Source organism: Nymphaea colorata, chromosome 12 (assembly GCF_008831285.2).
Source record: "Nymphaea colorata isolate Beijing-Zhang1983 chromosome 12, ASM883128v2, whole genome shotgun sequence".
NCBI lineage: Eukaryota > Viridiplantae > Streptophyta > Magnoliopsida > Nymphaeales > Nymphaeaceae > Nymphaea > Nymphaea colorata.
Window position 1 is genome coordinate 21650402 of NC_045149.1, and position 71531 is coordinate 21721932.

General features: G+C 38.6%; 5 protein-coding genes, 1 long non-coding RNA gene and 1 other non-coding gene across 15 annotated transcripts in view; 3 read left to right on the forward strand and 4 right to left on the reverse strand.

Annotated features, from left to right (window-relative positions):
* The first annotated feature begins 13299 nt into the window (after nucleotides 1-13299).
* Nucleotides 13300-17140, forward strand: LOC116265553 (uncharacterized). Of its 2 annotated transcripts, XR_004175095.2 has the most exons (4): nucleotides 13300-14752; nucleotides 16106-16139; nucleotides 16263-16528; nucleotides 16745-17140. It is a non-coding gene; the product is annotated as an uncharacterized LOC116265553 (long non-coding RNA). The 2 variants fall into 2 exon arrangements; XR_004175094.2 differs by having other exon boundaries at nucleotides 16106-16528.
* Nucleotides 17141-22311: 5171 nt separating this feature from the next.
* Nucleotides 22312-24297, reverse strand: LOC116265552 (protein HAIKU1-like). Its single transcript, XM_031646233.2, has one exon. The coding sequence runs from the start codon at nucleotides 23576-23578 to the stop codon at nucleotides 22634-22636; it is 945 nt and encodes a 314-aa protein (XP_031502093.1). The 5' UTR covers nucleotides 23579-24297; the 3' UTR covers nucleotides 22312-22633.
* Nucleotides 24298-33068: 8771 nt separating this feature from the next.
* On the reverse strand, nucleotides 33069-33154 carry TRNAM-CAU (transfer RNA methionine (anticodon CAU)). Its single transcript is given in 2 exon segments — nucleotides 33069-33104; nucleotides 33117-33154. It is a non-coding gene; the product is annotated as a tRNA-Met (tRNA).
* Nucleotides 33155-33223: 69 nt separating this feature from the next.
* LOC116266476 (uncharacterized) lies at nucleotides 33224-37132 on the forward strand. Of its 8 annotated transcripts, none has more exons than XM_050081038.1 (6): nucleotides 33257-33355; nucleotides 35041-35147; nucleotides 35229-35458; nucleotides 35551-36035; nucleotides 36169-36253; nucleotides 36360-37132. In XM_050081038.1, the coding sequence occupies exons 4-6, from the start codon at nucleotides 35725-35727 to the stop codon at nucleotides 36867-36869; spliced, it is 906 nt and encodes a 301-aa protein (XP_049936995.1). In that variant the 5' UTR covers nucleotides 33257-33355; nucleotides 35041-35147; nucleotides 35229-35458; nucleotides 35551-35724; the 3' UTR covers nucleotides 36870-37132. The 8 variants fall into 8 exon arrangements, with proteins under 8 accessions (XP_031503583.1, XP_031503590.1, XP_049936995.1 ...); XM_050081039.1 differs by having other exon boundaries at nucleotides 35344-35458; XM_050081037.1 differs by having other exon boundaries at nucleotides 35041-35129.
* Nucleotides 37133-38367: 1235 nt separating this feature from the next.
* LOC116265363 (vacuolar protein sorting-associated protein 25) lies at nucleotides 38368-42363 on the reverse strand. The gene is made up of 7 exons (XM_031645927.2): nucleotides 42209-42363; nucleotides 41836-41945; nucleotides 41329-41468; nucleotides 40424-40477; nucleotides 40241-40329; nucleotides 40063-40138; nucleotides 38368-38695 (listed from the first exon to the last, which is right to left on the reverse strand). The coding sequence occupies exons 2-7, from the start codon at nucleotides 41892-41894 to the stop codon at nucleotides 38574-38576; spliced, it is 540 nt and encodes a 179-aa protein (XP_031501787.1). The 5' UTR covers nucleotides 41895-41945; nucleotides 42209-42363; the 3' UTR covers nucleotides 38368-38573.
* A 10115-nt stretch (nucleotides 42364-52478) lies between these two features.
* LOC116266235 (17.1 kDa class II heat shock protein-like) lies at nucleotides 52479-54041 on the forward strand. The gene is made up of 2 exons (XM_031647368.1): nucleotides 52479-52933; nucleotides 53533-54041. Exons 1-2 carry the CDS (start codon nucleotides 52733-52735, stop codon nucleotides 53827-53829), a joined length of 498 nt encoding a protein of 165 aa, XP_031503228.1. The 5' UTR covers nucleotides 52479-52732; the 3' UTR covers nucleotides 53830-54041.
* Nucleotides 54042-71170: 17129 nt separating this feature from the next.
* LOC116265449 (transcription factor MYC2-like) overlaps nucleotides 71171-71531 on the reverse strand; it is a 2652-nt gene continuing 2291 nt past the window's right edge. Inside the window, exon 1 of the mRNA XM_031646042.2 lies at nucleotides 71171-71531. This exon is cut by the window's right edge and continues 2291 nt beyond it. The gene's annotated coding sequence lies outside the window, so the exon portion shown is untranslated.

Consider the following 71531-nt stretch of genomic DNA (forward strand, 5'->3'; position numbering starts at 1 on the left):
GGTAGGGAAACAGCAACAGACAAGAAAGTATTTCCGATAATGACGCGCTTGTCCCCTGCATCTTCCTGGAAAGAAGGGGGAGTAGATGGATCGGATCTGGATTACTAATATCCAGGTTGGGATTGGAACCGCTGCATTCAGGTTCAAATACCGATGGATGGGACTTTAATCGGATGTCTCCTTTTATTATATATCTGATTTGTCTCATGTTCATGTATTTGTATTCGAACAAGAAAAGTTCTTAATCATGTTTAAGGATCCGAGTCTGACTTTTAGATCCACATTCAAATGTGAATCTGATTTTACAATGCATAATATTTATTTGAAATTGAGTTTGAAATATAAACTCGAATTCAGTCAAATATTTTTGTAAAAAACTAATTCATTCTGATTTTTCAATCAGATGTTATTTTATTTTTTTCATATCCGAGTTCATTAAAACTATTAACATGGCATCTAATTTTAATTTGAATATGTTGTCATTGACATGCTTTTAGAAAAGCCATGAAACTGCTTTGGTGAAGTCAAAAAGAATATGTACTTGCTGGAGGTGAGAATATACTTTATCAGCGTCTGTTCTATTCTATTCTACGTGTTTCATGATAAGATGGGGAACATTGCATATGAACAGGAAAAATGGTGATATATATGTACCTCTACTGTTTGATTGGAACACTACATAAGCCCCGCCACGTGTTAAGGTACCAATGTTATGAAAATGTCAATATTATCGCAATCGGACAAACTCAAGTATAGGGATGTCAATATATCCAATTTAAATCAGCTATAGATATCTAACCGATCGATTCACAAAAATCGGATATGGAAAAAAGATTAATGTCCGATTAAGAAATCAGATCGGATTTAAATTTAATAAATGGCATCCAATCGAATTCAGATTTGGATTCGAATATACATAAATAATCGATTGGATTCGGATACGAATTCAGATCAGATTCAATGTTAGAGAAATATATTGTATCTAGTGTTATTATTGAAAATCGGCAAAATTCGGTTTAAAATTCGGATTCGAATTCAGGTATAAATATAAAAATCAAATTCGGATTGTAAAATTGGATTTTGGATTCAGATTCGGATATGACTTTAATTTATTCATATTCAAATCTGAATAAAGCCGAAATGGTGTTCTGTAAGATACGAGAGCATGTGCCCATATTTGTTCCACAAAGCCCTTTGAGTTCCTATTCTAAACTTTCATTGTCTACATAAATTTATTTTCAGGTGAGTAGCAAGATTAAGTTCACTGCTCAAGCAAGAGTCCAAAGCTTGTATATGTACTTGACAGTGAGATCTTCATGTTTCAACTTGCATGTAGAGAATCAATCCATGGTTCTCCATGTGAAGTTTTCTTCACAAGGAAAATCAAAATTATTAGGGGAAAACGGGATGGAAGTAATATTTGAGTTTGCTTTTGGATTTGAATTCAATTTGGTCCTACCCAGATCCAGAAGTTGGATTGTCGGCCCGCTCCTGTCTTCACATGCTTCAACTTGCATGGAAAGACTCAATCCATGGTTCTCCATGTGAAGTTTTCTTCACAAGGAAAATCAAAATTATTAGGGGAAAACGGGATGGAAGTAATATTTGAGTTTGCTTTTGGATTTGAATTCAATTTGGTCCTACCCAGATCCAGAAGTTGGATTGTCGGCCCGCTCCTGTCTTCACATGCTTCAACTTGCATGGAAAGACTCAATCCATGGTTCTCCATGTGAAGTTTTCTTCACAAGGAAAATCAAAATTATTAGGGGAAAACGGGATGGAAGTAATATTTGAGTTTGCTTTTGGATTTGAATTCAATTTGGTCCTACCCAGATCCAGAGGTTGGACTGTCGGCCCGCTCCTGTCTTCACATGTTTCAACTTGCATGGAAAGATTCAATCCATGGTTCTCCATGTGAAGTTTTCTTCACAAGGAAAATCAAAATTATTAGGGGAAAACGGGATGGAAGTAATATTTGAGTTTGCTTTTGGATTTGAATTCAATTTGATCCTACCCATATCCAGAGGTTGGACTGTCGGCCCACTCCTGTCTTCACATGTTTCAACTTGCATGGAAAGATTCAATCCATGGTTCTCCATGTGAAGTTTTCTTCACAAGGAAAATCAAAATTATTAGGGGAAAACGGGATGGAAGTAATATTTGAGTTTGCTTTTGGATTTGAATTCAATTTGGTCCTACCCATATCCAGAGGTTGGATTGTCGGCCTGCTCCTGTCTTCACATGTTTCAACTTGCATGGAAAGACTCAATCCATAGTTCTCCATGTGAAGTTTTCTTCACATTGAAAATCAAAATTATTAGGGGAAAACGTGATGGAAGTAATATTTGAGTTTGCTTTTGGATTTGAATTCAATTTGGTCCTACCCAGATCCAGAGGTTGGACTGTCGGCCCACTCTTGTCTTCACATGTTTCAACTTGCATGGAAAGACTCAATCCATGGTTCTCCATGTGAAGTTTTCTTCACAAGGAAAATCAAAATTATTAGGGGAAAACGGGATGGACCCATGCTCGGGTCTACATGATTCCTTGTACCCTAATTGACCGCTCTACTAAGTCTTTCTTTTTCTTCCTTTTGCTAAACTCCTTCAGAGTACCACCAGTACTTAGAAAGAGACCATTATAAAGTTTTATTATCTTTCTCATTAAGTTGATATAATAGTTGTGCTTACTAATTACAATTCATCCACTCGATCTAATTCTACTTGGAAGTAATAGTTGCCATTACATTTTGCAACCAAATTTGTTTAAAACAATTTATAATTACTTTACAAAGTACTTTTGTTTACTTACTTTATGTCACACAGTGTTGGTTTGCTTTTGAAAACATCATATTAATTGATATTATATTTGAGTTAGCTTGATCAATGTATTTGTTATACCGTACTTGATAGAGATCATGGTAGGGTTTCTTCTTCTTTTACACAAGCTTCAATCTGATAAAATAAATTTATTTTGGCAATCATGAAATTAGAAATTTAGAGTAAACAAAATCCTTGTTTGTAATACTGCTTCTCATCAAAGTTATCTGCTAAAATTGTTTGCTTTTTTTTTTTTTTTCATATGGACATACCAAAGAGAGCAAGTGCTCACTAATAATTGTAAGATAGTTAAGAAAAACAACAATGAAGATGTATCTGTTTATTGTTAATTACTATTGAAAGCGAATGATGTTAAGCTGAAGACTTTAGGGCTGGTTTGGTGATGAGAACAGTAACATATTATTTTAATGATTATGTACATTATTATGTTACTGTTCTTATTGCCAAATGATGTTCCTTAGATTTGTATGTCGTTATTTAAATATTTTTCTTGCAATTATCCTTCCGAGTTTTGGTAGTTGGATTTTCATTCCTAACTTCAAAAAAAAAAAAAAAATCTTTTCAATTTTTTGGTCGTGGAGCTTTCCAGCTTCATCTACTATTCACACACAAGACACATTGCATTATTTTTTTTTTTTTTTAAAAAAAAGAAACCTACACGATGTAAAAATCGTCCAGAATAGTGTTACTCATTAAAATCCATTAACTTCAATGACATGATCATGTGTGTAGCATCGAAATCCACGATAAAAAAAACTTGGGCATGTTTTCATTTTTCTTGTATATTTACGGTAATCTTTTATAAGATGTGACCCCGCATATATAATATGTGCATCCTTCTCATAGAACAAAACCCAAAGGTTTCCAAATTGATCACCATCTACTAAAGCCATGATAACTATACACAAGATCCGCGCTAGGTTTCTTTCTGTTTCCTATACTCATAATTGCTATGATCAATTCTTTCATTTTGGTGGTTTTTCGGGTTAGATGGATTATACCTAATTGCACAAATACCTCTAAGATTCGTCGATTCCCGATCATTAATACATAAGAGTCTGGTGACTATAGTTGCAATTTTTATTATTAAATGATTTTACAACTACGATGGACCTATGATAAGATAGTTTATTTACAACGAATTACAAATAAAGTCAAAAATCACAAACAATGCATGGAATAGGATTTAAGATTGTGATTGAATTGATGGGATTTGGTACGATCCATTCAGTTGATTCTTAACAAATTAGTATCCGCATTTGTGAGGGATGTTCTACCTCTATAAGAAGTCGTTGATTAACAACAAAATACGCCCAAGAATAACTTTTCACATCTTGAAATCTCTTGATTTTTCCTTTCCGTTACCAGTGAACAAGTTTTAAGAAACAAATCCAGACGATTTCAATATAAAAATCTCACGTACTTATGATCTTTACTATATAAAATACGTTTATATGGTCTATGAAATATATGTTCTAAGTAAATATGGCATCGTCCAGTCAATTTATTCGATTATTCATATTTTATCACGTGCAAGTTAACTTTTCCAAATAAATGGACGACAATCATACTTTGGTTTTGAAAATTTTACTTTACATATATGTAAAAGCCTAAATAATCGAGTTCATCGAACTGTTGATGATCAATTCATGCCCTGCCACAAGGCGCATTGAACTTACTGTATTACACTAAAAAAAATCACTATTCACTGGCGCAGGGGAAAGAAAATATTGGCTCCACTAAACCTATGATTTTTACTGAGCCGACGGTATGCTTTCAGTGACGTGACGTGTCACTTGACGCACTCTGCAATAACCAACTATGTTATGTCCCTTGAGAGGATCTCAATTTTAAATTAAAATGTTCTATGTTATGTCCCTTGAGAGGATCTCAATTTTAGATTAAAATAAGAACAACCCGGGCCTGAACGTTGACAGATTTATAGGGCACAAACGGGAGACAAATCAAGATCCGAGCCCACTTGGCAATTGATTTGGTTGCTATACTGGATCTAACTGGGACCCGATGAGATTTAACGCATAATGTGCAGGTCCAAATTAGTTGGGAAGCAGACGTGCATTAATGTCCAAACGGAGTTTGAACCCAGGAGACCCGATAGAGCCTGATGGAATGTAGATACAAAGTTAGGTGAACTTGGATTACTTTATCCAGATAAAGATTGAACACACACACACACAGCTAATGGATATGAACCTGATTAATTAACAGGGCTCCGACTTACAGGAGTGAAGCGAAGATTTTTTTCAGAAGCGGGATAAACGGTCCGACGAACTTATCTGGATAGGGACAACTAAACCCAAACGCCCCTGCCGACTTAGTTATTAGTCAATTCCAGCTGATGGGTTTGAATATTTGGATAGATGTCTCTCGTAAATCCGATACATTATGCCCTAGAAATTGCATTTTTTAAATAATATTACACAAACGGCGCGTACTTTTAATAAACAACAAAAATACGTTTTAACTTTACAAATTTTCATTTAGCCGCCTGATCGTTGAGAAAACAACTGACGGAGCCTGAAAATGGAGGACAAAATTATTGGTCATACTAAATTATAAGTTTACCTTTTTTTTTTTGTTTTCTATTCTTGGACAATATATTCTTTCCCTTATCTACCCTTATAATATTTTTACCTCTCTCTCTCTCTCTCTCTCTCTCTCTATATATATATATATATATATATATATATATATATAGAGAGAGAGAGAGAGAGAGAGAGAGAGAGAGAGAGAGTAAACCATCTTCTACACTTCTGAAAGAAAATGCCAAAATGTGGAACACAATATAATTGTTCTCAGGAAAAAGATAAACAAATGAGTCATAGCATGTGGACTGTCATGTTCCTAAGAATTGGTGGTTAATGGTGCCATGTGCACAACAGTTTGCTAAACAGTCACGGAGATATACACTGAAAAAATTTCATTGAAAAGGTGAAAAATAATGTTGTGATTACTTAAAGATTTCATGATAGAGCGTCTAAATTAGACCTGTGCTGTGCCCCTTAACCAAAATATCACATCTCCACACTGATGCTAACACTTTATTATTAACATGATCAACATGATCGACTGTTTTTAAGAATTAATGCCCTGTCCACTCCAGTAGAACAGTATCTGTTTTAGTGAATTATTGAAAAATAAGGACTAAAAAAGATCTTATAAGTACTCAAAGATCATATTTTTGTTACAGTAAGGATATGTTTCAAGTAGAGATTCTTAGGAAATGGATCTTGATGAACATATCACAGTACAAGATTTATTTCACAAGTTTAACAAGTTTGAGCTGCCATGCTTCTTTTGACGTAATACAGCAATTACACACGCAATCGCGCTCATAAAAAGACATTAAAGTAAAGTTTTTGAACAAGGAAAAGATAAAGCGAACGAAGCAAAAGTCGAGCACATGTACAAAGGCTGTGGATGAATGGGAAAAGGGAAGACATGAGATTGACAGCTGCTGCCATTTGCAGAAGCATCAGGTCCTTCAACAGTGAGAGTGAGAGCGACGGACGTGGTCGGCGAACGAACGTCTCGGACAATGGGTGTCAAAGCGCTGTCCCACCCAGAGCTACTGGTTGGTGATTTTCATGCCAGCTCCTCTGCAACTCTCTCTGGTACCACTCGTTCATTTGCACCAAAATGTTCGGTACTGAACGACGTCCGCCGGACCGCCATGCACGCATTCCCTTGCCCTTAACATCATTCAGTTAATCGATTGAAACAGTTCAAGCCACCTTTCCTTCTTTTTCTATTCAAGATAGTAAATTCAGTGTCTATCTTGAAATAACAATGCTCGCTTCCGTTCGTGAAAAATTTGTGCATCCGATGGAATACAGGTTGATGCATCTAAAAATCGTGTTTTAATGATCATATAGAAATTTAAAAAGCGGCACCTAAGAAAGTTGTGTTTCAAGAATCATAGCATAGCCAGTTAAACATTGTTTCCAAAGCCGTATCATAGCCGGCAATCTGATTGTCAAGTTCAATTTTAGTGGATGTTATTGTTGGATGTTATTGTGCTGTACTGCAAAGGATAAATACATAATATTCTAGTTGATAGATGTACCACTCTCCATCCAAATAATAGTTATGGACACTAACACAAAAGGAAAACGTGAACATTACACCCATTTGCTTTTATTTTTGAGATGCCCTATTCAATTGGCTATGGAATTACACAACATGGATTTCCATGGCTGCTCATGCTGCAACAGTTAAATCATCCCTACAAAGTCACCCAGAGCTCATTCCCAATCACTTGTCCTCTCCATAACTCAAATACCAACACATTTATAGTTTGTAAAATGACTACAAACTAGAACTGGGACACATGCAGCCCGTCACAGATTTAAGAATTCAAGAAATGCTTGAATAAAAGGAGATGAAGTAAAAATACCTACTGAGAACAGTTTTAAGGTGTTGCATAGCTGGTCAGCTATACAGCATATAAAAAGCACGTGGCTTATTTGATTATTGTGGGTGCTACTCTCTTGAATTATAAAAGTTGGGATCATGACACTCAAGTTAAAGATTGTTTCGTACTTCACCAAGTCCCCATACACACAAAGACTCTGAAGACAAGGGAACTAAGGATTTTTCCATGGGTAAATACCTAAAGCTGAAAACTACAAGACATTGACTAGCAAGAGAAATGAAGAAGTGAAAAGGACGGCAACTAGGGAGTTCGTGTCCACCACATCCAGGAGCGAAGGGAAGGGGGGCCTCCTTAGGCCGTGGTCCCACCCCAACTAACTGAAAAAAAAAATTACATTAAAAAATTTAAAAATTTTTAGTTGCCAAATGTATCTTTTTGTATTTTGATTTAGTTTGTACCTGAATAAGTTCGTTGGACCATTTGGCCCGCTCTTGAAAAAAATCCTAGGTTCGCACGACATGCCACGTGCCACTGCACATTTCTGTGCAAACCCTCCAGCGCTCCAAACCCATGAAAATTCTATAGGAAGTGTAGGCAATGTCAATCAATATATTAGAAGTTAGGCATTAAAAATAACTTCAGAGGTGAATGTGGAAGAGGTGCCAGCGCTGGAATCTACAAATAAACAAGGAAAAGGTAAAAGAGCCGGAAAAAGTAAAAAAATAAAGAGAAAACTACTGTTCATATATGTATATTTATATATAATATAATCTATATATATATAAAAGGTTAGTTGAAATAAGCGATGACCCATTATTGAAGCTGTGTAGGTAACCTATACTAACGTCCCTATCAGATATTAATGGATGCAGACTAGGTACGTATTCAGTTTAAATTTTAAATATTTTAAATTGATTTAAAAAATAAAAATGTAAAAAGCGAGCGGCCTCTTAACCGGGCTCACGTCGTGTTGCCAGGGAGGTGATTGGGTGGAGTGAGAAATTTTTAGATATTGTTTCAAAAGTGGCGATATATATAAATAAGTAAATAATTGTAAAATATCTATGTAAAAATAAATAAAAATTTTGTTGTGGGTGCTCACACCAGCCGATATGTAGCTCCAATACTAAGGTGGTGTATCTTGAGGTTATCTCAGCCGTTTAGCAATGCTGCAACTAAGAAGAGGCAAGAAGAAATTTTGTATATTTCTAGTTGATGTTGTCCCAAGAGACATAGTACAACTAGGCAGCACAGTGACTCACACTCAAGCCTGTTTGGTTTTCATGGTCAATATCAATAGGGCTGGATCAAAAGCCCGAGCCAACTCAAGCTTCACTCGAAATTGATAAAAAAAACTCGGCTGACTCGTTTATAAACAAGTCGAGTTTGAGCTTACAAAGAGACTCGAAAAGACAAATGAGTCGAGTTCGAATTTTAAAAACTCAATTGGTTTATACTCGACTTGACTCACAAACCAATACTCTATATAATGCTTTCAAAACTGGTCCATCGGTTTTAACATTTATAGTAAAAACAAACTTTTACAAGTTACACGAGTTAAACACTTACACAAGTTGAGTTGAACTCATCGACATGGTGTTGCAAAAACAAATCATTTGAAATATCTCTTGGTCTTTACAGGTACTTCCTAAAATTTAAGGGAAGATGAAAATGGAAAGAGTCTTGCAAAATATCCAACATTATTAAATAAGATGTTTTCAAGGACAGGAAGGTCATTATTGTAAAAGATAATGCTGCAGCTCATAAAGAAATGATATCTACGAAAATAAAAACCAATGAAGATAATAATAGGATTGTGAACAACAGGAAGGGTCGTCGAGCTGGAGTCGCAAACAAAACAAGGAAAAGTATCTACAGATTATTTTAAACAGCAAGTATAAATAACAAACCACTGTTACCAAATTGCTTTGTGCTTGCTTATGCAGCCGGCTCAGTTTCTGGCTGAGATTTCTGGATTTCTGTGTGTTTTGCCTCTTGCTAGAACCTTTTGAGGCCCGAGATCTTTTAGTTTTTGGTGGAAGGAGCGAATTTGTGAGATTGAACCCCTAGGAAGTGGTGTTTGAATTTGAGTTCTTTGATCTAATTCTGGAATTTCTGCACGTAAACCATTTGTTTTCATCGACACTGGCGTCATTTACGGCTCATAACAAATCTTTTAGTTCTGTAAGAGAATTGCTTTTTCCTTCTTGTTTTTCCTCTTAGTCATTTCGCCTGGAACGCCGTCCAGAACATGCCGTTCAATGTTTGCCCCCGTCCGTGCTTGTCGCTCTTTTCCGTTCGTTTGAAAAATTTCCAGCTTGCTTGGTGAAACCTGGAAAGAGGAAACCGGAGTTGGGCTTTGTCCACGAAATCGTCTTGGAAGTCCGTTGTTCAGGGGAAGGTCGTCTTTTCTTCCGCTTGTTCACTTCTCAAACCGGATTTCAGCAGCATAGGTCTAGTTGATTCCCTGTTTCTGAATCAACGCATTTTGATCAGGTGAACTAGCGTGGGTGTGCGTGGGTTAGGGGCAATTCTCTCAGTAAGCGCATACATTACGTTCCACAACCGTGTAGAGTCACGCGAGGGTGAACAAGTGAATGCTCATCGTCGAGTAGAACGATGGTCGGCCGCCTTGCTTAATGACATCTAGTCGTCAACTGGCTTCGGCTGGGGATTTTCTCCCAAGTGAAGTCTACCCCCACCCAGATTTCGTTGATAGTAGACAAACACTTGGAGGAATGGCCAAGTTCTGACAGGGCCTCATGGCCACGGCTTGCCGATGGCCAACAATGGGATAAACCTGGGTGATGGTGTGCCGAGTGTTTTGCACTCCTCGTCTAGTCCACAGTCCCGAATAATGATGAATGCTTCCGCTAACGCAAGAGATGTCAAACTGGTTGAAGGCTTTGGGGAACACCTTCGGCGCTGCGCGGGCTTAAAAAAGCCGGCCCGTGACAAGTGGTATCAGTCATCACCATAGAAGGAGATATTATTTTGCATCGCTGGTAGTGTCTTTTTACTGTCATAAACCATTCTTTTTCTAAATTCAGAACCTTGGCAGCAACCCAATGTTGAAAAATCTTGTAGTCCCCAGCTTTTTCATATCTTGTTGTTTTCATTTCAAAAACTCTTCCAATGTCAATTCTTTCCTTGTAAGGAGAGGCGGAGGGAAGGGAGGCCCGCATTGGCCCTTGCCCCACCTCAAAATGTTTTTTTTTAAACTAAATCAAAATTTTAAAAAATTTTGTTTGTCATATATAAAAATTTTGAAAAATGATATTTTACCCGTAGAAACTTTGATTGGTCATCTCTCAAGAATTTTTCAAAAAAAAAATTTTCCCGAATAATGATGAATGCTTCCGCTAACGCAAGAGATGTCAAACTGGTTGAAGGCTTTGGGGAACACCTTCGGCGCTGCGCGGGCTTAAAAAAGCCGGCCCGTGACAAGTGGTATCAGTCATCACCATAGAAGGAGATATTATTTTGCATCGCTGGTAGTGTCTTTTTACTGTCATAAACCATTCTTTTTCTAAATTCAGAACCTTGGCAGCAACCCAATGTTGAAAAATCTTGTAGTCCCCAGCTTTTTCATATCTTGTTGTTTTCATTTCAAAAACTCTTCCAATGTCAATTCTTTCCTTGTAAGGAGAGGCGGAGGGAAGGGAGGCCCGCATTGGCCCTTGCCCCACCTCAAAATGTTTTTTTTTAAACTAAATCAAAATTTTAAAAAATTTTGTTTGTCATATATAAAAATTTTGAAAAATGATATTTTACCCGTAGAAACTTTGATTGGTCATCTCTCAAGAATTTTTCAAAAAAAAAATTTTGACTCTACCTCGACGGAGTTGCCGAGATGAGGAGGAGAGGAGATCATATACATTTAAAAAGTTTTTGGATGCTTTAAAATTGGTTTATTAAGTTTGAGTTTTTCTTTGGAAAGAACAAAAAAACAAAAGCATCGATACACAGGATTGACACTGGAAGAGTTTTTGAAATGAAAACAACAAGATATGAAAAAGCTGGGGACTACAAGATTTTTCAACATTGGGTTGCTGCCAAGTTCTGAATTTGGAAGCCTGATTTCGAAAAGTGATTGGGTTTTTGAACTGGGATTTAACTTGGTTTTACTTATGTTTTTTAATAGCATCTTTCTATGAGAGGACGCTCGATGTGATGGTTGAACTGTCAAGCACTTCAGACTTGAATAGCTTGATTAAGAGTTCAACTTTATCCTCCTCAAAATGGTTTACAGTTCTCAATTGATTGAATGGAATCACTTAAGAATTGCAGCCAACAAATTAAATATCCTGTGTTAAGCACTGAAAAGATTTTTGTCATGCAAACACCGAAGATGTCAGTAATAAGATGCAATATTAGCAAGTCTGCCTTTTGCTTCATCTTCACATCAAAGATGCAATATATAAAGCAAATTTGTGTAAATACTGGGTTGTCATGACTTGCATGAGAGATTCTTTAAAGCATGAAATACATACAAGTGCCTAAGATCTCAAATTCGTGTTGCTAGAGAAAGAAATCCACGACATCCAAGTGCATGATTCAACAGATTAAGGCTTTGATGTCAAATCTACAAACATTACTGTGGGGAGAATCCCGATCTTGTGTTGATTTGAATCCCGACGCATTTAATTGATTCATAATGGAATATAGGAATCCAGGTCGGAGAGTGGGCAATGACTGTGAGTTTGTTCGAATTTGTGAGCTCAATTCATTTAGAATATTTGAACTTACGGCGGCCTATCTATAAGAGGAAAAAGATATTGTTCCTTTTTCCGCAAGGAAGCTGTAGAGTGCAGTTTCCACTCGCTTTCCAAGGATTCCTCCTCAGTCCTAACTGAGAAAGTTGGCCGTAAATTCTCCTCACAGTGCTATTTGAATTTACGGCCTATCTATAAGAGATCAGTCGAAGGAACGACGGTCCATTTAAGATCGACACCGCTAGTCAGGAAAATACAAATAAAATCGAGGTAGAATGGCAGAAACACTTATGCACCAAAGCAGGAGCAGAGATCAGTCGAAGGCAGAAACACTTATGCACCAAAACAGGAGCAGAGATCAGTCGAAGGAAAGATCGACACCGCTAGTCAGGAAAATACAAATAAAATCAAGGTAAAATTCCCAAAACGATGTGCGATTCTTGAAATCAACTGTTTTGGGAATTTGTGATCTTTGGTTTCTTAATTCGTTCCATCGACCCAGTTTTTGAAGAGAAAGTGGGTTAAATTCGTCGTCTTCTCCTGTTGGCTTATGAGAAAACTGAAGTACCAAAATTTAGGTCAAGCGATCAAAAAGAATCAGAAAAACGTCAGCAAAATGTCATAAAAAGAAACTCAACAACCACCCCTTTGGTCTCCCCTTAGTTCATTAAAAAGGAAGGCAAACATCGAAGCTCACAAACGATCAATGTCTACGCATGCATTAAAACCACACTCAATTCGACATCTAAACCCCCAATCAACCGACCAACATGCGCCGAGAAATACGATGAGGACGACTGCCATCAAAGAAGCAAAACATACAGAAACTACGAAAACCAATAGGACGTATCAGACCAAAAGCCCAAAAAATTAATCGATGGAGAACATCAAGTCCGAGAGACACCACCAACCAGAAGCGAACCCTAATCCTCACAAAAACTCCAACAACCGCCGAGCAAAAGAAATTGGGCACCTCTAAAAATTCACCAACACGCGTCTAGAAGCAGCGCCAAACACACTCGCAGGTGCAGAACACGGGTCCAGAAGCAGAGCGCCGAACACACTCGCAGAGAAAAGATCAGTCGAAGGAAAGATCGACACCGCTAGTCAGGAAAATACAAATAAAATCGAGGTAAAATGGCAGAAACACCCATGCACCAAAAGGCTCACCTTGCTTCTTGAATCTTAACACAAATTTCTCCTGTCGAAAACCCTGACGTCCTTTTTTCCTAAAAGTTTTATGTCATGAAGCGGGCCCAATAGCTTCACTCGGACCGGGCGGTGGTCCGACCCAATAGAGACAGACACCGTCGCTCCCCCTCCTTAGAGAAGAAGAAGGAAGGTGAGCCTTTTGGTGCATACGTGTTTCTGCCATTTTACCTCGATTTTATTTGTATTTTCCTGACTAGCGGTGTCGATCTTTCCTTCGACTGATCTTTGCTCTGCGAGTGTGTTTGGCGCTCTGCTTCTGGACGCGTGTTCTGCTCCTGCGAGTGTGTTTGAAGCTCTGCTTCTGGACGCGTGTTCTGCTCCTGCGAGTGTGCTTGGCGCTGCTTCTGGACGCGTGTTAGTGAATTTTTAAAGGTGCCCAATTTCTTTTGCTCGGCGGTTGTTGGAGTTTTTGTGAGGATTAGGGTTCGCTTCTGGTTGGTGGTGTCTCTCGGACTTGATGTTCTCCATCAATTAATTTTTTGGGCTTTTGGTCTGATACGTCCTACTGGTTTTCGTAGTTTCTGTATGTCTTGCTTCTTTGATGGCGGTCGTCCTCATTGTATTTCTCGGCGCATGTTGGTCGGTTGATTCGGGGTTTAGATGTCGAATTGAGTGTGGTTTTAATGCATGCGTAGACATTGATCGTTTGTGAGCTTCGATGTTTGCCTTCCTTTTTAATGAACTAAGGGGAGACCAAAGGGGTGGTTGTTGAGTTTCATTTTATGACATTTTGTTGACGTTTTCCTGATTCCTTTTGGTTGCTTGACCTAAATTTCGGTACTTCAGTTTTCTCAGAAGCCAGCAGGAGAAGACGACGAATTTAACCCACTTTCTCTTCAAAAACTGGGTCGATGGAACGAATTAAGAAACCAAGGGTCACAAATTCCCAAAACAGTTGTGTTATTTATGCTTGCGGGTAGGTTGGTTTCAAGAAGCGCACATCGTTTTGGGAATTTGTGACCTTTGGTTTCTTAATTCGTTTCATCGACCCAGTTTTTGAAGAGAAAGTGGGTTAAATTCGTCGTCTTCTCCTGTTGGCTTGGTGTGGAGCTCTAACCAATGTTTTAGATTAATGAACTTTCGCTGCAGAGTTTGCATTGTTCTAGCACCCATTCTGATTGATTCCCGTAAGTGGGAAGCACAATATGAGTACTTTTGAGTGACGGCTCCGGAAGTTGTTGAGCCTTGTTGCAGGTTCAGGTTCAGGAAAAAGCGGGTTCCTGTGGGACAATCTTATGGGGGTTCATTTTCCTCTTCATTGTGGCGCATATCTTTTCTAGCTATTCCAGGGTATTTGGGGAGTGCTCTCTCATTAGAGGGAGACAGATAGATAGCATCGTTTAGTTGCAGGAAGTTGCATGGGCGACAATGAAAGCTGGGCACAGTCGGACGGCCTCTTGCCCAATGGCCTTTTACCAAATGTTGCAGCAAGAGTAACAAGAAAACTGAACAGTGAAAGGTGGTTAAAAGCAGAAGAGAGAACTGCAGAATTGATTGCCTGTATCCAGCCAAACCAACCTTCTGAAGAACGAAGGAATGCCGTTGCCAATTATGTGCAGCAGCTGATCATGAAGTGTTTTTCTTGTCAGGTATATGCTCGAGTTTATGCAATTATGATATGGTTTTTGTCTATGAATGTTTTCGGAACTGTTGCTTGTATGTACATTAAATCTGCCATTTTCAGTAATGCAAAACAAAACTTGAATTTAGATGTGTTGGATGGAAAATTCTCATAGGTGGATGTTAAAATGTGTGTGGCTACCATATCTGATTTAAACTCCAAACATTTGTCAAAGCGTCAGTTATATTAAATTTATTAGTCATACATTGACAGCTCTAGAAGAGACTACAGCACAAATTTTGTGTAGAAAAATATGGATTAACTTGCTTCAATGTGTCATATCCCATCAAGTTCTGATTGGGGTCTCTTTTCCCCTATGTCGCATGGATTTTCCAATTTGCTTCACACACCATACCCTGTGTATGGGTTGAATCCCCATACCTGCAGTCTCATCCATTTGAAACGGGCTTTCCAATAGACTTGGGATAATAAGTCCTGTGTTTTATCCAAAAATATTGTTGCATGAATAAATGTTTTGCTGCTACTTTGCTGTCCTTTGTCGATTAAATCGGTGTGTATTAGCAATATCTGCCGCTTTTTTACGTGAACTTTCTTATTCTACATTGTAAGAGAAAAATTTGAACGAAGCCATGTTGCAGAAAGATGGGGAAACTGCGTTGCCCAGCATCCAATGCATATCCCCATCTTGTACTGCTTTTTCTGGAAAAGTGTGTTTTTTCATTCAAACACCTATCAATTTATGTGCTTAATTTGATTGAGAGCAATATCTAGGAAGCTTTCAATCAGCGCAAATCAGAAAGTTTGAAATTTGGAAATGTGAGGTGTGGTTGTAATAGTGCAACGTTCATATTAAATTGATTCATGTATTGGTACCTACTATTTGTCTAGGAATTCATGGCTTTGTGTGACTGCACCTCTTCTATCGATCAGTGAACATTTAGTTGCATGATCACGTATTACTTTTTTTCTGTCATAGATTATGTTTGTACCATATAACGACTGCCACACACATTCACTGACATACACACACATTGTTACCGATAAGGGATTAAGAAAAGAAATGATCGTTCTAAAAAGAAAGATAATAGTGTATCTGTTCAATTATCTTTTGATTGTTTTGATTACATTTTTATTCAACAAAGTTCAATATCTGCTGTCTCTATACTGTTAGAATGGTATTCTAAGTCCTTGCTATGAATCAAAAATTTGGATTGCTTAAGAAGATGAAAAGATTGGCGCATACCTTGCTATATTTCTAAATTTGTTGTTCTTTTATCATGTTACATATTCATTTATACGTAATTTTTTTTTCTATTTATATCACTTGCATCGGACTGATTTTTTGTCTCAATGGCGGCAGATTAATATTTGGTTCAGATGCGAGGTCTCTACTTGTAAGGCCCGACTGCTATTTTTAAATGGGAGTTTAAACTTATTTTTACTTTGAGAAATGTATGATTTTTTAGCATAGGATACTTACAAAAATTTGGGTTATTGATTTTCATTTTGTTTTTTAGGCGTAAAACAGAAATCAGTTGAGAGAGAGAGAGAGAAGGTGAGAGGTTTCTAAATTAAGGTTAGCCACTTGGAAAGGCACCACAGTTGGAATTCACTACCAACCTAATCCCACATCTGACTTCCCACTGGGATTTCAGTTTATGTAAGGCCCGACTGCTATTTAAGTGGGAGTGGCCTGATGTTTTGAGAGCTTAAGGGGATTCTAAGAGAGAGTGACAGTGAGAGCAAGAAGACTTGTGACTGAGAAAATGGCATCTGCCTGTAGGTATATTATCAGTCTTATTTTCTTGTTTGATATTCTTTTGTTCTCTCTTCTATTGTTGTGGTTTACAGGGTACCCCATTATCGGGGGTTACACAAATGCGGCCTAATGCTTTAGCGTTAACTCGTTTAGTTGGTCAAACTTCACTGAAAAATAACTATGCAATCAAATTTCTGCTGTTTTTCTTAATTGGTTTCTGTTGTATGTGTGTGATTTCAGGAGGAAAGGTAGAGAGAGGGAGAGAGAGAGAGAGAGATGATGCATGCTCACACTCCAGTAAGTAAAAGGTCTGCTTTCGAAATCACCATACAAGCTGTCATAAACCTGCAGAATCAGAAACTCAATTATATTAGTGGACATATGATCCATTTCTTGGATCCAAACTCATGTAATTGGATGTTAGGTCCACAGCTTGTGATCTCTGGTCCACCCCTTCATTTGAAAGTAGAGACTGTGAGTGCGCCGGCATGTACTCTCAATATTATTTGTCGGGTGGGGACTCTACTGTTCAAGTGGGATCCCCATCCTCGTTTTCTTTTCTTTTTCTTCTTTTTTTAAAAAAAAAACATCATCGTTGCTAGCAAATGCTGAAAAGGAGTCCCGGATTTCGTAGCCTGGATTTGTTTCCACGGATTTTAATCCCACTGCATGGAAATCCACGGAAAAGAAAACTTGACCGCAGCAGCAAAACATCTCTCTCTCTCCCTCCATTTTCTAAAAATTTTAGAAAGTTAAACAACATATGTAGAAAACTAAAGCTGAATTCAATTGCCAAATTACGAGAAAAGATCCAAAAATAAGCACTATGGTTGGCCATAGAGAACACAAACCAAAATTTGCAAAGAAAAGAAAAACAATCACCAAAAGATCTTAAAACTCCAACCAAATGGGACAGATCTATATTTTGACCCGTTCAAAGTTTAAAACTATAATTGAGCCCTCTAATAAAAAATACATAGCTCCGCCCAGGAGGTTTACAAAGAATCATAATGCTTGAAATGAAAGACAAGACAGTTTCAAAAGATTGGATCACTTTGTTCAGTCAAATTCGAGTAACTCATAAAAGGTCTTTCATGGATTGGCTAAAAACAAGGGCTTCTGCCACGTTGTTAATGGCCACCCTGGAGTCACAAATCTTACTTCTTTTCACCGTTATTTCTTCTAGAAAAAGGGTAGAGTATTAGCTAGAAAACAAAGCCAAATAAAAAATTTCAAACTCATTTGGTGTCAATATAGAGCCATCGACTCTTGGAAAAGGATAAAAGAATGTGATCCATTATGGGACATACAATACATTAGAGACAAATGATTATTAAGCTTGGCCATACATTCATATAGGCATGAACAGTCAGCCCAAATCCAATCAACAAATCAATTTAATCTATGCTTCCATGGGGGCTTAACCCCGAGCAATCTTCACTTCAATTAATGTCACAAAGGTTGCCGTAGAAGACAATGACAGATAAGTTAAAGACCCTAATATAGTCAACCGATTGCTTAATAACACAGTTCAGCACATGCTCATGGTTCGTCAGCCTTTCGAGTTTATATAACAACCCGACCTACTCCCGGGCTCGAGTCCCTAGTTCGGCGGATCCCAACCCCTCCTAACAGTTTCAGTTCTATAAAAAAAAAAAAAAAGATAGGAACCAGGACAATCATTTCATTAATGACCTCCCATTATAAGCCCTTGAAGATCCCTCACGATCTATGACCTCCCTTTATAAGCCCTTGAAGATCCCTCACGATCTTTGATACAAAACTAAATTTTTGAAGTGTTACAGTCTACGTGGTTAAAACATGTCTTTGTCTACGTTGATGTCAACATGAATGCAACACACTCACTTGGGGAAACCAAGAAGTGTTTACTCTTTCAAGGCATGACATTTGTAATAACATAAGAGACAGACATGCACAACCACCTGATAGAGACCGTTTAGAGGAGTGCTGCAATTGCAAGGGCGATGTGGACTTGTTACCTTACATTAAATGATAAGCACCTCACCCTTGATCGACTACAAACTATGAGTGTTCTCTTGTTAGCAGATTTATGGTGTGCAGGAAGCATACTGAATCTCTATATCACTTGATGTTAGAATGTCACATAGCCTCTACATTGTGGAAGCAGCTTGGTGGAAGAAAGTTTGATCTAAAAGTTAATGCTACGTCGGCTATGATAGAAACTTGGAGTTTGCTAATGGACGAAGAAGTGCTAGTTGTTGTCTTTTTGGATGGGTGTATGGCAACTATGGATGACAATGGTAAGCATGGCAGCAAAGGATTCCTGGTGAAGCTTTGGAATGAGTTGAAACAACTCTTTTGCACTATTCCTTGGAGTGTGAATCATATGATTGAGATATAGACTTGGCTATGTTCTAAAGTTAAACCTGGTCCTCGGCCAAATTTTGGAAGATTTAATTGGATAATTTTCATAGACTGTCTCAAGGGTTAGTTAGGAAAGTGGCTGTAGTTAGGGGAGGAACCAAGGTAAGGTCTGCATGGGCCCTGGCTCCATGCTCATTAATTATAACCCACATATAAAGTATCTTTTTTTTTTTGTTGCAAATCCCTCTCACATTAATTCGAGTATGAATGAGTGACATGCACGCTTATGCACGGTGCATGCCATGCATGTAAATTAGTGCACAACGTAAATAATTTAATTTTTATTTTTTTAATTAAAAAAATAAACTGTTCATGAGGCGTACACCTCAAGCATTGAACATACCACAAATGAGTTGGACGTCTCTGAGGTGCACGCTTCAGGGATGCGTGCGCCTCACAGGCCTGCCTCAAGGCGTTAAAAAAACGCCTTGAGTTGGTTTATTTTTGTTAGAAGCGTACGCTTCTTACAACATTGATATATATATATACAGAAGAATTTCACTTTCAAAAGAGCACCACCAAGAGGCACTGGGCATGACAGTGCGGACTTAGGTTCCAATAATGAAGTTGCAAGGGTGTTCCAAGGGTTGGATGCAGTAACCTTCCCTATAGTTCACATGGACGGGAATCTGATCTATAGAGTTATACACACATAACGCAAAAAAAATCTACTAGAGTTATCGGTAAGTCTTTTTTTATTCTGATAGTTCATGAAAATATCTAAGTCCACATGGACACGGCAAACCTGTCCTCATACTTGTCAACACTCCGATACTCCGTCCGGTCCTGGTACTCAAACACGGCAAGACACGTTTTGGATTGGGCATGGGTCAAAATGGTAACTCTCGCTTTTTACAATCACTTAGCCATCTAATCAATCTAATCAAGACTAGTGATTCATCATGATAGACAGCTAGACCTTAATCAAAATGCATTAAATCCTTTTCTTTTTAAATTTTAACATGTGCAAATTTGTGTGTGTGTGTTGTGTGTATGCACTGCCCTGTCCCTGTACCCACATTTTTCAAAACTGCCGTATCCATACCCACTCTGTAGATTACAAAAGTTTGATATCATTCACGTACTTGTTCAATTGCTACCACAACCTCTTCGCATATATATATATATATATATATATATATATATATATATATATATATATATATACAAAAAATACTGGGTCAAGACATGGTCTGACTGAATACTGCATCTTCGTAACAACTCAACCCAAAAATAATTTCAGGATGCCATATCCTTGCAGTAGTTTGACAACTAAAAGCAGCACAAATAAAGAAGGTAATAAAAGTGAACTTCACACATATAGATACCGTTGATTGCTGATTTAGTACATGCGACTACCAAATTCTCATGTGTTTAAACATAAAGACTACTTCCGATTAGGGAACACATGTCCTCATGTACTGGAACTCAGGTCCAGGAGTTGAACATGGTTATGGCACAATTAACCTGAGTACTTAGTCTAATGAAGTCTGACCTGCCCTATAGCCTGACTCTGTTCAACGCCAAAAAAGGCTGCAGACGAGGACGTAAATTGTGGTCGCCGTTCACTCAAATCTGGTAGACAGGGACTATCTTAAAGTCATTTTCACAAATAGGATGCTACATTTCAATTTGGTAACATGAGTTCAGTTACGCCACCTAACACCAATAATTTGAGACCTGGAATTTACGTCAGATGGCAGCGTTACAAATGAACCTCCTCTACAGAGCTGCACTTAATCCTCACCAATGTCAGACTACATGGCTGCAAACAGATTAGATGTAGGGTGAAGGTCTCACAATTGCTGTTGAGAAATTTATTCTCAATGTGTTCAGCTGATTTAAGTCCAATCCTTTCACGCCTTTAGAATAAACTAAGCGATAAATATAACTAATACCAAAGATAGATATTTGCAGCTTCTGTCCTTTCATGCACTCTACTGCACATGCTTTTATATGTAGACCCATTCTGATACTTACTAAGAAATAGGTATGCAAGCAAGGTGCAAATTAAGCCATATAGCGTTCTTCACTGATGAACACATCGAGAGCTTTGATGCCAATATAACTTAATAGTCTAAGGTGGGCGACATGAGACACGGCCATTTTTGTGAACAACATGTAGTTTACAGATCTAGTGAAAAAATATGAATGAAGACACTTGCTTCCGTGAGATTAAGGTCTACTGTAGCCTCAAATCATGCAATAGCAGAATAGCATTACAAGGAAAGACTGCATCGACATGAAAAAATGAGGCACAAAATCCTACTCCTGCTACACACAACATAGAATATGACTCAAAGCTTGAAGATCAAAATCAAAGCATTTTGCAGTGAACATCCATGAAAACATTCTGGAGCCAGCCTAACATTTTATTACTCTTTCCACATCTCCAAAACAATGTCCTCATCATCAATAGAAATTATTAACAAGCTAACAAAGAAAATAGCAATTTTCAGTTACTACACAAATTTTATTTAGTTGCATCAGGTATACATCTCTATCACCATTTTATCATGCAGTAGTCATATCTAGAAGAGATCAGAGGTGTCTCAGTGGCAGTAAATGGATTGTCCCCAGATTTAGGGAACAAGTACTGGGCAATTTTCTTCTCAATCTTTCAGTCAATGTGTCATGTTAGCAATTCTTCGTACATGTAAATTAGAATCCTAGCAATCGGAACTGCTCTTCAGTCGCATAGATGACTGACAGTGCAAATAACAATCCACACTGATATGAGACAAATGCCTCGTAATGTTAATTTGTTCCATTCGTGAAATTCAATGGCTTATCTAAGCACACAAAAATTTTATGCTCTTATGCACTTCCTGGTTCAAAAATTATAGTGACAAGACTATCACCACCATTTCCTTGCATGTTAACTTACAATAGTACTATTTTCCTTTGCTGGACCTGAACAGACGTGACCAGGTAAAGGACTAAATTCATTCAGAGCACCTATCAAAAGAAAGGTCTACTAGAAGCATTATATGACATGCAAATACAGAAGCAACAAAAATATGTACAACTGTACATGCATACTTATGCCTGCTTTTGTCCTTTTGTATCAATAATCAACTAATTAATACAAGAAATCAAGTCGCCCCAATAATAGCTGATTGCAGCAAGAAGGAAAAATACAAAACGCAAAAACATCACATTTTTGATAGGCATAAATTGCAAAAGTAAATGCTACCAAAAGGTTGCCTCCGCTGATTAGAAATTGCAGTGACCTGGTATGAGCCAAAAGCGATGGTTTGATCAAAGATTCAAAATAAGACAACACAGAAAATCAAACAACGGTATCCACTGGCACACATATGAATATGCCCTTTCCAATGAGAACATTTCCACATTTTCATATACTAAGCACCAATGGCATTAATGGTTAGTACAAATACTTCTACAACAAATAGAAATGCTTCTTCCAATAGCCAAGAGACTGTAATTATCCATACAATTAAGTAATGCAATACAAGCCCACAAAAGACAAAAAAAAACAACAAAAGGTAGAAAATAAAGGAAGCCAATTTGCATTATGTGCCCTCCTAAGTATGTAACAAATGCCCATATGGAATCTTCTTTCATGCTAAGAGGCAAGATGATCATGCACAATTATCTCCAAGGTGTCAACCAGTTATAAACAAGAAACTGAGCTACCTTCAGTGGGAAAAACCCTCTGGAAACGGTGCTGCTCCATGTCAAGAAATGACTACTGTTCCCTTACGGTTCCCTCCACCGTGGACTTGAAATGGGAAATCTACCTACAGGCGACGAAGGAAACAAGAACCCTGGAGATGGTGGTGGAAGCTGAGGTCCAGGCCCTAGTATCCCTGACTGTGATGGTGAAGGAAACGAGAAAAAACCTGGAGAAGGGAATAGGGATCCTGGTGATGGCAATGGGAACGGCGAACGAGGAGATGATAATGGCAGGAAAGTGGGCGAGGGCAAAAGAAACTGCGAAGTAGGAGAAGGAAGAAGTGGAGGAGGGTTCGCCTGAGGTGATGGCAGCACTGGTGGTGGGGTAGGGAGCAAACCAGGAGGGAATTGTTGTTGTTGAGCAGAGCGAGGACCAGGATCCACAATGGAGTTCTGAAGGTAACGCATGTAAGCAGAAATAGGCGACTCAGCTGTATTGGCCCATATTGCATCTCCTGGCGTTAGAGGTGGCAAAGGTGAAAATGTAGGGCTAGGCAGAAAGTTCGGATTGTTTGGCCTAGCAAAAAACATTGGATTAGGAACCATATTGTTGCTATTGTTGCTGATGGGAGCAGGCGGTGCAGCATTGTATCCAACTGCGTTATTGAAAGAAGAGTGCGGCGGCACAACCGGCTGAGGAACTGCTTGAGGCCTACTGATCGGCATCAAGGGCGGCGGCCGTATTTTTTGTAACCGCATGCTAGGCGGTTTAGGAGGATGAACAGCAGGCGGCGGTGGTCTTTCAGGCGCTGGGGAACCCGTCAATTGCTGGACTATATTTCTGAATTCGCTCTTGTTGATGTTATAAACCTGAGGCTGAGGCTGTTGCTGCCTGGCGTTCCCATAGTTAGACTGATGAATGGGGCTCTTTCTTACGTTCTTCGCTATCTTATGCGACTGATTGTTCACGCCTAGATGGTCGCTATGCCTACTGTTCCCAGTAGCTCCTGACGAATCCGAGCTATTCATTGCGCACAATCAACACTCTATCACCACCAACTTCCGTAATCGGTTCCTCCACCAGCGACGTTCCTCCGTTGCTCAGCAGAGAAGACACTAAATACACAAATTCGGTACTACCTTCATTCTCCACATCTTCTCGGCACTCAATCCGCAAAACCAAACCCCAAATTAGTCAGCCTCCATCCGAAACCCCAAACGTCAAGGTCCCACCAGAAGGCGAAGATTAAAAAATGAAAAACTAGAAAGCTCTTCTCCAGCTAAAACCACCCAAAATAAGCAGAAATCTCGACGACCCACAAACCGAAAATTATTTGAGACAATCAAAGAGCCGAAACCCCCAAATGTTTCATTTCCAGGTAAAGCAAACCACCCACCCAGAAAGCCTTAAACCGTCAAACCAAATTCTTTCCCGAACCACACCAATTTCCCCTCAAAAAATTCGCAGAAAAAGCTTCGTTCCTTGTGCAGAAAACAGAAAAAAGGGAGAAAGAAGGACTACTATCCTCTTATTCGGCTCAATAGGAGGTAACGAGGCTTCCAACGCTTCTTTGCCCTCTATCTCGAGCGATCAGATCTAGGGTAAGCGTTTTCTCCCCGCCTTTCTCTCCTGAGAATGAGTATCCGAGTCTTCGGCGTATGCCCTAGGATCCTTCAACGACGCACGCACAGAGAGAGAGAGAGACAAAGAGAGAGAGAGAGAGAGAGGCGACGACGATGAGAAATTGATGATGACGATGATTTTGATGCCGCCGGTCGTGGTCAACACAACAAGCGGACTTCCTTTTCACTGACCGCTCATGTCACCGAGTCAGTGCCGTGCCCACTTACGAAGCCATCCACGGATCTTAGGGTTTCAGGGCAAAAACGAAGCATTCATCACAACAACACGCTGAGTATGACACGATTCCTGCAAAATTAAATGGAGAAGACGTGAAAAAATTGAATTGCATCTGTTGTAATTTCGGATCTTCTTTCGACGTACATACGAATGGGGGAGTTGGGAGATGATCGATCTGAGACTTGACTGCGCTGAGTGTAACGGATCACTTTGTCGCATGTTAAAAACTTTGATGTGAAAGCCCATCAGATCCTTTCACTCATCAAGTTTGGTAGAAAAGAGAAGACTTGAAGTCAGGACCGACCTTGCTTGTAGACTAAGACACAATTTAAGAAATTTTATACATTCGAGTTCAGGTCTAACTTCAATAACAAGGCATACAATTTTTCAACATAAAAAATGTAATGTATGTTTTTCAGTGGGGTGCACACACCTCATAGCTAAATTATATTTTAGAATTAAAAAAAATCAAGTACATGTAATATAACTTTATATAATATCTCTAGTAAAGGGTCCCATTGAGGGTGTTTGGTAAAAATTTTTTGGAATGCATTCATTTTTTAAGAAACATGATGTCATTATATCTAGTTTCTTATTATTAGATTTATGAAGAATTTTGACAGTTATATTATGTTTTTCCAAATAAGAATATGGTGTTCTCCAAACATATGTTTTAAGAATATAATGTTCTTTTTATCAAATACCTTTCGAGACTTGTAAGATTGGTTTACATTTAGATTAGTTTACGGCAATTGTATGCACAAACCCACATCATGTGTTTATTTTTTAATTTAAATTTCATGGCAGTTTTTCTCATTTACATACAAGTGCCTCTTGAAAATTTTAAATTATATAAATAATATCTCTTAACCAAATTTTATGGACCCAACAATCAGATATAATGCAGCAGACAATATTATACCAAGCTTTGAAATTCCTGTCTGACTTCGATTTATGGTATGAGAAATTTGAACAAAAATATCTGATGAAACATATTAGATACAATTTCGCTACAATTATTTCATATTCTTCCATATAAAAACCTAGCTAATACTCTCACTTTCTGTCGATATCGGATTCTGGACTAGGCTTAGCAACGGTCCAATTTGTTGGCACTCAGGGCCCTCCTTACCTTGTTTATATCCAAACAACAAATTGTAAGCATTTATATTGACTAGATTTAGAGATTTCAAAGATCCGATGCAACATATGTATGCAGATGTGACAAGTGCTACCTAAAGAAGGATCTGACTTAGATCTAAAGCCTTACACTTCCCGACGGAACGGAACAAAGTAAGAGTTGTCCAATCTTTATTTTAAATTTTAGGGTTGTCAACTTCTTGTGTCGCAAACATAAAGATATAAACATGCAAATAGAAGCATAGCAGAGACATCACATCGAGACACTAAAAGTATGTCTGACACTCTAAAAGAAAAGGTGAAGATTTCGACCTTTTTGTTGAATGGTAGAATGAAATACTGCTCTTGCTCACCCAACAAAAAATGAATGTCAATCATAAAATTATGGATATCAAAGTCTAAGTTCCGGGGAATTTATGAGCTTCATTTCATCTTAATTTAGCAAACTGATCCCACAAGAAGTATGTTGGACTCTTTTGGCATTGTTAATTGCAACATCATAATTAACTTTGGTCAGCTAAGCATATACTTCTTTAATGGCTTATACATCAGTCAACTCTTGTTCCATAGATTTCTTTCATTAGTGTTTGACCTGTGAAAACTGTTAATTGCATCTGACTTAGGTGTGTGTGTATATATATATATATATCAATTGCATAATGCCATGCAATTTTATTTTTATGATTGAGGACATATTTTCTCCTTTAAAAATCATGCTATAAATCTTATTGTAGGGTCAAAAGATTTTTTTTTTCAGATTTTACGCCAAAGTCAGTTTTTAGACATGGATTAAGAGATGTCCAAGCAAGTAATTAATATGACTTATATATATATAAATATGTTAGTAAACATTACTACTCAACGTTGATGGGTGACAAACAAAAAGCTTTATTTATGTGTTATCCAAGGTTCTACCGCTTGGACTATGGTCAACTATTCTTGCTTGAAGTTGAAAGTAAGACTCCATTTTGTTTGAATCACAGGCAACAGAGAGAAAAAGAAAATCTTGGAAAAGTTTGACAGGAAAATGAATCTCATATGCGGAGTTGGGGTCCAATTTTCCAACGAAACTGGCAAGACATAAGAAAATTGTGCGTCAGTAATGTTGGTCCGACCCCACTTATTTTCTGACCTAATGTTGTACATCCCCTTGTCAATAAAATTTGTTGTTTTCCATTGTCTATTTTGACAAGAAAAGTGTGCAAAGCAAACAGGGCCTAACATAATTTTAATAGCTAGTAGATTAGTAAATGCGTGTATTATAAGCAATTGAGTAATAGCTAATAGATTAGTAAATGTGTGTATTATAAGCAAATGAGTATACAAAAGGGATTTAAATAAGATCCTTTTTTGGGTGAGTAAGAGGAGTATTTCATTCTAATACCCAGATGAAAGCTAGAACTCTGACCTACAATATATAAATAAAATATTAAAAAATTAATGTTGTGTTATCATTTAAATCGGATATGTGAAAATTTTTTGTCATCTTTTTATAGTGTCATCCAGTGGCAAAGCCAATGGGGGGCTGTTTCGGGCCCTGCCCTCCTCCTCCATAGCCTTTGAAAATAAATAAAAAATACATAAAACATTTCAAAAGTTTTAATTTTGACAGTAGCAAAGATTTCAAAAAATTATATAATGGCGCACCATTAGAAAAATCTTGGCTCCGCCACTGGTGTCATCCAAACAGAAGCTCGAGAGACTTTGTCACTCACATAGGGGCAAAAAACTCCGAAACTAGCACCGTTGCACTCATTGCCTATGTTCATGCATGCGTACGCATGCGATCGACATCACACAAGAATTGAACCACAACTGATCTTTTGGCGCAACCTAAGCTAGTTTTCCAACTGAAAAGTACATCCAGTTAGACTTTGAAGCAATTTCCATATAAAATCACGTAACAAATAAATAAGATAGATATTTAGAATAAAGTGGAGAGTATTTGTTCGGGTGAACAAGAGGTTAACAATACACCGTCTGCCGAAGGCCCCATTCCCACTTACAGCACCTTTGTCAAAGTCGTCATTGAAAAAGCGTGCAAATAATTCACTGCACTTCTCAGGAAAAATACTGCATGCAGGAAGAAAGAAAATTGTTCTTGAAACATGGTGGAAGACAACGGAGTCAAAGAATGGTGTGCCTGAGGAGTTGCAGATGCCACCGTTTGCTTTGATTTTTTTAGTCATCGGCGGCAGCGGATTTTGCCTCCTTTTGAAATCCTTAAAGCAATATGCATAGATCAATGCGCCATTGGCTTACGCAGAAATAAAACATTGTTTTTTATATTAAAATTTGTTTTTTTATTTTATCATCTAAATGGAAATCAAATCAATAAAAACAGATTGGATTCAAAAAGGCCGAGCCTATGTTTGATCGCTATAAATAAGTCGGGGCAACGGGCCGACCCAGCCGACCCGACTCGGAAAACCCGAGCCCGAGCTTGGCCCTATTACATTAAAAAATATTTTTAATATAAAATAATACATAAAAATGATGAACTGTAATAAAATATTATAAATATATATTAAAATTAATAAAACAATTAAAGAAATCAATATCGAGCTCGATTTGGGCTTATCGGGCCCACTCAAGTCGGCCCGATAACAAGTCGGGCTGGGTCGGGTCTCGTTTTTTTGGGCCTGAGCCCAGACTCTAATCGGGCCGAGTACAGGGTACCCAACGGCGACCCGACCCGATGCCTAGGCCTAGCCATAAATACTTGGTCTTTATCCGTGATTGAAAAATCCACTGTTTGCTTAAGCCATAGGTTTGAGGTATCACGGATTTTCAATCCAACGTGCCCTAAGCAAAATAGGATGGAGGTTTGTATAAACACTATTAAAGCTTTGTTGGAAATTGAGAACTGAACTGAGTAATAGTTTAACAACCAATTGCCTTTTGGCATCAGCAATAGTTTAACAACCGATGCCTTTCAGCATCAGCAATGGCATCAATGCAGCCTTCAACTTTGGTATTCAAAATGATCACATGAATTGAAATAACGACATGTCTTTTTTACATGTCCCTAACTCAACTACCTATGTTATAATAGCAACAGTGCAACCTTCAACTTTGGTATCATGCTTCGCTACCTTAAGACATAGATGCATAATGATCACATGAATTGAACTAGCGACATGTCTTTTTTATGTGTCCCTAACTCAACTAGCTGTGTTATAATGGCAGCAGTGCAGCCTTCAACTTTGGTATCGTGCTTCGCTACCTCGCTACCTAAAGACATAATGATCACATGAATTGAATCATTAGCATAAATGTTGACATCCATGCGCAATTGAATCAAATATTTATCTGATCTCAGTTTGATAGACTGAAATTCGTTTTAAATCCTCACGCAACTAGCGACTGGATTTTGGTAATTGGAAAGGTTTAATTTATTTAAATTCCTAGTTACAATTCTCATACAACTAGAGAAATAATATGTTTTTCGAGAAGATTGTTACATGAACATGTAGAAAGACGAGCTGAAAATGACTCAACCAAAGCATCTTGATCCATTCAAATATTGATAATGAGCTGCTGAAACAAAAACATCAAAATCTTGATACACACGCTGTAGATTTTGTTGATGTCCTCTAAAAAAAAAAAAAAAACTTAATATTGAAACCTAAACAAAAATTCTCCGTCAATCAAGCTCCTAGATGTCATACCACTGAATTAATTATTTGACTTAGCTTGAAGCTTCCAAACCATTGACGTTTTGGTTTCTACGTTGTTTTCATTGACCATTCATTTGCACATTAACGAAGCAGGTTCGCGCTTCGATTCATGTGGTGATATTTTTCTTGCCACAAAAGGTGGGGCTGTTCCGTATAACTGAAGGCGGCCAGCCACCCATTGAGGCTTCCAGCACAGACTAGAACCCGGGATGTATACCAAATTTGTAGCGGGGAGGGGTGCCTACATGCAAGGGCGGAGTCAAGGTAGGGCATGCATGGGCCCTGGCCCCACCTTAAAAAAAATTTATTTTTAAAAATTATATGTAAATTTAAAAAAAACATTTATTTTATATAAAAAATTTAAACAATGATATATTGACCTAGTCAAAATTTAGAAACTTTAATTCGGCATGCCTGATCAAAAATTTCTACCTCCATCCCTACCTACATAGGCCTTTTATGTGTGGTGTGGGTTGTTAACCTCCTACTCACCTCTCAACAAAGCTAATTATCATTGTTAAATTAGTTTAGTAAAAAACATTTTTAGCTAATAAACTGGCACCAACGTTTGTAAAAAAGTAAAATAAATCGATCGGCATTCAGCATTTTCCACATGATATAAACTCATTTCGTTGGGTGTACAACTATGGTAAAATGTCACAATTGTGGAAATAATAAAAGAATGAACTGACCTAAAAATATAAATTTGAACTATATATTTGTTAGTCAAACCTCATAAGGAAGTGATAAATACATCAATTGCCTATTAATCACGGTTGAATTAGAAAAATATCAAAAAACTATGATATATGAACTTTTTCCTTGCAACTTTCGTTCAGTTTTGTCGAAATTTCAAAAGAGAAAACAGCGATCGTGTATTGGACAATGAATAAATTCGGCATCTACTAGACAATTTTTATAACATAGGTCCAGTACTATTAAACGGTACGCTTCCAAGACAAAAGGATGTCAAAGAGTGTATCAAATCAAAGGGAAAATTGCTCTTAAGAGAAAGAGACCTTCAGATGTCGATGTTACTGGATGCTTAAAAACTATAAATATGTTGCTAAATAAAATCATTATGTGACCATTTTGTAGAGTAGCAAGGGTTCATGGTGCTTTTAATAAAAATTTATATGCCTTTTGCAATAATTTTAATTTTTGTCCAATTGACAGCATCCCAGAACTTTAGGAATGAGTAAATGGTGACTCTCGCTATTTAGGGTCAACTAGTGCACTCATGAGGGTTTATTGATACATCGTGATCGATAGTTCAAAAAAAATAAACAAAAAATATGTATAAACTAATACTAAATGAAAAAATTATCTATTGCCATTCTTTCTTTATATATATATATATATATATATATATATATATATATATATATATATATATATATATATATATATATATATATATATATATATATTTGAATGATGACTCCAGCTATCCGGAATTCACTTATGAATGTTGTATATATATATATATATATATATATATATATATATATATATATATATATATATATATATATATATATATATATATGAAAGAGAAGCTAAGGTCCTCCAAGCATTTATCCATTTAGTCCGATAGTGTGAGAAAGGCTAGAGGCATCTAGATGACTAAAGAAATCCACATTCTTGTGTTCGTGTAGGTGTGTAAAGCCAATATTGTGCATATTGGATAATTTTTAGATAATTAAAATGTAGAAATTTGTTGCTAAAAAAATTATAAATTGTCATTAAAGCCAACATAAAACCTTCCTGCATGATAAGTTATAAATAATACCAATTTCATTCCTTTTCAATAATAAATTTTTAAAATTTTAACCATATGACAACATATTACATATGTCATATAACAACTTTAACCACCCATGCATGACCAGGTAGTATAATCCATTATTATAGACGTTAAAAGAAAAACAAAAAATAAAAAAAAAATTGATATTTTCATCATTTAGTATTAATTTGTATTGTTTTCATATTTTTCAGTCATTTATTTTATTTGCATCAGGTAATAAACAGCTTTGATCAGATGATTAGGTGACTTTGGATAGCATATATATATATATATATAGCTTTATCCTCTTCACCTAATCCACGCACATCTTGCCTTTAATTTAATTTTTAAATGATCAACGGTGACCAACGGGGGACCCTTTGGAAAAATGATATTGTCAATAAATGTGATGACTGATGAGTGATGAGAAAAAGACGTGCATGTGGGAGACAAACGAGGGGATGAAAAACAAAGGCCATCGAGCGGCTGCTTTTGCAGTGACGACAATGACATATCAACTTTATTAATCATAACTAATAAAATAATTATTCCTAAAGTTGGTATTGGCAGTTAGTTCACTATGCTAAATAATTAGTCATAAAAGTTAAAAAGTAATAAAGTATTTATGTATGAATAAAGCAAATTTCGTAAGCTGATGTAGGCCACATGCCTCCGCGATCGATCATGAATATTTTGTAGCATCTAAACGAAACAAATCCGCTATTAACCCACATGTGCTCATATCCTTCTCCTTCTTCTTTCTTTTGTCCCTAAGGTTCAAGTCTGTGCCGGCTTAGAATAGAGACAATGCATAGTATCTATGAGAATCGAACGAGCAATACGTCATCTTGAACAATCAACTCGACTAATTATACTATGCTCCTTGAAATATAATGTTACAACCCGACCGACCACTTTCATACCTGGCACATGCTTCTAGTTTGATGATCTATGAGAATCGAACGGACAATACGTCATCTTGAACCATCAACTCGACTAATTATACTATGCTCCTTGAAATATAATGTTACAACTCGAACGACCACTTTCATATCTGGCACATGCTTCTAGTTTGATGAATTCTATTATAGTCCTGAAAAAGGTAGAAAACAAGACAATTAATGTTTAATCATTATTATTATAAACATTTTAAGATTTTCGTTAATATTCAATATAAAACTAAGCTTTCCACACACCTTAAGTCAAAATTGGTTTTACTACTAATCGTAACAACTAAATTCACTTCTACACTGGGTCCAAGCTCTACCCTCTAACTACTTAATTAGCTAGAAAGAGAACAACTAAAACACTTAATTGTCCTCTTTATATACGATTTTCCAACAATCTACCATATAAGACTAGACTTTCTATAAGGTGAAAGTAAGTCTGATTTTATTTCATTTAACCACCTAATTTGCTTGTAAAAAAGGTTATTATTAATTAAATAATTGGGACTTAAACTTAATGTGCTTATTATGGCAATAAAAGCTAAATAAACATACTTTTGTAATTTTTTTCTTGTTTATATCATTATTTTTGTAAACGAGAAAAAAGTAATTAGAAAAAAAATACACATGATATTAGTGTTTGTTTTGACTTGTAAAGTCATTCCCGTAGGTTTGGAACCCACGTAAGTGGAGAAGCACGGAAGGCAAAACGCTTATCTTTCTTTAAAAGCATGTTGAAGTCTAAACAATATGATTTTTTTTGCGTCGCTTATGCATTAAGTTAAACCGACAAGCATAGAATACTTCAACATCAAATTTTTTTCTTTTTTTTTTAAGAATTTGGCAGATATTTTCTTAAATATTTGCAATATTTATTAAAAGTTTGGGCTCCCGTTAGTCGCTTAAAAAGTTAATAATATTTTTAAAAATAGTTTTTTATATAATTGATATATACAGATGGAAAAAACTGGACGGGAGACTTGGTGAGTCGAGAGTCACCCTTCTCTATAAAAATATTTTTTTCTTTAGGAGAAAAAATAATAAGAATAATAAAAAATTATTATTTTTCTTCCGACGAAGCAAATAATAAGAATAAAAAGGGAAGTGGGGTGAGAGAGGCTCGAACTCTCGACCTCAGGATTACTCTTATAGCTATGAGACCTACGCGCTAGCCAACTGCGCCACCACCCCGTTGCTGAAAACCTTCTCACGGAAGTGTTTATCACCCGTAGTTCAATTGAAAAGTCCTTCTCACGCCCAGCGCGGTAAATAAAAAGCGAAATCACCGACGGTAAAATCTGGGCCTTCCGTCTCGCAGACATCCTTACCAGTGAAACGGCTACTTGATTAGAGGCAGGTGGATTGTTTAGCTCCTCCCTTTCCTCTCGCCAGGTAACTCTTTCACGCGGGAAATGCCTCTATTTTGAAAAAAACCAAGAAAAATTGCTGGATTTTTATTAGGGTTTTCATTTTATTCCTTTTCCCCTTTTCTACGTTAGGTTATCCCGGCGGCTTCCCTTCTGAGTTTTACTTAGGTTTTATGTGTAGTTCATGCCTGTACATAATCGCGTTTCGTATTTTTTGCAGGATGTTCTTTTGCCTTTTTTTTTAAAAAAAAAAAATCTATTCCTATTTTTTATTTTTATTTGTTTTCCATGTGACGTTTCTTTTGCGACGTTTTGAGTTGATTCATGATTGGGGCTCTTAAAGTATAAACGGGTTCTTGCCCTTTGGCTTGTTCTTTGATCGATGATATTGACGGTTGTTGCTGGTTTATATGTTGTGTTTTTGTGTCTGGATGATAAAAGAGGAAGTTGGTGTTGTAAGTGGTGAGAAAATCAAGCATGGTAATGTTTTGACTGAAGGATTCATCTTTGGGTGCTGAAAGAGGAAGTTGCTGTTGTGAAGAGGGAGAAAATTGAACATAGAGTGTATACACAGTAAAAGTTTTGATTAAAGATATGGAACGTAATTTTCGTTTCGTGGATAATAATTGGGGATCATTTATTTGCATTGCTTTTTCTTGGGAAGTAGACGTTTCGGCTTTTGCACTTTCTGTGGGCAATTGAAAGTATGTTTGTCGAACTGTAGTGATTGACTTTGAGGACAATGGTGGGTTAGCCACAGTTTCTAGGGCAATATATATAGCTCTCAGCCAAATTTTTCTTATCTGGAGGATGTTTAGGATAAATGAAGCTGGAATCGATTCCAAACGTTTTTGCAGTTGTTAAATTTTGCAAGTTCTATATTAGCGACTCAATAGCTGCTAACTGTTGACCATCTCTATGGAGGACGAAACAATCAAAAGTGGTAATTAGCTCTTGTAATTTAGTGACTACTCGAACCAATAGCTGGCATGAAATAAGAACAAGGCAAAGAGCAGGCAGAAGGTGTGCTCTGAAGACTCCGTCTCCACCTTCGTATATGTGTTCCTATTATAGTGACTGAATACTTTTATACTTCAGTAGTGTTACACTTTGTCTTATTTTAGGAGAAAAAAAAAACATAATATTGCAACTTTTTTGAGATGAGATGAAGATACGCAGGTGCATGAACAGTTTCCATAATTTCTGGTTCAAAGTTTAAACCTTTCCGAATTCCTCCATTTTTTATTGCTTTTGTTGAAAAACCTCAATATATAATGAAAACACATTTGTTTTACATTCTTGAAAGCTTTATTAAGATATCGGGGTTGCTGGTTACTGCAGTGCCTCTTATAGTATGTATAAAGGAAGATAGAATTGAACTTATCATAGTATCATGCTCATCTCCTACGTTTCCCTCATAGTCCTAGAGATGGCTGGAGACTGCATTTATGCTGGTGTCATGTTGTGACATTAATCTGTATTTAAATCAGACCGTGGTAGAACTTAGTTTTCAAACACTAGGTCTTTGTTATCATTTTTTTTCTTTGGGCATGTCGAAGTTCTTCCTGAAAGCCATCTTGTAACTTAATCTCTCTCTCTCTCTCTCTCTATCCTTCGCTGATGCACAGATATGCTATGTAGCTTCAATGTCGTATTCATTTTTTTGCTGGTTTGTAAGTTATCAACATGCACTTGTCTTTGCTGTGACAGCTTCATGTTAAAAGTGAAAATACAAATGAGGGCATTGAAACATTTTCCAGGCTTGTGGCTTTAAGGCTAGGTGTGAGTGCTTTACGAAGGTTAGCAACCTGTTGAAGGTCATATTTAGTTCTTAGTAGCTTCCTCTTCAGCTCAGAATTTATCCGTAGGAATTCCCTTTTGATGGAGCATTGAAACAGATGCATGCAAAGGAAGAGGAATTCAGTTGAAAATGCAAGGGGATGCTTTGCTCCACCAAGGCATATTACCTAGTGAACCAGCCAGGATAACCTTGACTTTGTATTTTGCCAACAGGTATCTTCTTCCCAAATATGTAGATTAAGCAAAGAATATGGTGGACCCTTAAACTTTCTTGGAAATCCTGCAACTACAATTGAACTCTGTGAATGCTGGGCATAACTGATTTCAGGTGTGTGTGCAGTAGAAGATAGAATTTCTTCCTTGATCTTATTAACATTCCTTAATTAAATAGAATGTTAAGCCCTTTATTTGCTGTTCTAGGTGAACCAGAATTTGCATTTGTCTTGTGATACTGAATGACAGTTAGTACCTAGCACTGAAATTTTCAGCTTCACGGCTTACAGACATTTAGTTTTTTATTTTTCCTAAAAACTTGCAAATTGAAGCAACGGGTAAGGAAGAATTTGAGAAGCAAGGATTGTGAAGCTGCTTAACATGCCCAGGCAACGTGAAAAATGCCCTAAAGACCCAGAACTCATAAGGCTCCGAAATAGAGAAAGGCAGCAGCAGTGCAGGGCTCGCAAACGTGAGAAAGCTAGAAAAGATGCTGGTGCTGTAGGTGGAGATCCCATGCCTCTGATGGGCTATGACCATTATTCAAGGAGACAAGATGATGCACGTGTAATTGCAGATGTTTGTAGTTATCCTTTAGTGAATCAGGTTTATATCCCTGAGATATACGGAACAGAGAAAGCAGATAAGAAGTCTAGGTATCTGGAATTATTCAAGGGGACCAAACCTAAAAGGTGAACCTTTTTTGTTTGTCGGTTGCTTAGCAACTGGTTTTTCCATCTGGAAACAAACCTGGTTACATTTGTTCTATTACTAGGTATTCACTGTAGATGCTTAAGCAGTTTGACGACTTTTGGTCTTTTACAGTACTCCTGATTTCAGGATAAATGAAGCCGATGGATCTGTTCAGTTGGACTCCAATAACGGATGCTATGGAAGGGATTCACTAAATGTGAGTGTTTCTTTTCCTGTTGGAGTCTTTCTTATTTCCTTGTTCTAAGCATTGTTATCGAGAACTTCTGCCTGAAATGAGTCAGTCCATCTTCTGTTCTATTCAGATACCTCAGTTTAGTAAAACTACAGACAGGAATTCAGGCCTTGATGTGCTTGCTGCTGCCACAAAACATCTGACTGAAAGCTGGGAGCAATTGTGCAATTCTGAAAGTCAGGCAACTGGGGAGAGTGCAGATGTGAGGCATCAGCCAGCAGGATTGCAGATCATCTCTCAGACTGCTGAGGCTACTTCCGTTGAACGCAGAACTCGCATTCATTGTTGTCGTAAGTGGAAAAAAGATGCAAGAATGGCAGACAAATATAAACAAGCACTCGTATTGTTTAATGCTCCAGCAAGTCCGTCCACTCAAATAGAGAAGTTTGACATGTGCTCCTTGCAGTTAAGCCACCATGATCTGGATGTAGCTGTGGATGTTTTTTCATCATTGGGGAAGTTCAGTTCTAAGCATCAAGTGAACCAGATCGCATGCAAAGCTAAGGCTGTTTCACATGGTAGAAGAAACTGGAAAGCTGCTGCAAGGGCCGGTGGTTGGGACTCGACCGTAGCAATTTGAGTTGGTTTTAGGGTAGCAAGGACAAACTCTGAACAATTCCCTAAGAACAGCTAAAGCACTACTGATCTAAATCAGGAGTTCAAATTTTGCAGCTTAGTTCAAATTTTGCATCTTTTTTTGGGTGCTTATGGGTTCCAAATTTCATTAACCCTTTGTTGTCCATAATGGCTTTTTCTTGTATGTCAAACCATCTGGAGGGGTCTAAGCAGACCTGAAATATGAGGATTTCAGGTTGGTCCCAGCTGGACAGGTTTTAAATCCAACTGCTGCTTCCTTTTTTGTCGGAAACTTGAAGCTCCAGTAAAATTCATTGGCAGCTCGGGGTGAAACGAAATTACAAGGCATTTTCCACTAGAGAAGTTGAAATCCGACGTCATTGTGTATGCTATTTTGTGCCTTCGATCCGCATTATAAACTTACCCCACACAGTACTTTTCTCTACTTCAAGGGGAGCGGGCATTTTATGTCAAATGCAATTAATGTACCATGGAAAGTGTAGATCGTCGCAGTACTTGTTTGGTGTACAGGAACGAAAGCATTCGCTGTTCTTCTATGTTTTCTTGTTAAAACTCAAGATCTCATATCCTTTTGTGGCTCGTGTCAAATAGATGAAGAAGAGGTACATGCTTCAAAATTCAATCTTGGGTGGAAATTTTTGAAGCTTGCCAGTCAGGGAAGCTGCAAATTGTTCAAATGTGGACATGTTTTTGAATGTAGTCATTAGAGTCCCCTTGCAAGTTGTCCAAGGTCTGTCAGAATCAAAAGAACGAAATGAAGCACTTTGGGCACGGCAAGTTTGAGTTAGCTTCTAACTTTTTTGAGAGTCTAGTTGTAATTCTAAAGGTGGCCTCTTTGTCGTCGGCATTGGACCAGTAAGCACGGTGTTACGCTGTGATTGAACGGACGATAACCAACATAGAACTAAGACAGAAAGGAAGAACGGCACTTCCATATTGTTGCAGCGGGAGAAGAGTTGACAGTATTGAAGATAAGGTGGTTTAATGAGTATTCAATACTCTTGTCATTGGCATTAGCATTCCTTCCTTCCTTCCTATTTATTGCAGGTCGATCATTCATTAGCACGGGTCTAACTTACTACATATTAAGAAGCCCTCGACCCAACCAATATTTCACTTAAGGCATACAAGATATTCCATTAATAACTGTCTGCTTCAATTCATTGAAGCAATTCGATGAATTTAATCGGTCCTTTAAGAAACCTCATGCAGATCCATCACAGAGGCAGAGGAAAGCAATATATATATATACACCTCTAACTAAACTCTTGCCTCTCAAGTAAAGATCGGAGAAATTCAAATGTTGAAATTTATCTTATTGAGAAAAAATAATAAAAGTTCAAATTTTATAAGGTTTTGTTTGTCTTTCTCAACTCATGAAATTCGATACTGGCATTTAATTTTCTCGATTTTTTTATTAATTATACTTTTATACACGTCTAATTGTGTAATTAGATCTATGAAAAATAACTTAAATACGCTGAAAAGCAAACATTGGAGGCTGGCTCCAAGGACTATATATATTTATATATATACTGCAAATATGACACACCTTACTATTCTCTGCAAAGTTGTCCCAAGAAAATTGGGAATCGCAAAAGATAATGCTAAATTTGAATGACATGGCGACAGAACAGTTGATACAATCGATCAGGCAATAAAACACTAGGTGTTTGAAACGACAAGATCACACTGAGAATTTTACACCTTCATCATCAGCTGACGTGCCCTTGAAAATAGTAGCTTTGCCCTTCTGCTCTAGCAGTTTTAAAGCACGCATAAGTATGGTTCGATCAATTCCAGCAAGCTCTGCAGCAGAGCAGAAGAAGCCGTAAAACATTACGAATAACAGAAAGGAATGTAAAATTGGAAACTGCGAATAAAACTGAAGGACAAAAAGAAGAAACACCCTAATGACCATAACAATAAAAATGATAAGTGCCGGCCAAATGGAAAGATGCATAGAACAAAATTGGTGACAAGTGGTCACCAGAAATACAATAAAATCGACAAAGAAAATAAAATAAAAGTCAGAAGAAAGAAACTAAAGAAGGTGGCAGCACCAAAGGTCGCACTGTAGCAGGTGGCATGGGTGAAGGTGGTTGAAGGGGAAAGAGACTAGCGGGCAGACCGGCTGCAGGTGAGTCAGCAAGACTGAGGAAGAATGGAGGACTAGGTCTTCGGGAGGAATAGGCAAGGTGATAGGACGACAGAGCCAAAGGCAAGGGATGCCATACTAAGAAAGGTGAAGAGAGGTTGGTCAGACATTGGCAAGCTCCACCAGCATGAGCAAAGGAGAGCCTTGTTCTGCCGAACCAAACAAGGACACCCACACCACCAAGGTAGCAGGGGTGCGGAACAGTCTTCTGACATGCGAGGCACATGAAGGGACGGTTAGCACCCGAAAGAAAGCAACAGAGGCTAAGACAGCTTTCTTTGCTACCATTATAGAGTATGAAGCCAAAGAACTAAGCATCCCATGAAAGTTACCAGTTTTTGATTTGTTGATAGGAAATGGAGATTGTAGAACCTCTATTGTCAACACGATGTGCCACATTCAAACTGATGCTTCTACTATATCCCAGATAAATCATAGAATGACTTGCCTCCACATCCACTTATGGTATATACTATGGATGAAAACATAATCAGCGCGTAATCTACACTCACTAGCTTCTTGGTTATGTTCTTTAATATCTATTCACAGTTCTATGCATTAGCAAACAATCAGCAAAAGGCATATAACATATTTCTCTCTTACAATTATCAGACCTATCCTATACCAGGTTTCACAGTTAACAAAGTTGAAATCAGCCTTGGATCGATAGTTTTCAGACCACATGCACTTGATTGCATATGTTAATGTTAATGCAGCTGGATAGTTTAGCCATGTCAGAGCTAAGTCAGATCCAAAGCAGATACACTTCCCTATATCAGTAGGTGTAGCTTTTGGTTTCATCCATGACGGCCAGGCCTTGCCGGTGATAAACCTACCATGATGCCTTTTTATCTGCAGTCAGTGGCTTTGACCAACATCTAGGAAGAGAAAGCTTCTCTTGCCCATAAGTAAAAGTGCATATCTTGTTAAAAAGTTGCAAAAAGACCAGCCAAAGTATAATAAACTTTAAAAAACAAAGGATTTTTTTTTACTATGTTTACAAGGAAAAAAAGTGTACCTGTGCCTCTTGATTCGATCCCTGATCGTATTTCTTCAACAGTTAGCACAGTGTCTCCAAACCCATAATCCCTCACCTTATTGCACAAACAATTTGTGGCAACAAGCACTATTCATCAACATCTTGTCAATTAAAAAATCACAGATATGTTTTCCAAGAGATTAAGTTCTGCACTTACAAAGTGCAATATTATGTCAGCCCATTCCTGAATCCGATGCCAAAGAATCAAGCATTTCCTATGTGATTTATCCATCCATTCTGCTCTCCCTGAATCCAAACAGTAATCACACAGGCGAATCTCATGGGATCAGGAATGTTCTTCAACATTCTTCTAACGTTTAAAATGTGAAATAGGACGAACCTTCTGAAACCAATGCTGAAAGAAAAACTTCCTTTGCTTCATAGGTAAGGCTTCCTGCAAAACCAACAATTCTCAAAAAATTCAAAACTGTCCAAGCAAAGAAGAGTCCTTCATACACAACCCAAGTTGTTGGATGTTGCTTCATAGAAACAAAAGAATTCTTGAATCATGTGTGTGTCTCCACAAGGTAAGAAGAGGTAAAAGAAACCAGGATAAGCCGAGAAGGGAATGTAAGTGGGTGGACAACAGCAGAGAATGTGCACAATGAGTACATTTAACTTTTTAAGGCCAGTAAGTGAACTGAATTGCCCATAATTACACTGATTCTGCTTGCATGGAATTCATTCAGGCATATGAAATGATATCAACCATCATTTTGGAGCAGCTTCTGTAGTATAGGTGAGCCAAGCACGAAGAATCAGTGCATTCTCAGCTCAATATGTCTAGGATCTCTTCATAATTACATCATACCATTTGTCATTTCCTTGTTAGCCAAGTGACTGACGTTATGCTCACAACCGATTAGCCAGAGGTTCAATACTTCTATTCTCACTGCAGATGCTACACAAAGGAAAGATTTTATCATCTAATAACCAGCTTGGGCATAGCTAAGGTGTTTTGGCTACAGATTGTCTTTCTTACCCAAGCATTATTGCGGAGTTTGAAGTTTGAACATTGCCTGGCTGCAAACAAGCTGAACCAGAAAACAAATCCCATTTCCACGTCACAACAGACTATGTACAGCCAATAGCAAACACTGTTTACTAGCAATGCATATAAATTCCCTTAACATCAGAGACCAAGACAATGAAAAATTTCATGCGGTCATTGACACAAGCTGAGAACATGTTACTGAAAATTTTGCAAAAGCTGTTTTTGTTCTTCATAAGATGTCAAAGACATACTCTCAATTATTGGATTTGAAAAGAGCGGAAACTCTTCCTCCAGGCCAATCACGAAGATCTTCTGATGCTTACAGTAATCAGTAATCAGTTCCTTCCAGAGCTCCACTTGCTTCTGTCTCGTGTCCCTTACAGGCTGCAAGCTGCATATATACATTCGGTGGCATGAACAATCCGCCCACTGAAAGCAACCAAAAATATAAAGCTAATTGCGGCATGTCAAACACATTCTCTTTGAAAATTTAACAAATGTTAGTTAACATGTTTCCCAGTTGCCACTTTGCACCATGAATTCAACCAGGAGTAAAGTGAACAAAGTCCTACATTGCCACCGTTGCGAGGAAACGAAATAACAAAAGTCAGTAAACACCCAAATCCGAAAGAAAATCCACAAAATTCCCGTGAATGAATCATATTCAAAGACTAGTCTAATAACAGAAAACCATCAGCAAGAAAAAATCAATCATATTGCAGTTTCCAGAAGTCAATATCCAGAGATCAAGAATTTACGTGAAGTATGGCGGGTAGCTGAAGAACGGCGGAAATTTGAAATCACCCAACTTCTGCATCTCAGCTTCTCAGTGATGAATGAACTTTTCCAACTATGCCTCTCGCATAACCTAAAACAACAAAGAATTCCAATTTCCGCCTGAAACGTTAAAGACTTCCCTCATCGTTTTCTTTTTGCTCATTTATCAATAGACCCTCAAAATGAATGGGGAAGAGAAAAAAGTAAAAAAAAAAAAAAAAACTGCGCGGAGAAGGTGCCAATACATTCAGCATCTGAGCAAACCCCTCACAAACAATTGAAGATATCTCACCTGGAGAAAGCGAAAGGAGAGAGGAAAGAAAACTGGAAAAAGATTAATGGAAATAAGGTTACCTACTGCCGGATGCTAATGATTGCCAGTTCCAGAGATCGACCGGAAGCGTCCTACAGGGCGGAGAGAGAGAGAGAGAGAGAGAGAGAGAGAGAGAGGGAGGGAGGGAGACTTTCAGGCTACCACCTTGGCACATTGACAATTTACGCCGTCAAAGGAAGCGGGTTCGGACGGGCAGACTCGAGGGCTGAGCGGTCCGAACCAGCGAAAGTTCGGACCATCTTTAGACGGTTCGGACTCAGGTCTGCTGGACCGGTTTCTAGACTCGGACTCCGCCACCGGTGGAAACCATACAGTCTCTTCGAGCCAACAAGTTGGATCTTCCCACGCCGCTCGCCTCTTCAAATCCGTAAGTGTAACCCTCTTTCTGCCATGCCATGATCGAGCTTCTCAACTGCCATATCTATCAATGTCAACACATCGGATGTACATTTATAATCATATTGAATTTCCCAGATATTCACATATTTACATTTGAATACGAATAAATAAAAATCATATCCAAATCCAAATCTAAAATCTAATTTTACATACATTCGAATTTTGAACCGCATTTTGCCAAACATTAAATATAGAATATTTGTCTAAAACTGAATCCAATCCGTATTTGATTCAAATCCAATATTTATGTATATCTGAATCTGATTCTAAATCCAATCCAATTTCTTAAACGAATATTATTTTGTTTTATGTCAAATTTTTCATATCGCTTCAATCAAATATCTAAATCAAATATATTAACATCCTTAAAAGGTCCCCGAAGCAGCCCCTCGTCTCCTTCCCTCGCATAGTCGACTGTGCGTCTCTCTCCCCCGCCAGATGAAGCTGAGCTCCGACCTTTTCTCGAAAAACTCCTGATCCTGTGTCCAGAAAGTTGATATCTTCCAATTAAAAAGACAATAAATCATCCCTGCAATCGCCTCTGCATCATAAACCGTGGCTAATGCATATGTGGATGTGTATTAAGCCACAAATTCAAATTCAAACTCCCCTTCATACAACATGTGTATACGTGTTAAGCCAGATTTTTACGAAGAGGCGGTGTTTATTCTTTCTATCAGATCATTGGGGAAGACATTGGGAGAGAGCTGTGGAAAGCAGTAGCTGTGTTTTTTTAGAAAAGGAAAAATGGTCAAAAGAGTGAACATGACTATTTTTTCCAAATAAAAGAGGAGCTGGTAGAATCAAGGAGTTCAGGCCTATTGCACTTTGTAATAGTCTTTATAAGATTATAGTTAAGGTTATGACAAAATGCATGAGAGAGCTTCTAGGTCATCTTGTTGGATCTAATCAAGGAGCCTTTTCAACTCCTCAATAAGAAGAAAGAAGAGGTTGTGTCCTTAAAGCTGAACCTATCCAAAGCTTATGATCTAGTTTTATGGGAGTTCCTCAAAAATAGTTTGCTTTGGCTACTCTTCACCCATTGTGGATTCATAGCAGAGTGTTGGTATATGTCACCAATCTTATTTTTTCGGTTATGTTAAATGGGGAATGTGGCAATGAATTTCCTGCTGGCCGGGGGCTTGGTCAGGGCGACTTATATTGGTGATGGAGGTGGTGATTAGGGACCTGAAGGGGAGAACCCAAAGAGGGTGAATCAACCTTCCAACCAGTCTCGGCATCGGGCCGGATCTTCACATCTTCATGCATGCCAATGATTTTTTGTTGTTCAGCAAAGCCTCTATAAAATCTCTCAAAGGGTCGGGTTAGAGCTTTCCTTGAACAAATACAGAGTAATCCTGGTTTTGTTATCAATTATGCAAAATCCTCTTTGATTACTTTCAATGTTGAGTGTGGGAAAAAAGTAAGCATAGCTCAGTTGGAAAGCTGGCATGTTGGTATTGCCCATTGTCTGTCTTCGGATTCCTCTCTTTGTTGGGAGTCTAATAGAGGTGGGCTGACGTCCAAGATGGAGAGCAAGATGGCCACCAGAAGGCCAAACCCCTATTACATACTGGCCAAGCATGTCTTATTAGTGCTAACCTCTACTCTATAGTTCTTTATTGGATGCATGTCTTTTCATCTGTCTTCGGGGAGGCGTTCTCAGGAAGATGGAAAGGAGCATGGCTGGCTTCCTGTGGATGGACTCAAGAAATAGTCGAAAAGTTCACCAGATCACCTGAAAGTTACTTTGTCGGCCTAAGAATGAAGGACATAGAGATTTCTACCTGCTAGATGAGGTGAATGTTCTGCTGTTAGCCAACAGGATATGTTCAGTAGTCAATAGAAACTCATTGTTGCTGCAATGGCTTAATGCTAGATACTTGAAGCATGGAAAGAGTATAGGGACTGTTAGAAGAACTGGAAGGGATTATGCTTGAAGCAGTCTTGGATGGGAATGGAGAAAGATTGCTTTATCTACTCAAGTATAAGAACGAAAATGGAGCTAATGTGCTCTTTTGGGAGCGCAGACTGGTGGTATGAAGGAGTACTTCTTCAGCAAGTTGGCGGAGATGAGTATGGTGTTGTGGTGAACCAGAGGGGCCTAACAGTAGCTGAAGCTAACGTTTCGCTCCAGACAGAGACCACTTTGTGCTCAATCAGTTTTATGTGTGCTTCATTCCATCCATCTCGCTGCTGATAGGGATGAACTTGTGAACGAAAGTTCGAAGCTTAAGAGCTTGAAGTCTAGGAATCTATGGCACACGATCCAGCAAGACGGAGAACCCTGAGAGATGGAGACTCAGTATTTGGGGCCTCAATACTCCCGCAGGAGCTGGCTGAATGTCTTTCATAGACATAACAGATTGCTAACCTCACATCGCCTCTACAAGACCACACGCCAGGAAGAAGAAAGGAAAGAGAGAGAGAAAATGAGAAGACAACAAAGATTTTAACGTGGTTCGACCTTTGGTCTACGTCCACGAAGGAAGGTGTTTCTTTCTTGTCAATTTTACAAGACAAGAGGCTCTCTTTTATAGTCAATTTTCATGACCATCAATCTCATATTCATTGGGATTTGATTTGATTACAGAATCGCTAATCTCATATTTGTTGGGATTAGATTTGATTACAGAATAGCTAATCCCATATTTGTTGGGATTAGATTTGATTACAGAATCACACGTTTCCTCTTTTTCAGTTGCTATACATAGATGATCCTCATCTTTTGTAGCAGTCTTAATAGCCTGGGCGTTATCTTTGGTAGGGATATGATTTGTGGATCTGACATGGGCGAGATCTCCTCCAGCTATAGACATGTGATGTAGTGGTTTAATATCCCCCCTCAAGATGAACGCTCGGGAAAGAGCGTTAAGCTTGAATCTAAGATTGTCAAAAGTAGATTGAGCAAGTGGCTTGGTGAGGATGTCCGCGAGCTGATCAGCACTAGGTATATAGTGGACTTGAAGATGATTCTTGGCAATATGATCGCGAACAAAGTGAACATCAATCTCAATATGCTTGCTTCTATTATGAAAAACCGGATTAGCGGAGAGAGAAGCAGCACTGATGTTGTCACACCATAGATGAGGAACGTGTGGCATATTAATATGTAATTCCTTGAGTAAAAACGTGAGCCATAAAACCTCAGAAGAACAGGAAGCTAGAGCACGGTATTCAGCTTCGGTGCTAGATCGAGCAACAGTAGGCTGTTTGCGGGCAGACCAAGTAACAAGAGATGATCCTATAAAGATGGCAAAGCCGCCAGTGGACTTACGATCATCAATGTTGCCAGCCCAGTCCGCATCAGTGTAAGCATCAATGTGAAAAATGGTGGCCGGCTTTAATAGAAGACCGCAAGATAGGGTGGCCTTGACATAACGTAAAATGCGCTTGACAGCAGTCATGTGAATAGTAGTAAGCTGTTGCATGTATTGACACACTTTGTTGACAGCAAATGAGAGATCAGGCCGTGTGAGCGTAAGATATTGCAGTGCACCAACAAGTTGCCAATATGGAGTGGGATCGAAAAGAGGCTCCCCAGCGTGTTTTGACAGTTTTAAAGTGGTCGACATAGGCGTGCAGTGAGGTTTTGCATCAATCATATTTGTTTTCTGCAGAAGATCAAACATATACTTTTCTTGAGAAAGAAATAAACCCTTGGAGGAGAAAGTCACTTGAATGCCCAAAAAATAGTGCAGGAGGCCAAGATCTTTAATGTCAAATTCTTGATCTAGAGTATGCATGATGGACTTCGATCATGGTATCAATATTTTATGTAATAGTAATATCATCAACATAGATCTAAATATAAAGTTGAATTAGATCGCACCCGTAGAAAAAGAGAGGAATCCACTTTTGAGCCGATGAACCCCAATGTGACCAAGAAATTAGTAAGTCGTTGGAACCAAGCACGGGGAGACTGTTTTAAACCATAAATAGCCTTATGTAGTTGACAAACATGATGAGGAAAACGATCATCGATGAAGCCCGGTGGTTGAGCCATATATACCTTCTCAGTAAGAACACCATGAAGGAAAGCATTGTGAACATCAAGTTGTCGAACAGTCCAGCCAAAAGTAATGGCAATAGTGAGAAGAACACGTATAGAAGTGTGTTTGACTACGGGACTGAAGGTTTCAAAGTAGTCAATACCATGATCTTGAGTGTAGCCCTTAGCCACTAAGCGAGCCTTGTATTTTTCTAAAGTGCCATCAGCTTTTCTTTTAAAACAAAAAACCTATTTCGAGCCAATGATATTAGCAGAGGGAGGCGGTGATACAAGAGTCCATGTGTGATTCTTGTGTAGAGTTGCAAGTTCATCTTTCATGGCTTGAACCCAATAAGTGTGCTTCAAGGCTTGAGACGCAGTACGAGGTTCGGTTTCAGAGATTAGATGGGTGAGATGAATTGCGGGAAGGGGATATTTGGAGATGGTGTAGGTTTTTGGCTTAAGAGAACCAGTTTGGGACCGAGTGAGCATGTGGTGAGAGCGATGCGGTCTAGGGGCTGGTGAAGGGTTCGGCGGTGAAGGGTGAGGTGGTGAATCGGTAGGTGTGTTGGACGGTGAATGAATGGGAGGGAGTGGTGGTGGGGACGATATAGTATTTGGTGAATGGTGCATGGGTGTGAGAGAGGAACAGTTTAAGAGAGGTGGTATGTTTGGGGAGGGCATAGTAATGACTAGAGGCAGTGGAGGCTTACTTGGTGTAGGTTGAGCTGGTGATGCCAATGTTTTAAAGGGATATACACTTTCATCAAAAACTACATGTTTGCTGATAAGAAGTTTGCTCGTATCCCGATCAAAGCAAATGTATCCTTTGTGCATGCTGCTATATCCAAAAAAAGACATGTTGCTTGCTGCGAAACTGCAGTTTATGAGTGTTGAAATCATGTAGACAATGATAGCAGGCACATCCAAAAACCTTTATAAACTTATGATCAAGAGATTGTTTGAACAAAACTTGATATGGTGACTTCATTTTGAGAACCAGTGTTGGCATTCTATTGATCAAGAAAACAACAGTTCTAAAGGCAAAGTCCCAATACTTATAAGGTGCATGTCCAAGTAGAGTTAATCTAATGTCAACAATATGCCTGTGTTTGCTTTTTATGCTGCCATTTTGTTGGTGAGCATGTGGGCACGCAACTCTATGAACAATACCAATTTGTTTGAGATTGGTGGAAACAGTGTGATATTCTCCTCCCCAATCGCTTTGAACAGCCTTGATTTTTGATCAAATAGACGTTCTACCATGACTTGAAACGTTTTAAAGACGGAAAGAACATCTGATCTACTTTTGATAATATATATCCAAGAGAAACGAGAGAAGGCATCCATGAAATTAACATAATAGCTATAACCATGCACAGATGTGGTAGCAGCCGGTCCCCAAACATCAGTAAAAATCAAATCAAGTGGAGCATTAATCTTATGTAATGTCTGAGCAAAAGGAAGAGCATGACTTTTCTCTCTTTGGCATGCATCGCATATTTGATTATGAGATTTGCCATCAATAGGTAAGTCAAATTTATTCAAAACATGCATCACAATTCTAAAATCAGGATGTCTCACACGACTATGCCAATTACCAACCGAGACTCGTTCTCCTACAAGTGCTATTTTCTGGCAGGCTCCATGTTGTTGTAACTTCAGCTGATACAATCCTCTTTTATTTGCTCCCTCCAGAAGTTTCTCCCCTGTTGTCGGATTCTTAACATAGCAATGATTTGCATCAAATTCAAAGACAATGTTATTGTCATGGGCAAATTTATGCACAGATAAAAGATTTTTAGAGATGGTGGGAACATGCAGCACATTGTTTATAAAAAATTTTGAGGCTGGGCTGTAGAGAGAGACATTACCAACATTCTTGATTTGAAGACCAGTACCATTTCCAACTCTCAGCTGATCTTGCCCACGATATTCTGAGTGAATGGAGAGTTTGTTTAAGTCATCCGTCGCGTGATGAGTAGCACCCTTGTCGGGATACCAGAATCCATCATCTGTTTGAGGTATGGTTTCCATATGATAAGCTTTTGGGGATGAAGATCCCTTTTGGAACTTGTATAACTTGCAGCTCAATGCACCATGTCTTGATTTCCTGCAAGCTTGACATACGGTTCGACATTGGGAAGCGAAGTGGCCATAATTTCCGCAGGCATGACAACTAACATTTTTATCCTGAGGACGGATTCCTGAACGCCCTTTTTGCTGCCCATTTCTTCCACGGTAATTGGGATTCTTGAAGTTTTGTCGGTGGGCTACATAAGCTGAAGGATCCTCAACGTTTCCAGACTTTGAAATTTCAGATTATTGAATAAGAATCAAAGAATATAATTCTTCCAAGTTTATGGGATCGACGCGAGTGCGCAACGAAACTTTCAAGGCACCATATTCATCAGTAGGAAGACCAGAAAGAATATTCATGACAAGATCCTCCTCATCTACTGGTTTGGAAGCCATGGCTAACTGATGAGCTACGCCTTTAGCTTTGTGAAAATATGTTGTTATGGATTCATTTCCCTTTTTCAGGTTTTGCAGGGCAGATTTAAGTTGTTGCATATTTGCTCTAGATTGAGCAGCATAGATGCGTTTTATGGTAGTCCAGACTTTGTATGACGAGTCAAGACCAACCTATGGACGACTTCACTAAGCGACGAAATGATCCAACTTAACAATAGTTGGTCATCTCGATGTCATTCTAAGAAGGCTGGATTTAAGATAGTTCTTTCGCCATCTTCACTAGGCAAGAACTCGTCTGGGCATTTGAACGACCCATCAATATATCTCATCATATTATAACTCTTAAGCATAGGAATGAATTGAGATTCCCAAAGCAAGTAGTTGTCGGAAGACAGTTTGATGGATAAAAAATGTTGAAGACTAGTCGGGGCAGGTATGACGGAGGAGATCAGACTTGAAAATGGCAGATTCGTGTTGTCGAAACCAGACTTGGTTGATGCTGCAGCTGTGCTATAGGAGTCTCTTTCTTGGATTGGTTGTTGATTCGCCATAACCTAGCTTTGATACCATACAAGACCACACGCCAGGAAGAAGAAAGGAAATAGAGAGAGAAAATGAGAAGACGACAAGGATTTTAACGTGGTTCGAACTTTGGCCTACGTCCACGAAGGAAGGTGTCTCTTTCTTGTCAATTTTACAAGACAAGAGACTCTTTTTTATAGTCAATTTTCATGACCATCAATCTCATATTCGTTGGGATTTGATTTGATTACAGAATCGCTAATCTCATATTTGTTGGGATTAGATTTGATTACAGAATCGCTAATCCCATATTTCTTGGGATTAGATTTGATTACACAATCACACGTTTCCTCTTTTTCAGTTGATATACATAGATGATCCTCATCTTTTGTAGCAGTTTTAATAGCCTGGGCGTTATCTTTGGTAGGGACATGATTTGTGGATCTGATATGGGCGAGATCTCCTCCAGCTGTAGACGTGTGATGCAGTGGTTTAATAGCCTCCAAAAGCATGGAATCGCTCTTGCCAACATGTACCTTCCATGCCACAAGGCTGAGGAGGACAACCATCATGTGTTTGTTGTTATGAGCTCCCTAAGCAAGTCTGGAAAATGGTGGCGAGAAGTTTTGGCAGGACCAGAGTTCCTTGGCAGGGCTTTAGTACTGAAGAGATTCAAATTTGGAGTATAGCCGATCTTAAGCTCAAGTGACTCAAAAGGTACTGGAATGTGATTCTACCAATAGTCTTCTGGAAACTATGGTGGGATAGAAATCAAATTGTGCATGACAGGAAGATGGAGTTTTCAGGGTTTCAGTTTTCAAACAGGTCTAGAAAACAATCCAACAGATTTTTTTGTCGATCATGAAATCTGAGGAGGAGAAATCCCAATATAAAGTTTGGGATGCATAGGTATCTTATGCCAGGGGTTTATTAAAAATGTCACTGTCACAAGGACATCATCCAAGTAGTATGTTGTAAGAACTTTCAACCCAAATTAATATGTGCAATGTGGTAGAGGGAGGAGGATGGGTTTTAAAGTTTAGACATGTGAGATGTTTGTGCTTAATTGTAACTAATAACATGGCTGGAAATGAGGACTAAAAGCAGGCATTGAGGGCTGCCGATGAATACCAGAGAAATGGCCTGCCATGAAGGAAAAGAGTCTTCTTATAGTACTCCGACAGCAACTTTCGGCCCTTGAAGTTGGTGAATTTCTTTACAAATGCGAAGAGGAAGATGGTAGACATGGTGGTGAATAAACTGTTTTGGTTTTGTTTTTCTTATTGCTTTCTTGTCTGGGCTTCCAAAGCACAGGGCTCTAATGGTAGGGAGTCTATCTCCTAGAAACCTTTCATTCATGGATCTTTATCATTTTAACCACGCCAACATCCCGTATAGTTCGAGAAATAACAACTTGCAGAAAGAGATCCATTTTTGAGCATATGTTATAAATGCTTATGCTTATGTTCTCTAGTTTTTCTATCGGTACACGGTTTAGTGAACAGTCGTATATGGTGATGAGCGATGAAATGGATATATTTGTAAGGAAACATTGCTTTGCCCATGAAGGTGATCATTCTGATGTTGCAATTTTTACAAAAAAAAAGAAGAAAAATTACGTTTTTCTAATTTTTCTTGCGTTTGCAAAAGTATGAAAAGTTCCCACTAAACTGAAGTCTCTCCCTCTTTCTACACATCATTATATCCAAATCAAATCTGCCCTTCACATCCCAAGAGCCCACTGAAAAGACTAGGCAAGAGAAAGATTGCAATTAAAACCATTACATACCCAGACGACACCTCCTTATGTAATACTTAAAATAAAATACTCCAATTTGAACTGGATATTTGATCAAATGGTTCTGAAAAGTTGGATGTGAAAAAAAAGAATCATTAGATTCAGATATAAATAAATATCGGACCAGATTTAGATTCAATCGAATTTAGTTTTAAATAAATATCTTAGGTCCAATGCTCTTATATTTTGAAATTGAGCTGGAATTGGTTTATATTTTGGATTCAGATTTGGGTGTGAATTCAAATATCAGATTCAGATCATATGCAAATTGTGAAATTGAATTTCAGATTTGGATTTAGATTTAGATATGACTTTTCTTCATTTGCATTCAAATCTAAATTTGGATATGAATATGTAAATATATGAAAAAACAAGAACACATCTGAATCGAATTCAATCGATTGACATCCTATAAAAAAGGAGTCCTGCACGATGATTGAATAGAAGGTGAAATTTTTATCTGATGACCAACAAAGGAAATTATTTTGTAGACCAACTGATATATAGAAGGCAAAATTAGAAACACTATCAGTGATGGAGTCCTTAAAACTGATTCATAGGGACAGAGCGAGGAGGACTGGCATGGCCATCGCTTCCCCTTAATTTGTTTTTTTTTTTTTTGAAAAAAAAAAAACTACATTTAGCTTTCTTTGAAAAATCATTTAGTTTACATAAAATTATGAAATACTATATATTTTTAACCCTTGTTAAGATTTTGAAACTAATTATATAATTAGACTTCCATAAAAAAACAAAATCATGCATCCACCCCGCTGTTGATGTTGAATTAGGAACACGGTTCTCAGCCTTGCCCTGAGAACAAGAAAGAGAAGAAGAAATGCACTCCTAATTATTCCTGAGTTTTTTTTTTTACGCAGAAGGTGAAAAAAAAAACTGTGTTTTATATTAAACGGGAAAGAAATTGAAAAATTTCATGGGCATTTGAAAAATTTTTGCTCTATAAACAAGTTGAACTAAAAAATCGTAATTAAATCTTCTTTTTTCAGTAGTTACGTAACGACTATAATAATTTGCTGTTTTTCTGTTATTTAATTAATGTGAATATGCTGTTCTACAGATTTCAGGAAGCGTTTAGTGTCCGGTGCGAGAGAGATCTAGAGAAAGACAGAGGCTACGTGGAGCACACAAGAAGGAACAAGATTATTCATGATGAAGCAGACCCAGGTGGACGCCTCTAGCTAACGCACCAACCCTTCTCCTGTCTTCTACACTTATCCTCTTCTTTCATAAACGTAAACCAACGCACATGAGTCGCTCAGGCTAAGGGCAATCAACAGCAGCAGCAGCAGCAGAAGAAGAACAAGAAGAAGAAGGTAAGTCAGGCAAGGCGCAGAAGCCATGGATTTGGACTCCGTGTACAAAGAGATTGCAGACATAATGAGCTTCTCTGAGGAGATGGAGGAGGCGCTGCAGCCCCATGCTAGGGCTTATGTCACCGACACCAGGTCCATGCTCCACACCCCAGCTGACATCTACGAGCATCCCAACTCCTACTCCTTCGTAGTAGACATGCCGGGCGTGGAACCCCAAGATGTCAAGGTATTATTCATGGGCTTCAGACATCATTTTCCAAGTCATATTCACTAATACAGAGAGTTTCAGCGTGATGAAACAGTTGCGTTGTACAAACGAATAGTTTTGTGAAAGAATCTTGTATGCATTCTCTGGTGTAGAAGAAATTGTGCACTGTTCTACCACTCTACTTAATGATCACAATACCACTGATCACTTTTATAATAACAAAGTTCAAAATCTAAAACGCGCTTTTTAAAATTTCCCACCTCCCTTTTGAGGGTGCATATATATTGCTTGCACCATCCTCCTGATGCATGCATTCTCTTATGATGATTTATATAGCTTTAGTGATTTATATATGGTTTTGACTAAATTTAAATTTAGCTACTAACATTGATATTTGCGTTTTTCAATATAGCTAAAACAAATATATCTCGATTAGTTTCAGATCAGCTAAATTAGAACTATGTTAATTTGGAGCGACTTAGTTATGTTTCTCCAGTAGATCCGTTGTCAAGCATGCCTGATGCTTCTTGCTTCTTATAAGTTCTTTGCAAGTCTAATCCTGTTCAAACCACACACCACCTTTTCCTTTTTCTCTCCTTTTCCTTGATCTTGTTCAGGTGAGAGTAGACGATGGCATTCTTCACGTATCAGGCAGGAGAAAGAAGAAGGCCGGAAAAGATGAAGGGGAACGTGATGAGGAGGAGAAGGAGGAGGACAAGAAGGTAGTGAGGGTGTTAAGGCAGGAGAGGAAGAGGAGGGCCAGGTTTGTGAGGAAGTTCCACCTCCCAGAGGATGCAGATGAGGAGGCCATGGAGGCGTCTTACAGGCACGGCGTGCTGACTGTAACAGTGAAGAAGGAGGCCAAGGAAGAGGAGCCACCAAAGACCAAGGTCATCACTATACCAGTCTCGTAGCTTCAACGTGGGCACAGCGAGAAGCACGAAGAAATCGAGCTCTTCAGTGAAGAAACTTGAGGTCGACGTCGAGTTAAAAAAAGTGAATGTTTCTTTCAATTGCCAGTAGTACTCCTGAGGAGGTTCTAGAGTGGTAGTTAGTCTTCATGGTAAACATGGTATAGGCATTGTTGCAGAAATATTAAGACTGTAGACAAATTTGTGCTGAAGTTGACGGAAATGAATGATAATTTAGATGTTAGTGCTTTTTCATCTTTAATTTCTGTGTTTTAATATATCGATCAACTAAAATTTCGTGCGTTTGCAGTTCAATTGAATAAAGTTCGTAAAGTTCATAAGAATACTATGATTGTAGTTCGACCAGTCCAGTTACACTGTGCTTTTAGGTTAATCAAATATTTTATAATTTTTATCAAATACTTTATGAAGAACTAATCTGTCGGCCCAAAAAAATATTTTGTCGTTCCCGATGTCATGTATCTTTCAGGTTTTTTTTTTTTTTTGGTCTTTTTAAAGTTCGCTGTCATTCCCACAACAGAAAGCCAGCAAATTAAGTAGCCTTGTCTAGAATTCATACTTTTTGTCAATTCTCGAGTTAAAGTTCCCTAAAGCGTTTGAGTATAGCACTTGATCAGATTTAAAAATAAATCCAGTTTCAAATCCACTTTAAATCTGAGATAAATCTGGATGAAGTCTGGCATACAAATTCATATCGGAACCCATTTGAATGTACTTTCTAATCCATATCGACCTCCTAACTCACTCAGTTGAATCCCACATCCTGGTATAGCCTACTTCATTTGCATTCTTATACCGTAAGACATGACTGTACTTCTACATTTTGAGACCGTTTGGGTCTTCAGATCGGATGTTCGACCCGACCCGACCCGACCCGAGTAGTTAATTGTTTGTCTCTGGAGGCTAGAAGGCAATGCAAATGGTTAGCAAGAGTTGATAGAGTGACATGTGGTTGAGCCAAACAGTCCAACCCTTGAATCTGAGTGGGGCTAAACTGAACTCGAATCCAAACAATATCTGACACAAATATGTGACTTCGACATGAATTGCTAGATAACCGGGTCACTAGGTTAGCGAGTTGGTTTGTCGACTCAGTAAATTGACTCGGTTGAGTATTTAAATTACCGTAATGTAAATTACCGCAGTTGAATCGAGTGAGTTAGGGCCGAGTTAAGCTGAGCTGGAGGTGAATCAAGCTGAGTCAAGGGCAAGTCAAGGCTTGATTCATGGTTGGATTTGTTGGCGATCCGAGCTGACTTGGGCGATTCCCTAGTTAGCCTGGTGAGTTTGTTAATTATGTTTTGGATGGCATCCTCGTTTAACCTAGCTTTCTAAAAACTTGTTTATAAACCATAAAAATGAGTTTTAAAATTTTGACTTATTTGTTTAGGCCAAACAATAAAAAAACCTAGTTTTTGAGAATAATGAGGGGGGCCGGGGTTTTCACTCCCTTTTACAAAATTAAGTTTTGTCAAAATTAGGTTTTTCGTAGACTTGCTTTTGATGGTACCAAAAAAAAAAAAATACATAGCCCGCTCCACCGTGAAGGGGCCAGAAATTTGTAGCTAAAAAGTATAAATATAAGAAATGTCCGATTTGACGTGCACTAATATGCACGAATTCATCTCTAAATAAAATAAATTAAATGAGTCCCCGTGGATAACTGCTCATTCAATCCCACACATAGTTCTGTCACTGACTTCCCTATTGCTCAATATTGTTTATGATTTTCATATTCTAACCGCTGTCATGGTTTCACTTTTATAATCGTCATTACATAAAATAGGAAGCTGAAATAATAGGCAGCAGGAAAAGCCTTCAAGTGGGTTCATTCAAGACTCTAAATGTGTTTTCTTCGTAATCTTTGCATTATTCAGGTTGGAAAGCGAATCCAATGTAGGCCAACAGTGACAAAATGGAAACTAAATATGATGTTGACGGTAGGTTCGGAGTTAGAAAACTTTAGCTAAGAAGCAATACCAACATGAAAATAAAAAGATTGCTCAATAATGTAAATAAAATTTTTCGTTTATAATTTTGAAAAATTCTAATTTGGCCTCTATCCTCTGTAAAACATTTTAATAACATAACTGGCCTTTCAGAAATTTCATAACATTTATCACTTTCTGCTTCTCAAGAAAGAAAAAAAATCCCGACACTCTGCTCGTCCCGTCACATTTCAATTCGTGGTGACAGATGTTCGGGACAAGACCCAGGGGACCCAATTTGGCAGGGACCCACCATGTTCAAAACATGCTGACAGATTTTATGAGGCAACTTATTTTTCAACCAAGTCTACGGCCGTCGCTAGGCTCGCTCGGTGTCGGAACCAACCCATTGTGGAACAGTCGGAGTTCGACATACACAATTTGGATAGTTAACCAGGCAAACGGGTTGAATCCGCTCTTTGACGTCGTTTCCGAATTTTTCAATTAAGCTCCACCGAAGATAAGCTTATTATTGAATATCTTAAGAAAAAAATACAATCATAATCCTATATTAACAAATAAAATCACCAATTATGTCGGACCTGGTCGGGTCGAGTTATAACCTGCTTACTCTTTAATAAAACGGGTTCGATATAATGTTTGATATAATGTTTGAGAAGTTGTTTGATAGCATGGACACTCTCTTATTGTTTCATAAATCTACCTTAAAGAATAGAGACGAATCCAACATTGCATGTTTACCTCCATCTCTTAAACATATTTAAGAAACACCCACAAAGTATCTATACTGTTAAACAGCCTCTTATGACTTGTTTGATCTTGAGTTGAAGTCAGCCTGCCTACAAGGTTGGCCTCAGTTCCGACAGGGCTGGGTTTAGCCTAAACTGAACCAGATGCAGCCCTAGCCAAGTCAAGTCGAACCAATAATGAAGCTACTTGTTGGCTGGGGTGGGCCACTGCCCGCACCGGCTCATCAAAAAATGCTTTGTAACGTCTCAACATCACATGACTGTAATTCTAAAGTTATATGTAGTAGCCACACCAGATTTGTGTCACCAATGCAAGTGCTCCACGGCTAAAAAATTCTGAGTCTGCCAATGAGTCGAACCATTGCCCAAGGAGAGCCATGAACGAGCTTCACTCTCGGCCATGCCGAGCATTTACTGAGTCGTATAAAGTTGAACACCGGCAATGGCGAAGGTGGGTCCGAGAGCAAAGTGGCATCGTTGAACACGCAACTGCTGGGTCCCCATGAAAAGTAAAGGCGTCTGAGGAAGGCCCCGCAGCCATGAAAACACCTTTAGCACATGTTGGAAAGCCCATGTGGGAGCAATTTAATGGCGTCACTTCCTGCGACGATTGCAGAAAGATATCAGAGGCGATTCTGGTGAGCAATAAGGGAAGGAAATAATAATTGTCAACAATTAGAAAAAGTCTTTTAATTGGTATGAAGATTGCGGGGAATCTTATCTTCTGAGGCCCACTGGATTCGATGTATTCTCTCTGATCTCAGCTCTAAGCCTGTTTGATCTGAGCTTCCGTCCAAACTGCCTTCTGATCATTGGAGGCAGACGCTTCGTGTCCCTCTTCACTTGTCTAAAAAGTTTATGAGAGAAGCTCGCTTTCATTGTAATGAGAAGATTATCTGCACATGGAAATTGAGAGCTTGATTGTGTCGGGATGTGTTTCTTATGCTCTGCGGAAATGTGAACAATAAGCGTTTCTTAGCAATTTAAACAGGGAAGATTGCAGATGTCTCTTTCTTTTGTCAGTGGTTTGCTTCTCCCTTGCTTCACTTGCTTTATTATGTACCCCCTTGTCTCTAAATAATGTCCTCCACCAAAACTATCAGTCTGCTTTTACCATTATATCTGTCTGTCTCTCTTTTCATAGAGTTCAAAGGAAATTCATGTCTGAACCTTCTACTGGAGAAGTGTAGATCTTGATCTCAATTTAATAGGCTTCACGAGATCTCAATTTAATAGGCTTCCTCGAGGCAAAAAAAAAAAAAAAAAAGCAAGTTGGTGGGTCATTATTTTTGCTGTGTTGTCCTGTACTCCTGTCTTGAGGAAGGCCAGCATCTCTTATATCCATTATCTGTCTTCTCGTTACAGATAGTTGAGATTCAGTGCAGCCATGGATGTAAATCCTTGTGTTTGGGTGTGAATATCCAGAGCATACGAGAGGACATCGTTTTCAACACCCTGTTGGGTACATCCACCCTTGAACAAAAGTTGCGCACCCACGGCTTCAGCTTACTATAGTTTCTTTTGTCATAACTTGCAGAGTGTGTGCACGCCTAGCACGCCATTAAAGAACCTGAGAAACAGGCAGTCAAAACACATGCCGCAATTGGGGTAATCCAGTCTTGGTGGCATCCGAATAGCATCAAAAAGCTTATTATTAAGGTCCCATGCTCGCCTGGTTATATGCTTTTCTAAAGGTCTGTATTGAGGCAGTCTGCCTAATTTGAGATGGGATCTAACAGTACCTTCATCGGTCCCCTCAAGGAAAAAGTAGTACATGTATAGCTGTAGGTTGAACTGTATTTGCACTGTTATTCCTAAAAGGTGACTCTGGTTTTGGGCTGAAATGGCAAGAATAGCTGCAAAAGGAAGAACAGTGGGAGCTTGTCCTTCAATAGCAAGTGATGCGATTACTCATTCTGGGGAAGAGCATTTTTGTTACTGGATGTCGGGTCGGCAACATTAAGAGGATGACACAGGAGCAAAGGTGAAGATGGGAACGACCGAATTAAGAACTGTTGGTGAGACCTAAGCAGTCCCACCCTTTGGAAATTCAAGAACAGAATATGGTTACTCAATCAACTTCCTTCAGAAAACCCATCAACATCAGATTTCACATTACAGAAGGTCACGGAGGCGGCAGAACCTCATTTGTGGGCTTTTTTTTGCATCATAACCAACGCTTTGTTGAACTCCAGTCCACTGATCCACACAGCAGTGAAAGAGACATGGAACTCTCCCTTCATATGGGATCCATGAACAGCAGTAGGAAACCAAGGTGGAAAACGTGAATCAATTAACTTAAAAGTAGAAGACCACGGGACTTTTGCAAGTCCATGAATACCTAGGAGGAGGAAGAAAAAGGAAAAGCTTCACCAGGAAAGACACTTCAGAACGGGTTGCTCCACGCACAAGTCATGGCTCCCCCAGCCGATTATTGCTGGTCACCAGAAACTTATTTCACACCAAGAGCAAGGGCCGCTGAAAAATTAGGACATGGAAAATCTGATGGCAAGGAGCCAAAAAAAGCCGCAATGGAATGAACTAGAAAGAGGCGTAAAGGTTTTTGGGCACTGGATAAATATAAGGGCTTCCCATAAAACTAACAAAGAAAAGGACGTTCGGAAAGAAAAACACCGACGGACGAACCAAGGTGGAAGGAAAAAGTTTTAGGAACGGTTTTCCAGATGGTGAGTGAATGAGAAAATCCTGATTTTTTGCACCTGAATTTATAAGGGTGAAATGATCTTTCAGGAAATCAGACACGCCTTAACTACAGGAGCAATTTGGCCTAAAATCTGACAGTTGAGGCCAGGCTTATCAGACGCCCGGAAGGCAGAAGCAAAAGGGACGCCTTCAATGAGGATGGAAACAAAGAAGAAATTGTAGTCCAGAAGCAAGCGACATATGGCCAAGAAGAAAGCGCAGTCACCCCTCAGAAAAGGAGAAAAAGATGACCATAAAACAGTGAAAAGAAAGACATACAAAAAAACGTGTTCAGAAGGACAAAAGTGGGCCTGCGTGTTGCAAAACAAGAGCATGTGGTTTTGGCATAAAATACAAAGAGCGCAGAAAGAGAAACTGATCGCTCTAAAAGCATAGGAAAAGGCCAAAGGAATCAACAAGCCATAACTCAGGCCATCCACACATCATTTGCACAAATTATTCTGTCCACCAAATCGCTCCATCCAGCTGATATCTACTCAAGGGTTCTGGTTTCTCTAAAACAAGCAACTGAATAAAGAGTGACTACTGGAACAATTTTGAGGCATTTGGAGATGATCCCCTCAAGAGGAAAAACAGTTCTAAGGAAGGCCAGTCACCAACAAGAGACATGAAATGTACCTAAACAGAAAGATGAGTTCTAAATGTAGGAAAACGAGGTTAAGCTGATCATAAAACGGATACGTTTCACAGAAGGCGGCCACTAAGCAATCCATCTTCTTCCCCTGCCCAAAATCCACCACAGTCCAAAGCATTCAAACAGAGAATAAAAAAGCCAAAAAGAATTAAGCATAGAAAAACAGATAAAGAAAGCAGACTAATGTAAATACAGTCCGCTGGCGGCACACAATTCACCATCCACAAACTGGAATCCTGCATGATTCACAATTCCTTGACAACCAACAAAGTTATAGATTAGGAAGACTGCCATTATAATTCCTCAACCAGATCTTTAGAGCTACTAACTAGAAACTCTAGTATATTTTACAGCGGTGCCAGGCTTAAAATTTTCCGGCGCTCAGCAGGGAAGCAAGGACTACACAGGGAGATGGTGGAAGATAGTAGTCTTTAACTAGCACACAGCTAAACCTTCGGTGGTAGTCGCCCACTGTGTAAAACTCGGCCAATTGAGCAAACAAACTATCCGAAGCTCGCTGCCGGTTACGCAAGTTTCGCGTAGAGGGCATCGTTAAGCTGCTTCTGAGTGTAGATCTGGCTCGACATCTTCACTGTTGCTTGCTGGATCATCAAGTCCTTCACCGCCGATACGTTCGCAGAGTACACGTCCAGATCAAGCTCCTTCAATGCAGACATAAACCGCGCAGCAGGGTGGTTCTTGCGATTGCACTGCACTCGAATTACGGCCTCCAACCTAAGGATCTTGACCTCGATCTCGACCTCAGGGTTCTTGATGGGGTTCGGCAACCTAAGGTCAGAATCACCGGACGAATTATCCGGCCGGCTTCGGCCGGATAATTCGTCCGGTGATTCTGACCTTAGGTTGCCGAACCCCATCAAGAACCCTGAGGTCGAGATCGAGGTCAAGATCCTTAGGTTGGAGGCCGTAATTCGAGTGCAGTGCAATCGCAAGAACCACCCTGCTGCGCGGTTTATGTCTGCATTGAAGGAGCTTGATCTGGACGTGTACTCTGCGAACGTATCGGCGGTGAAGGACTTGATGATCCAGCAAGCAACAGTGAAGATGTCGAGCCAGATCTACACTCAGAAGCAGCTTAACGATGCCCTCTACGCGAAACTTGCGTAACCGGCAGCGAGCTTCGGATAGTTTGTTTGCTCAATTGGCCGAGTTTTACACAGTGGGCGACTACCACCGAAGGTTTAGCTGTGTGCTAGTTAAAGACTACTATCTTCCACCATCTCCCTGTGTAGTCCTTGCTTCCCTGCTGAGCGCCGGAAAATTTTAAGCCTGGCACCGCTGTAAAATATACTAGAGTTTCTAGTTAGTAGCTCTAAAGATCTGGTTGAGGAATTATAATGGCAGTCTTCCTAATCTATAACTTTGTTGGTTGTCAAGGAATTGTGAATCATGCAGGATTCCAGTTTGTGGATGGTGAATTGTGTGCCGCCAGCGGACTGTATTTACATTAGTCTGCTTTCTTTATCTGTTTTTCTATGCTTAATTCTTTTTGGCTTTTTTATTCTCTGTTTGAATGCTTTGGACTGTGGTGGATTTTGGGCAGGGGAAGAAGATGGATTGCTTAGTGGCCGCCTTCTGTGAAACGTATCCGTTTTATGATCAGCTTAACCTCGTTTTCCTACATTTAGAACTCATCTTTCTGTTTAGGTACATTTCATGTCTCTTGTTGGTGACTGGCCTTCCTTAGAACTGTTTTTCCTCTTGAGGGGATCATCTCCAAATGCCTCAAAATTGTTCCAGTAGTCACTCTTTATTCAGTTGCTTGTTTTAGAGAAACCAGAACCCTTGAGTAGATATCAGCTGGATGGAGCGATTTGGTGGACAGAATAATTTGTGCAAATGATGTGTGGATGGCCTGAGTTATGGCTTGTTGATTCCTTTGGCCTTTTCCTATGCTTTTAGAGCGATCAGTTTCTCTTTCTGCGCTCTTTGTATTTTATGCCAAAACCACATGCTCTTGTTTTGCAACACGCAGGCCCACTTTTGTCCTTCTGAACACGTTTTTTTGTATGTCTTTCTTTTCACTGTTTTATGGTCATCTTTTTCTCCTTTTCTGAGGGGTGACTGCGCTTTCTTCTTGGCCATATGTCGCTTGCTTCTGGACTACAATTTCTTCTTTGTTTCCATCCTCATTGAAGGCGTCCCTTTTGCTTCTGCCTTCCGGGCGTCTGATAAGCCTGGCCTCAACTGTCAGATTTTAGGCCAAATTGCTCCTGTAGTTAAGGCGTGTCTGATTTCCTGAAAGATCATTTCACCCTTATAAATTCAGGTGCAAAAAATCAGGATTTTCTCATTCACTCACCATCTGGAAAACCGTTCCTAAAACTTTTTCCTTCCACCTTGGTTCGTCCGTCGGTGTTTTTCTTTCCGAACGTCCTTTTCTTTGTTAGTTTTATGGGAAGCCCTTATATTTATCCAGTGCCCAAAAACCTTTACGCCTCTTTCTAGTTCATTCCATTGCGGCTTTTTTTGGCTCCTTGCCATCAGATTTTCCATGTCCTAATTTTTCAGCGGCCCTTGCTCTTGGTGTGAAATAAGTTTCTGGTGACCAGCAATAATCGGCTGGGGGAGCCATGACTTGTGCGTGGAGCAACCCGTTCTGAAGTGTCTTTCCTGGTGAAGCTTTTCCTTTTTCTTCCTCCTCCTAGGTATTCATGGACTTGCAAAAGTCCCGTGGTCTTCTACTTTTAAGTTAATTGATTCACGTTTTCCACCTTGGTTTCCTACTGCTGTTCATGGATCCCATATGAAGGGAGAGTTCCATGTCTCTTTCACTGCTGTGTGGATCAGTGGACTGGAGTTCAACAAAGCGTTGGTTATGATGCAAAAAAAAGCCCACAAATGAGGTTCTGCCGCCTCCGTGACCTTCTGTAATGTGAAATCTGATGTTGATGGGTTTTCTGAAGGAAGTTGATTGAGTAACCATATTCTGTTCTTGAATTTCCAAAGGGTGGGACTGCTTAGGTCTCACCAACAGTTCTTAATTCGGTCGTTCCCATCTTCACCTTTGCTCCTGTGTCATCCTCTTAATGTTGCCGACCCGACATCCAGTAACAAAAATGCTCTTCCCCAGAATGAGTAATCGCATCACTTGCTATTGAAGGACAAGCTCCCACTGTTCTTTCGGCAACTGTAGTGGGTGGGTCCCACAACGGATTCTGATCTCCTTGGAAGAATATGCCCTTCAACGAAAGCCGCTCACCTTTCCTAGTAAATCTCCTTTTCTTTCGATGATTTTGCATACAATGGCATTTAGTAGGACAAGTTCACCTCCAAACCCTAGCCCACAATGCCATTTCATCTACTTGGCACCCTTTCTTCTGTTTGCCCATCCATCTGTATGTGCAAGCATCTACATGCAAAATTTTTTGGCTTGGCACATAATCAGGGAGAAGTGAAGTAATTGGCCTTTGTCCAAAGAAAGTGGGACGATATTGTCAATGCAAAGATTGGTAGTTTTTAGTACTTTTATTAGGGGTAATCAATGTAGATATATTATATTTAGTGGCATTCGAAATGTGTCATTGAATATTTTCATTGATGAACATAGCACACCGTTGACAATGGCAGTGATTGCGTTCAGTGGCAAAGTTTCCAAACGTCATAAATGGGCACTTTTTATGGTGCTGAAGTGGTGCCACTGAAAAATTTTAAGTTACACTGTAGACATGTCATGGTAGACAACCTTCAATGGCGTTGGGCTTACTCTGCACCACTACAGATGTTATTTCAGCTTGCAGTGTGCCCAAACTTTTAATACCTAAAATGTCTAAGTATTGTGCTTTAAACCTAGTTTGCAACACTCAATGTGAAATGCATATGTCATAGCTTTTGGAAAAAACATTGATTTTAGAAAACTAAAGAACCCTCGTGGCATTGACAATGATGCTGACCAAAATGCATCGTGGGTTTCATAACATGGACCCTGTGGCTGTACCATTCATGCAATGCAATTTTAGAAAATGATTAGGAAAACAAATTGGAAATTGAATAGAATAATTGGAGTTTGAAAATATAATTGAACGTGATTTTCTTATATTGTTAGAAGACATGATGCACACTATTTAAGCAAGTCAAGATCAACCTTTTAGATGGTATTGACCAGGTCCTTGCATACTTCAAAATTTTTCAAGTAGTTATGCATGCAAAAGATAAAGATATGACCAAGCACACTGAAAAAAGTATGACTAGCCAATCCAACAAGTTATGCGCTCCAATACCATACTCCACCAAAGCTTAACGATTCAAGAGCTCTGACCATCTCATGTGTGATAGCAATATAATGATCGAGCATCCATTGCTCAAGTTAAGGGCAAGCATTAACATCTTGCCCAAACTCTTTCATGACACGTGGGATGAAGGATTTATGACCAACATCGATGACACTTCAGTTGAGGGACTAACATGTCAAAGTTTTGCATGGAATAGTCGTGTTGGTCAAGGTTGACGAGTTTTATTTTTGGTGGATTTTGTTCAGTTCTTAGCCACGATGAATGCATACATCAACTGCCAAACATGAGTGATGGAAGTCTAATTTAGTAATAATAAGTGTTCAAATGAACATATTTCATGCTGCCATGAAACCAAAAGGAGAAGATGTATATTGTCGAGTGAAACGAATAGAAGAATTTGGAAGAAACACATTTGAGGACTTCACATATTGAGATTATCATTTTTATTCAGGTCTTCAAGATATTTGTGAATTCAAATTAGGCAATTGCCCAATGATGGATGAGTTTCATGGTTTCAACCCTCAGTTAAATGACATTGATTAATATATTAATGGCTAATGCAATTGGATCGAGTATTTCTGAATGCATCCTAAATTTAGCAAAGTATGCTACTCAACCTTCAATGGAGTGTTCTCCTTAACTTGAGCTAATGTCATTGCTGGCTTTACTCAAGTATGTTTTTTTAATAGCAATGAACCACTATTAACTATCATTCATATTCACTTGGCAAGAGAATAAAAAAGTAAACAAAGAGGTGGTGAAGCTATCAAATAAACATATCATTTGCCCAGTCTCTGACATTGAATGGGCAGGCTACACCCAAATCATACTAAAGAAATCAACTCTTGTTGTTGTACAAAAAGAAATGGAAAGTGCATCCTCATTAAAACCACCTCTATATGTTGAATCAATGTGGTTTACAAGAAGATCAATGAGGTCATGCAAAATGATCACTTCTCATGTCCATTCATTAATTAGATTTTAGAGAGATTGGCATGCCATAGTTAACTTTGCTTTCTAGATAGTTAATTATGGGTATAATCAAGTAGTCATCCATCCTAAGGATCATGATATGTACACTTTCACATGTCTTTAAAACATGTTTGCTTATAGGAAAACGCCATTCAGGTTGTGCAATGATGGTCATATTTTTCAGTCTCACAGATGATTGCCTAAAAGTTTTTATGAACAACTTCTCAGTCTATGGTTATTCATTTGAAGATTGTCTCAAAAAACCTAAAGAAAGTGTTGATCAAAAGTCAAGAAATGAATTTCATTCTAAGCTGGAAAAGAGATCTTCATGGTCAGATGGGAGATTATGCCTAGAAATATTGTGCCAATGTGGCACCAATATAGATAGCTCACTCCACCAACCTTGGTTTACCAGATTGATCTTTTTCTTAGTCATTTAGGATTTTTCCAATAGTTTATTAAGGACTTTAACAAGGTAGTGAGATTTTTGTCCTAGCTACTCATAAAAAATATATATCTTTGATTTCAACGAAAGTTGTTTGAAGGCATTTAATGTTCATAATGAAGCTTTGAATTCAATGCCTATTTTGTGTTCTCTATATTGGACGCAGTCATCTGAAACAACGTGTGATGCTTTCGACTAGGCTATAAAGAACCGTATTAGGTAAAAAAATATAAGATGTAACAACCATATGTGATATACTATTTAAGCAAGAGTCTCTCAAAGGCTCGTTTGAACTACATGACTATGGAAAACGAATAGCTCACAATAGTGTTCACACTTTAAAAGTGTAGGCCATATCGTTCGGGCTTTAAGGTCATTGTGTATTCAAATCATGTGCCTTTAAGATATTTGGCAATGAAAAAAGATGCAAAGCTGAGTTGATCAGATGGACTTTGCTAATACAATAATTTGAATTTGAATCGAGATAGGAAAAGATAAGAGAAGATTGTAGCATATCATTTATCTAGGATTACAATGTAGACATCATGTGAAGCAAGAGAAATAGAGGTCCGATCTCCATACGAGCAACTTTTTAAATAAGTTTTGTTGACAATGCTCTTGTTGTCAATAAACATGGGCCATTAGAGAGACAAATTATGACATTGACTTTATTTTGATTATAGACATATTTAGTGTTTGTGACATTGATTGTATGAGATTGTTTCACCATCATTTGGAAATATGCATGTTCTTGCTGCATAGAATTATATTTTAAATTAGGTAGAAGTAGTGACTTCATAAACTAATGATCACATAGTTGTCTTAAAGTTTATCAAGCACAATAGTTTAGTAGGTTAGGATGCCTAGAGCTATCATTTCAAATGAGGGTAAGCCTTTTTTGAAATATTAAAGTGGCATTGCTTTTGAGGAAGTGCGATATCAACCATAAGGTCACCACCTCCTATCACCTATAAACAAGTTGGCAAGTGAAAGTTTCTAACAAGGAAATGAAGAGAATATTGGAAAAGATATCTAGACTGATCTAAAGATTGGTTTGTGAGATTAGATTATTCAATTTGGGTATACAGGATCACCTTCAAAACTCATTTGGCATGTCACCTTAATGATTAGTATTCGATAAAGCATGTCACTTACCAATTGAAACACAATGCATATTGGGCTATCGAGAAGTCAAACTTTGACATGACTCAACCAGGAAAAGAGAAAAACTTACAAAAGTTAAATTGATAAATGAAGTGTATAAAAACGTAGGGATTATAAGGAACTAATGAAAGCATTTTATGACGTGCATATTCATAGAAGTTTCTAAGTAGAAAACTTCACTTTACAATTCAATACTTTAAAATCTTTTTCAGCAAACTCAAGACAAGATGGAGCATCCTTACAAAGTAACGGAAGCTTAATCTGATAGAGCTACTGATCTTGGTATAGGGACGCAATCCATTGCAATTGGTTAGAGGTTGAAGCAGTACATTGGAGATTTAGAGGGTCGAGATGTGGAGGAGATGGATCTTCATAATCCACGGGATTAGCATCATTGTAGTATTGACTGTATTGCACTTTATAATAGTTGGGATTTCATTTTTCATATTTTTGAATAAAATTTATGAGCTGCATATCAATAAAAGATATATGCATAATGTTTGTTTGTTATGGTATGTGAGTTTTAGGTATGGATGACTACTTGAAGAGATCATTGAAGCAATAGACTTTATGTGCATGATTATATTATGAAGACTGCTTGGAGTAACTAGAGTAACTAGAGTGTGTCCCCAGGTTGTATTTTTTCTTGTTTCCTTTGCTTGCATTTTTAAAAACATGTATCCATATAGTTCAGTTTAAGCATACAAACATCATTGAGGGTCACAATGTTTAAGCATGGGGGAGGCATCCATACCTCAAAAACTTTTATCTGTTACCTATTTTTATAAAAGAATCACTATATTAGGCATAAAAAGTTAACTTTTACCTTTTTATTGATTGCAATCATACAAATTAAAGAGAATATTAAGAAAATTTTAAGCCACATGAGAATTTTTTTTTGAAATTAATCTTAGAGACACAATACTTTTGTGTAGAAATTGATGAACGGATTATATATGATAGTTTGAATTTAAATAAAGTTCTTGTTATCTTTGTGTGGTAACATTTAATTAAATCAAATGAATATATAAGTGGTTGAGTGAACTTAAGGTGAGTTTAGGTTTCACTGTCCAAAATCTTTAAGTAGGAAAATGAGGTTAAGGCGGTATGCATATTGCCCTCAAAGTATAATGAAGAGGATATGAGCATCTGCGTAGTGGTGTTTATGGACAATTGAGTTGAAACAAAAAAAAAAAGATAAAGAAAGAAGATAAAAAAAAAAAGAACAGAAAGTTCAGTAAAAAGTTTATAAACATGACATTGTACAAGACAAAACCATACATAACTACTGAACCAGTGGAATCTCATAGTGGGTCTAGCCTATTATTCAAGTTGATGAGTACTCTGATAGAGTGAAGGCAGCTTGTTTCTACATGTGCTAAAAAGATAAATTATTGAATAAAAATGAAAAAGAAAGCATAAAAATGAAAAAAAAAAAACATGTCCCACCCAATTATATAAGAAGACCTATGTGTACATGAAAGTAAAAAAAGGAAGCATAAAAGTTATTACAAATTCGAGAAAATTTCCAAAAGTATTTTCATTGTGGTGGAATGGAATTTACTTGATTGACTCTAATGAATATGATTGCATTTCCAATACTTCTTTACTGTGTTTTTGTATGTGTTAAGTATATATTAGGTGTTCTGCAAGTAGAATTTGCTATTCATTTTGCTCGTTTTTTCATTTCTTACGTACTCATTTTCCTCATCTCAATCTTCCTCGTTTTCATGTTCCTTCTGAGTCTCTGACCCTTGACCCAAACACAAAATGCGCTTTCAATTTTATTGTACTTTTCCTCCTTCTGCTTCTCTTCCTCCACTTTCTTTTTTCTCTACGTGGAACTTACAAGAGCTCTCTTCGCTTGCTCAATAGCTTCTTTATACAAAATTTCGTCCATAGTCATCTCTGTGCTTTCGCCTACCAACTTCATGGAATGACTAACGCCTTTCGGCACCAAGCATGTATTGGTCATGGATGGCAATAGACAATGGTAGCTCTTTCATCTGCATCTCAGCATTCGACCAACTACCTTGCTTGGGGGATGACAACCTTCCACCTGCTACTGATGGAGAGTACCTCTACTCCTCTAGATGTCGCTCTTTCATCGCACAGGTTACCACATGTGCCACCACGGTCAGCATATGTCTTCTCATCTACATGATTCTGAGCTTTGTCAACAAGATTTACAACAAACATTCATTCGTGGTTTCTTATGAGCCTCAACAACGACATTTTGACAACATTTTCATTATTCACCATGACACCCACCACTTCCTTGATTGGGGACTTTGAAGCCACTGGCAGCAGTTAATTTTTTCAACATTTGATTGGATGGGTGTGAATATCCAGAGCATACGAGAGGACATCGTTTTCAACACCCTGTTGGGTACATCCACCCTTGAACAAAAGTTGCGCACCCACGGCTTCAGCTTACTATAGTTTCTTTTGTCATAACTTGCAGAGTGTGTGCACGCCTAGCACGCCATTAAAGAACCTGAGAAACAGGCAGTCAAAACACATGCCGCAATTGGGGTAATCCAGTCTTGGTGGCATCCGAATAGCATCAAAAAGCTTATTATTAAGGTCCCATGCTCGCCTGGTTATATGCTTTTCTAAAGGTCTGTATTGAGGCAGTCTGCCTAATTTGAGATGGGATCTAACAGTACCTTCATCGGTCCCCTCAAGGAAAAAGTAGTACATGTATAGCTGTAGGTTGAACTGTATTTGCACTGTTATTCCTAAAAGGTGACTCTGGTTTTGGGCTGAAATGGCAAGAATAGCTGCAAAAGGAAGAACAGTGGGAGCTTGTCCTTCAATAGCAAGTGATGCGATTACTCATTCTGGGGAAGAGCATTTTTGTTACTGGATGTCGGGTCGGCAACATTAAGAGGATGACACAGGAGCAAAGGTGAAGATGGGAACGACCGAATTAAGAACTGTTGGTGAGACCTAAGCAGTCCCACCCTTTGGAAATTCAAGAACAGAATATGGTTACTCAATCAACTTCCTTCAGAAAACCCATCAACATCAGATTTCACATTACAGAAGGTCACGGAGGCGGCAGAACCTCATTTGTGGGCTTTTTTTTGCATCATAACCAACGCTTTGTTGAACTCCAGTCCACTGATCCACACAGCAGTGAAAGAGACATGGAACTCTCCCTTCATATGGGATCCATGAACAGCAGTAGGAAACCAAGGTGGAAAACGTGAATCAATTAACTTAAAAGTAGAAGACCACGGGACTTTTGCAAGTCCATGAATACCTAGGAGGAGGAAGAAAAAGGAAAAGCTTCACCAGGAAAGACACTTCAGAACGGGTTGCTCCACGCACAAGTCATGGCTCCCCCAGCCGATTATTGCTGGTCACCAGAAACTTATTTCACACCAAGAGCAAGGGCCGCTGAAAAATTAGGACATGGAAAATCTGATGGCAAGGAGCCAAAAAAAGCCGCAATGGAATGAACTAGAAAGAGGCGTAAAGGTTTTTGGGCACTGGATAAATATAAGGGCTTCCCATAAAACTAACAAAGAAAAGGACGTTCGGAAAGAAAAACACCGACGGACGAACCAAGGTGGAAGGAAAAAGTTTTAGGAACGGTTTTCCAGATGGTGAGTGAATGAGAAAATCCTGATTTTTTGCACCTGAATTTATAAGGGTGAAATGATCTTTCAGGAAATCAGACACGCCTTAACTACAGGAGCAATTTGGCCTAAAATCTGACAGTTGAGGCCAGGCTTATCAGACGCCCGGAAGGCAGAAGCAAAAGGGACGCCTTCAATGAGGATGGAAACAAAGAAGAAATTGTAGTCCAGAAGCAAGCGACATATGGCCAAGAAGAAAGCGCAGTCACCCCTCAGAAAAGGAGAAAAAGATGACCATAAAACAGTGAAAAGAAAGACATACAAAAAAACGTGTTCAGAAGGACAAAAGTGGGCCTGCGTGTTGCAAAACAAGAGCATGTGGTTTTGGCATAAAATACAAAGAGCGCAGAAAGAGAAACTGATCGCTCTAAAAGCATAGGAAAAGGCCAAAGGAATCAACAAGCCATAACTCAGGCCATCCACACATCATTTGCACAAATTATTCTGTCCACCAAATCGCTCCATCCAGCTGATATCTACTCAAGGGTTCTGGTTTCTCTAAAACAAGCAACTGAATAAAGAGTGACTACTGGAACAATTTTGAGGCATTTGGAGATGATCCCCTCAAGAGGAAAAACAGTTCTAAGGAAGGCCAGTCACCAACAAGAGACATGAAATGTACCTAAACAGAAAGATGAGTTCTAAATGTAGGAAAACGAGGTTAAGCTGATCATAAAACGGATACGTTTCACAGAAGGCGGCCACTAAGCAATCCATCTTCTTCCCCTGCCCAAAATCCACCACAGTCCAAAGCATTCAAACAGAGAATAAAAAAGCCAAAAAGAATTAAGCATAGAAAAACAGATAAAGAAAGCAGACTAATGTAAATACAGTCCGCTGGCGGCACACAATTCACCATCCACAAACTGGAATCCTGCATGATTCACAATTCCTTGACAACCAACAAAGTTATAGATTAGGAAGACTGCCATTATAATTCCTCAACCAGATCTTTAGAGCTACTAACTAGAAACTCTAGTATATTTTACAGCGGTGCCAGGCTTAAAATTTTCCGGCGCTCAGCAGGGAAGCAAGGACTACACAGGGAGATGGTGGAAGATAGTAGTCTTTAACTAGCACACAGCTAAACCTTCGGTGGTAGTCGCCCACTGTGTAAAACTCGGCCAATTGAGCAAACAAACTATCC

Excerpts from the sequence above, each read along its gene's own strand:
- LOC116265552 (XM_031646233.2), bottom strand. The coding sequence starts at position 23,578 with ATGAATAGCTCGGATTCGTCAGGAGCTACTGGGAACAGTAGGCATAGC.
- LOC116266476 (XM_031647723.2), top strand. The coding sequence starts at position 35,725 with ATGCCCAGGCAACGTGAAAAATGCCCTAAAGACCCAGAACTCATAAGG. Across the intron at positions 36,036-36,168 it reads AAGGGGACCAAACCTAAAAG|TACTCCTGATTTCAGGATAA; the intron begins GTGAACCTTTTT and ends GGTCTTTTACAG. Across the intron at positions 36,254-36,359 it reads ATGGAAGGGATTCACTAAAT|ATACCTCAGTTTAGTAAAAC; the intron begins GTGAGTGTTTCT and ends TGTTCTATTCAG.
- LOC116265363 (XM_031645927.2), bottom strand. The coding sequence starts at position 41,894 with ATGCAGAAGTTGGGTGATTTCAAATTTCCGCCGTTCTTCAGCTACCCG. Across the intron at positions 41,469-41,835 it reads AGCTACCCGCCATACTTCAC|CTTGCAGCCTGTAAGGGACA; the intron begins GTAAATTCTTGA and ends GTATATATGCAG. Across the intron at positions 40,478-41,328 it reads TTCAAATCCAATAATTGAGA|GAAGCCTTACCTATGAAGCA; the intron begins GTATGTCTTTGA and ends TTGGTTTTGCAG.
- LOC116266235 (XM_031647368.1), top strand. The coding sequence starts at position 52,733 with ATGGATTTGGACTCCGTGTACAAAGAGATTGCAGACATAATGAGCTTC. Across the intron at positions 52,934-53,532 it reads TGGAACCCCAAGATGTCAAG|GTGAGAGTAGACGATGGCAT; the intron begins GTATTATTCATG and ends GATCTTGTTCAG.